The sequence below is a fragment of the Taudactylus pleione genome, unplaced genomic scaffold (assembly GCF_031769625.1).
Source record: "Taudactylus pleione unplaced genomic scaffold, aTauple2 ptg000253l, whole genome shotgun sequence".
Taxonomy (NCBI): Eukaryota; Metazoa; Chordata; class Amphibia; order Anura; family Myobatrachidae; genus Taudactylus; species Taudactylus pleione.
Window position 1 is genome coordinate 11642 of NW_028284655.1, and position 70324 is coordinate 81965.

The 70324-nt window shown below is 45.3% G+C and overlaps 10 protein-coding genes across 10 annotated transcripts; 6 read left to right on the plus strand and 4 right to left on the minus strand.

Moving 5' to 3' along the window:
* Positions 1-3092: 3092 nt before the first annotated feature.
* LOC148515068 (DNA polymerase beta) lies at positions 3093-24287 on the minus strand (the record flags this gene model as incomplete). Its single annotated transcript, XM_088480519.1, has 6 exons — positions 23970-24287; positions 21330-21387; positions 21131-21197; positions 20125-20199; positions 18172-18230; positions 3093-3142 (listed from the first exon to the last, which is right to left on the minus strand). Coding segments are annotated over exons 1-6 (370 nt in total), but the record flags the coding sequence as incomplete, so codon positions are not given.
* Positions 24288-26776: 2489 nt separating this feature from the next.
* LOC148515069 (histone H3) lies at positions 26777-27268 on the plus strand. Its single transcript, XM_088480428.1, has one exon. It carries the CDS (start codon positions 26806-26808, stop codon positions 27214-27216), a length of 411 nt encoding a protein of 136 aa, XP_088336554.1. The 5' UTR covers positions 26777-26805; the 3' UTR covers positions 27217-27268.
* A 757-nt stretch (positions 27269-28025) lies between these two features.
* Positions 28026-28480, minus strand: LOC148515070 (histone H2A type 1-like). Its single transcript, XM_088480429.1, has 2 exons — positions 28211-28480; positions 28026-28179 (listed from the first exon to the last, which is right to left on the minus strand). Exons 1-2 carry the CDS (start codon positions 28437-28439, stop codon positions 28046-28048), a joined length of 363 nt encoding a protein of 120 aa, XP_088336555.1. The 5' UTR covers positions 28440-28480; the 3' UTR covers positions 28026-28045.
* Positions 28481-28758: 278 nt separating this feature from the next.
* On the plus strand, positions 28759-29616 carry LOC148515071 (histone H2B 1.1-like). Its single transcript, XM_088480430.1, has one exon. It carries the CDS (start codon positions 28785-28787, stop codon positions 29163-29165), a length of 381 nt encoding a protein of 126 aa, XP_088336556.1. The 5' UTR covers positions 28759-28784; the 3' UTR covers positions 29166-29616.
* Positions 29617-30300: 684 nt separating this feature from the next.
* Positions 30301-30665, plus strand: LOC148515072 (histone H4). Its single transcript, XM_088480432.1, has one exon. It carries the CDS (start codon positions 30319-30321, stop codon positions 30628-30630), a length of 312 nt encoding a protein of 103 aa, XP_088336558.1. The 5' UTR covers positions 30301-30318; the 3' UTR covers positions 30631-30665.
* Positions 30666-31715: 1050 nt separating this feature from the next.
* Positions 31716-42483, plus strand: LOC148515073 (histone H4). Its single transcript, XM_088480294.1, has 2 exons — positions 31716-31749; positions 42116-42483. Exon 2 carries the CDS (start codon positions 42137-42139, stop codon positions 42446-42448), a length of 312 nt encoding a protein of 103 aa, XP_088336420.1. The 5' UTR covers positions 31716-31749; positions 42116-42136; the 3' UTR covers positions 42449-42483.
* LOC148515074 (histone H1.01-like) lies at positions 31878-32588 on the minus strand. Its single transcript, XM_088480291.1, has one exon. It carries the CDS (start codon positions 32579-32581, stop codon positions 31916-31918), a length of 666 nt encoding a protein of 221 aa, XP_088336417.1. The 5' UTR covers positions 32582-32588; the 3' UTR covers positions 31878-31915.
* LOC148515075 (histone H3) lies at positions 38679-39176 on the plus strand. The gene has a single exon (XM_088480292.1). It carries the CDS (start codon positions 38714-38716, stop codon positions 39122-39124), a length of 411 nt encoding a protein of 136 aa, XP_088336418.1. The 5' UTR covers positions 38679-38713; the 3' UTR covers positions 39125-39176.
* LOC148515076 (histone H2A type 1-like) lies at positions 39811-40298 on the minus strand. The gene has a single exon (XM_088480433.1). It carries the CDS (start codon positions 40255-40257, stop codon positions 39865-39867), a length of 393 nt encoding a protein of 130 aa, XP_088336559.1. The 5' UTR covers positions 40258-40298; the 3' UTR covers positions 39811-39864.
* LOC148515077 (histone H2B 1.1-like) lies at positions 40577-41434 on the plus strand. Its single transcript, XM_088480293.1, has one exon. The coding sequence runs from the start codon at positions 40603-40605 to the stop codon at positions 40981-40983; it is 381 nt and encodes a 126-aa protein (XP_088336419.1). The 5' UTR covers positions 40577-40602; the 3' UTR covers positions 40984-41434.
* Positions 42484-70324: the final 27841 nt, after the last annotated feature.

Below are 70324 nucleotides of genomic sequence, written 5' to 3' on the forward strand. Positions count from 1 at the left end.
GGTTACCACCCACAGCTTTAGCGACCGACCAGGTTGATTGCGATGAGACCCTACGGTTGGGTCTCGGCAACCGCAAGCCCCAGGGAGCTTCCTGCTCTGATAGAGCAGGAAGCTCCCCCTGACATCACTGATGAGGTCAGTGCGGCCGCCCACAAAACGGCAGGCGTCGCTTAAGGAACGCCTCAGTTTGTGAAACCACCCCCTGCCACGCCTACAAAACGGGGCAAGCTGTCGATGAACATCGACAGCCTCCCAGTTTGTAGTGAGATCTGGAGCGAGAGAATTTCTCTCTCGCTCCGGGGCTTGTGCACGCGCAGTGCGGCCGCAGGGCCTAAATATTGACCCGCTTGCGAGCGCTCAGCGCTTGCGAGCGGGTCTGAATGAGGTCCAGTGTACTGAGTGGTTAGCAGGGAATGCAGAAGTATAGATCACCCTTCTTTGTGGTGACCAGCAAGCTGAGTATGCTTCACAATAGACTGGATGATTGCTAGTCCAAACTGGCCCTGCCATCTCCATGGTGTCGCCTCCAGGTGTGTGGTCTATGTCCTCATCCTTACACCCCATAAACAGGCCATCTGGAACAGTAAGCCACTTCGTAATTAATACAAGTAAAATATATAAAATTTTCCTCCACCAGACTTCGCTCAGGAACTGTTCACTTCATCTTACATATACAAAGAAAAAGAAAATAACTCCTATAGTGGGGCACACTCTGATGGGAGATCGGATTAATATTAAAATATACCTTTTATTTGTTAAGGAATTAAAATAATACTGCCAAGTTCAGAGTAACAGACATAAACATCAAACAACAGGTGCTGGACAGACAATTGAGAAATGTAACAATAATATGATAATGATTGTAGTAAATCCTAAAAGCACAACATGTACCCCTCAAAAACGTTAAACATCAAATAATCCACAATTATGGTGTATCTCGTAGTTATAGTATACAGGGGTATCAATATTAAGTTGCACAGATAGGTATGGCAAAATAAGTGAAACATATGTGATATTATAAACAAACAGACAATATATACATTTTAAAAAGCTGATCACCACGTTACTAGTAAATAGTCTACTGCATAATACAGTGGTTCCCAAACTGTGTGCCGTGGCACCCTGGGGTGCCTCGGGACACTTGCAGGCGGCCTCAGTTTGGTGGTCCAGCACCATATTAAATTATGTATGATCAATGTAAGGTAAATATGTGAGCAAACAGAAGCTCAACCTGTCCCCATCACATAACTGAGCCTAAGGATGACATGTCAGCACAGTTTACAACTATACTATATTTTTTTCTGAATTTCTCAATAATAAACTTTTGGCTCAGGGGTGCTGTGAAAACAGTGCTGATACTATAGGGCGCAGTGATTCAGAAAAGTTTGGGAACCATTGGTGTAATGGATAATTAAATGGATGCGTCCCTCCCTTCTACGTGGGAGATTGAAGGTTAATACCAACTGAATAGAGTGTGAACAAAAGAGCTGAGTGCACTTACAATTCAGATTCTGCTGTCCCACATCATACAAGTATCAGATGTGGGATGAGTGTCACGGATATTAGGCACAATAGAAACAGTGCAGATTGCTTCTGCTGTTAGTGTCCACATATTCCGGAGTCTCTGTAGCCAAATGGCAGTGCAGGGAGTCAGGTTTAGGACAACTAATGAGAGAGCAATGAAAAGGTAAAGGTAGAGGTAAATACCTGTCCCTATTACTCCCAGGATAGGATCGTGGTGTGGAGGTCCAAAGTGCGCACTAGGGGCCTGATTCAGACCCACTCGCAAGCGGGTCGATGGTGGCCCAGTGCGCACACGCGGCGTGCACGTGCCCGGAGCGAGTGCAAAAAGCACTCGCTTCGTGGCTCACTACAAAAGGGGAGGCTGTCGATGTTGATCGACAGCTCGCCCCATTTTGTAGGCGTGGCGGGGGGATGGCTTCACAAACGGAGGCGTTCCCATGCGAATGCCTACCGTTTGTAGGCGGCCCCACTGACATCACCAGTGATGTCAGTGGGAGAGCTTCCGGCTCTATTAGATCCAGAAGCTCTCTGGGGCTTGCGGCGACGAGACCCTACCATAAGGGTCTCGTCGCAAGCCCGATGGTCGCGATGGTCTTGACCATCATCCTGGCCGCTCGCAATAGCTGTGGGTGGTCACCCACAGCTATGCGAGCGGCCAGGAGGCCGCTCCAAAAAAAAAAAAAGCCGATTCAGAGCGAGCGCTCCTTCAGGAGCGTCCGTCTCTGAATCAGGCCCTGTCCCCCCCAGCTGCGAGGCAGACGCCACACCACGATCCTATCCTGGGAGTAATAGGGACAGGTATTTACCTCTACCTTTTCGTTGCTCTCTGCTGAAGTGACAGCCCAAGATAAAGTCTACCGAGGAGGAGGTGCTGACAATTGGGGGAAAAGTGCACCCACCATATGGCCCAGTACAAACATGGCAACTGAACCAGTAATATAGCTGCCCTGCCTGGATTTAGCAGTGGCCAGTAGACAGTCCACTGCAGACCTCCAAACAGAGAAAGAAATCATTTCTTTGGCGCTTCGTTCTGGATTGCAGCATGATTTGAAGCTGCTATGCCAGTCGCGGTCAGGTGCTTTCTCAGAGGAGCAGGAAGGCTTTAACAGTGCTGGATTTCACGCAATCCCTACCAATGCTGATCAGGGTTCCCCTTCCTAAGGTGTCCCCCGAAATATGATTGAGCCATTATTCTAAGTCATTAACACAGCAAGAATTTAAAAAAACAAAATAATATTATTGCTAACCGATAAGAAATAGCACTATCCTTAGCAGCCATATGCAGTACTCCTTGGGCTCCAAGTTTACTTAATGCCAGGTGATACACAGGAGGAGGACCCATGGCTGATGGGTCCGCCAACTGGATGGGAGAGAAAAATGGTTGATCGCCACTCATGTGCGGGGCTCGTGATTAACTGAGGATCAGAGGTATGATGAGGTGTAATTTGTCCTGGCAAGTACAGTCCAAAATTGTTCACAGATCTGGTGTTGAGCTGTTGGCTCTTTTGTGGTTCATGAATGACGTTAACAGGGAAAAACCTGGTGATTGAAATGCATGGTAGACTTACCGTCTAAGGTCTTGATTCCTTCTTCCACTAGTTTGCGAGCAGCTGCTGGCCTGTAATACAAGGCACAAAGACAATTCAGAGACTACCTTACACGCTCTGCAGAAACACAGACATTTATGTCCCACCAAATGACAGCCTGGCGCTAATAAACTACAATTAAAGTATAGACCACAGCTGCAAACTCCTATGGGTCTGTGTAAACCCAATAAAAGATCACCTTCTGATGATCCCAAACATAAATATTACAATGGTGGAGTTGCGCTAATTGAACTTGTAATTACAAATAAATACTTAACGTGGCAGAAATTAATTCAAGACACCAAATAAATCTAACATATATTTAATAAACACACAATAAGCATGTCAATAGTGGTATACAAATGACATATAACAATCACCTTAATATTGTAAAAGTCTATACAGACTATCATGCATTACCATGAAACTTCTTAGTTCCTAATAAAAACCTGCATAACTGGCAAAGTTTACTAAAGGAAGCAAAAAACATAAAAAAATATATATAAAAATTTTTTATATTTCATATATAATGTGACCAATCTTGATCTAACAGTTCTCACCCGATCAAAGTCCACATGTGAGAGTCCTAATATCCCCTTTAAATTGGACCTATAAATGTGCTTCCTTCTGCTCCCCTGCATGTCTCCTCGGCTGCTACCCAACTCCTGCATCTCATCGCAACCGGTACCCAATCCCCACATGTATTCTTGGCAAATATTCACTCCCTGCATGTCACAGCATTCTGTGCATGTCTGCACTGAATTATTGGAGCTGACATTTGTGGTGTTTATATCTACTAGCACGTTATCTAGTATCTCAGTACTACATATGCTTATAGTATATGATTGGACGGTAATGAATGAACTCATCTCCAATATCAAAAAACAAGAGATATGGTAAGAACTTACCTTTGTTATCTCTGTTTCTACGAAGTCCATAGGGTCCACAGGGTGACCTTGGGGTATAGCTGGATCCTGGATCCTCGGGCACCACGGAGTTAAAGCTTTCAGCTGCTCCCAGGATGCACTTGGGTCCAACCTCCCCTATACCCCGCCCCCGAGCCACAGGCACCTCAGTTGGTAAGCAGCCCAGGCCGGAGGAGGAGACGAAACAGAGAGAAGGAAGACTGGAACACACAAGAACCATACTCACAGAAATGGGAGACGGAAAACCGGTGACCAGTCACAGAGCCCATATGAAGCCAGGTGCGTCAGGGCGGGCGCCCTGTGGACCCTATGGACTTCGTAGAAACAAAGATAACAAAAGGTAAGTTCTTACCATATCTCTTGTTTTCTACTTCAGGGTCCATAGGGGTCCACAGGGTGACCTTGGGGATGTCCCAAAGCAGTCCAACCAAGGGCGGGGACGCTCCTGTGCTGATAGGAGAACCCGGCGCCCAAAGGATGCATCCTGAGAGGCAAAGGTGTCAAACGCATAGAACCTCAAAAAGGTCTGAATGGAAGACCAGGTGGCCGCCTTACACAGCTGAACAGCAGCCCAAGAAGGGCCCACAGACCGAGTGGAATGAGCCTTAACAGAGGCTGGAACAGGTAAACCCTCCTGCATATAAGCCTCAATAATAACAGAACGAAGCCAACGGGTTAGAGTCTGTTTGTTGGCAGGCCAACCCCTCTTGTGAAAACCAAAGAGGATAAACAAAGAATCCGACTTCCTCACAGAACTAGTCCGGTCCACATAAACCTGGAGTGCACGGACAACGTCTAAGGAAGCCTCCCCAGCCGAAAGATCAGGCGACTGAAAGGCTGGTACAACAATTTCCTGATTAATGTGGAACCTGGAAACCACCTTAGGCAGGAAATCAGGACGAGTGCGAAGCACCGCTCTGTCCTGATGAAAAATCAGAAAATGGGGACGACAAGAAAAGCGCCCCCAAATCTGAAACCCTCCTGGCAGAAGCAATTGTCAAGAGGAAAACCGTCTTAAAAGTTAGCCACTTGAGCTCCACTGACTCCAAGGGCTCAAAAGGCGGACCCTGTAAGGCCCGAAGAACCACCGCCAAATCCCACGGGGCCACAGATTGCACAAAGGGAGGCTGGATTCTCAAAACTCCCTGGAAAAAGGTGTGTACGTCCGGCATAGCAGCGATCCTGCGCTGGAACCACACCGACAGAGCAGACACGTGCACCTTCAGCGAGGAAAGACGTAATCCTAAATCCAAACCCGACTGAAGGAAAGCCAGAATACGCGAAACCCGGAACACCTGGGGATCATAGTTTCTGGCCTCGCACCACTGAAAGAAAGTGTGCCACACTCTGTGATAGATCCTCGCGGAAGCAGGCTTGCGCGCCCTCAGCATGGTGGTAATAACGAAGCCAGAAAAGCCCCGAGACCTCAGGACGGCTGTCTCAAGAGCCACGCCGTCAAAGATAGCCGACCCAGATCCGGGTGAAGACAGGGCCCCTGAGACAACAGGTCCCGCCGTTGAGGTAGGAGGTACAGAGCGTCGATGGACAGGCTCCGCAGATCGGAGTACCACGGCCTTCTGGGCCACCAGGATCAGTGTGCCTCCGTCCTGTTTGAACTTGCGCAGGACCCGAGGCAGCAGAGATATCGGAGGGAACAAGTAAGCCAGTTGAAACAGCCATTTCACCGACAACGCGTCTATCAGACTTGCGCCTGCGTCCCTTGTCCTTGACCCGTACACAGGCAGCTTGTGATTGTGATGGGACGCCATCAGGTCCAGCTCTGGCAGCCCCCACTTGTCCACGAGTAGTTGGAATACCTCTGGATGAAGCGACCATTCCCCGGGATGCACGTCGTAATGGCTGAGGAAGTCTGCCTCCCAATTGAGGACTCCTGGGATGAAAACTGCCAAGAGAGCTGGAAGATAGCGCTCCGCCCAAGCCAGGACGCGGGACACCTCCGACATCGCAGCTCGACTGCGAGTCCCTCCCTGGTGATTGATGTACGCCACCGTGGTGGCGTTGTCTGACTGCACCTGAACGGCCCTTCCGTGAAGAGCGGTGCCGGACGACTGCAGGGCTCTGTATACTGCCCGCAGTTCCAGGATGTTGATGGGAAGAAGCGCTTCCTCCGCCGACCAACGACCCTGAAGTGACAAGGAGCCTGTCACCACCCCCCAACCCCGGAGACTGGCATCTGTCGTGAGCAGAACCAATTCCGGGATCCAAAAGGGGCGCCCCTCGTGGAGATGAGCCGTCTGCAGCCACCAGGCTAGGGACAGGCGCACCTCCGAAGACAACACCAGCATCTGAGAGCGGATCCTGTGTGGCAATCCGTTCCATTCCGAAAGAATCAGCCCCTGCAGGGGCCTGGAATGGGACTGGGCAAACACCGCCATGTCGAATGCCGACACCATGGACCCCAAAACTCTCATCGCTGAGTGCACCGACACTCTGCCACTGCTCAGACAACTGTGAATCCGCAGCTGTAAGGAGGAGACCTTCTCTGGAGTCAGAAAAATCCGTTGCTGACGAGAGTCCAGCAGGGCCCCCAAATGAACCATCCGCTGTGATGGGATGAGGGAGGACTTCTTCCAGTTGATCAACCAGCCTGAGAAGGACTTGTGCAAAAAAAATGGCCAGGCGGCCTGTGCCGAAAAGACAGGGCGTACCCCTGGGAGACCACTTCTCGCACCCAGGCATCCGTGGTGGTATTGTGCCAGCACTGGGCGAATTGAAGAAGTCGGCCTCCCACTCTGGGGTCCCCCAGAGGGAGGCCCGTCCCATCACGCAGAAGGCTTATCTTCTTGCTTGGAAGAAGGGCGCCTAGCACTCCAGGCTTGCTTCCTTGGCTTTGAGGCGGTCTTGGGTGCGGACTGCCTCGGGAAGGACTGACCCTTTGCCTTGCCCTGAACCCGAAAGGAACGAAAGGCCGAGCTCCGGACCTTAGCAGGTGTAGTAGCTGAAGGGAGGAAGGCTGACTTGGATTTTGCCAGGGTATCTACTATTTTGTCCAGGTCCGGACCAAATAGTAATTCTCCATTAAAAGGTAAGGCCTCCAAGCCTTTCTTTGAATCCGCGTCTGCTCTCCAAGACCGCAACCACAAGGATCTACGAGCAGACACTGCTGCCGCCGAAACCCTAGAGGTCAACAGGCTAGCATCCAACGATGCTTCTCCAATGTAGGAGGCGGCATCTCTCATCTGTCCTAACAACGCCCTCTGGACGTCCGGATCTTCATCCGTAAACGTGTCCTCCAAGGCGTTGGCCCACCCCTCAATGGCCTTGGCCACCCAGGAGATGGCCATGGACGGCCGGGCTACAGCCCCTGAGAGAGAATAAATAGACTTTAGACAAGTCTCCGCCTTCCTGTCCGTAGGATCCTTCAGTGAGGATATAGACGGCAATGGCAAAGTAGCACTCCTGATGAGGCGTGTTACATGGGAATCGACTGCAGGCGGAGTTTCCCATTTCTTACAATGCGCTTCCGGGAATGGATAATTGGACGCCAAGCGTTTCTGTGGCAGGAAACGCTTACTGGGTGTCTGCCAGGCCACCGCCATGTGATCAGTCAACTGATCAGACAAGGGGAACGCTGCAGAAGTAACCTTAGCTTTTTTAAAACTAGGATACCTCGACTTGGGAGCGGGTGCCTCATCCTCAATCAGAAGAATGGCCCGCACCGCCTTAACCAGAGCCCGCACATTGATGTAAGACTTAGTGTCTACCTCCTGGACTGAGGCATCTGAGGCTGAGTCATCCTGCACCTCACCATCATCCGAGGACCCCTCAGAATCCGAAAGATGCGCAGCCTGCGCCATGAATGAGCGTTTAGACGCCCTGGAGGGCACGTCACTGCGCAACATCGACTGAAAAGCCGAAGATGCTGCCGCCAAATCTTGGACAGTGTGGGAAAGCGCATCCACCCAGGGTGGAGGAGCTGCCACAGGAGCCTGAAACGGCACCACAGCCTGCTGTGCCACAGGGGTGGACTGAATATACATTGGCAACCCCGCATAGGGACCAACAGGCTGAGACCCCAGGGGAGTCTGCAATAATTGTGGGACACCCGGGGAATGGGGGATGGCAGGCAGGGGCAACGCCCTAGTAGGGGCGGCAGTCGGGACCGACAGACGGTCCGCGATGGACACCAGCACCTGGGAAAACATCGCCCATGGTGGCTCCTGCGACATGGGAGGTTTAGACATACCAGGGAGCGCCTGGCACCGTCCGCACAGGCCGTCCTGTGACAAATCCTCCCTATCCACTCCTGCAGAACAGCGCCTGCAGGAGAACAATACCGGAGCCCCGGAGTGCTCAATCTCCTCCTCAGACATGACTTAGGAAGAAAACGTGCGCACTCACCAGTGTGCTGAACAACAGCCCACAATATGGTACTGTGTAGCACACAACTGTATGTGACGGACCTCACAAATACGTGATTTATATAGGCGAGGTCTGTAGAAACACCCTTCCCCCGCACACCTGTAGGGCTTGTAGGAGAAGGAAAGGGATAGGTATAGGCTGACAGTAAGTAGAAAAAAGACACAGACAGGCAGCACTAGCAAAAGTCACATACCATGCAGGAAGATATACTCACTGCACCTTTCCACTACAATCAACCTCCCAGATTCAGTGTCTGGGAGGGCTATAGTGCTGTGTACACTGTCCTTGTCGGGGGAGAGGTACACAGGGGGACCGGTCCGCGTGCTCCCTGAAGATCTGCGCTGCCACTTGAAGAAAATGGCTGCTGGAGACCTCAGAGGAGGAGTGGCCCGAGTAGCTGCAGCTCAGCGACGCCAGACTACGAGCTGAAAGGCGCGCTGAGCTGAGGGGAGGAGCCGCTAGACAGGGAAGGCTTCCTCCCCTGGCTAGCATATTTAACCCCCGCATAATTTACCGCATAATTTACCCTGGTGGTCTAGTGGTCTGGCGGGGTATTCCTCCGCTGGAGGGGAGGCCCGCCGCCACCGCTAGCGCCCACGGTCTGTCCCCTAGACCGGGGGCATGGGACTGCATTTACAAGGAACCCGCGCACCGCCGCTAATCAGCGGTGCGCGGCTTACCTTAATCTCCCCGTCGTCTTCCGACAGCAGTCCCGGGGGAAGTCAGAGTCCGGCTAGTACAGACTCTGGCTTCCCCCGCCGCGATCCCCAGTTCAGTGCTGGCGTCGCGGCGCCAGCAGGGAGAAGGAGCGGCAGCGTGGGCGTCTGTACAGACAGCCCATTGCTGCCGCTCTGGAGAAAAAAACTATAGTAAAAAAAATTAAACTAAGTTAAAATAAAAAGCTTTAGGGGGCTGCTCCTGCAGACCCCCCCCCGCAGGGTGACCCGACTCCGGCCGGGCACCATCTTAAACTGAGGTGCCTGTGGCTCGGGGGCGGGGTATAGGGGAGGTTGGACCCAAGTGCATCCTGGGAGCAGCTGAAAGCTTTAACTCAGTGGTGCCCGAGGATCCAGGATCCAGCTATACCCCAAGGTCACCCTGTGGACCCCTATGGACCCTGAAGTAGAAAGAAGGAAACTATAGGAGTCATGGCCAGATAGTAGATGAAATAGGATGGTAGTTAATCAGGTATGCTCAGAGAGGAGTTTCTGTAAAGACACTGCTTGCTAAACATCTGACAGGGGAGGTCTCCATGCTTATATTGCCATCTACAAATTAGGGACAACACTAAATACCCAGGTCAGTGTAGGTTAGTTGTGTGGTAAACATCTTCATTATATGGTCATTTAAACAGTGTGTGGGCACGGCTAGTTTCCAATCCTCAGCCATATGTATAAATAGTGCCAAATATCAATGCAGTCCCTTTAGGTTTTCTATAGATGTCTCTTGGATTTGCAAGATACAGATTATTAGTACTATATCCCATGAACCATCTTCCTAATACCACTTTTTGTCTTTCACAGTGATATCCCTCTAACAGTGAGAATAGACTTATCGAACACTGAAATATTTAGTTTTTTTCCCCCTCTTAAACAACTCATACCCCTTTCAGACATCTCGAGATTCCCGGGTATTTTGCCTGCCTCAGCCAAATTCCCGAGTAGCAGCGTCTGTCTGAAAAGGTACCGTAGTCGCCCCTTCAAATCGACCAGGGAAATTGCAGAGTTTCTGTCTGAATGGTGCTACCCGGGAATTTACTACTCCCGGGCAGCACCAAGCAGCTTTTACATGTAGTTGACAGCGCAGAGCGTCGCTGTGTCACCCGCGCTGGAGACTGCTGACTGGTCCCAGCCATAGCGGGCCACCCGCACTCCCGCTGGACCACTAGGGAATTAAAATAAATTGAAAAAAAAAAAATATAATAATAAAAAAAAAAAAATCTGCATTATGATTGGCCGGCTTCCAGCAGCTGAATGATGACATCATCATCAGCCAGAGAGGGGATAGGCTAGCAGACGGCAGAGAAGAGGCAGGTAAGCAGAAAAACCCTGCTCTTGTCTGAAAGGGGTCTACCTGGGAATTTCCCGGGAAGACACTGTAGTGTGAAAGGGTGGTCTCGACCAAATACCCGGGAATTTGCACAGGAGAAATTCCCGGGTCTGAGCAGGAATTTTCTCGGGTTGTATATCTGAAAGGGGTATTAGAAATCACTTACCAATGCAAAAAGGTCAGTAAAATGTGGGGCCACACACACACTATACACACAGCCGACGTTGTGTCCACTAAACACAAAGATGTACACAGAGCGCCACAATATTGGCTTCATCTGTATACTACCTCCCCCAGGCAATATACCTTAAATTAATAGTATGTTTAGGGGCATATGTGTAAAATATCAGGTTTTAAATTTAGTTTTAATTAATATTTGGAGGAATGTATAAAAAAATTAAACAAAACCCATACAGGGACAGGGTTTCTGAAAGGAGCCCTTCCCTGCAATGTGTAAAGGGGCCTATCCAATAGCAGATATAATGAACGATTGAACGATATATCGTTCATTATATCTGCTAATGGATAGGCCCTGAACGATGACAGATGCGCACTCCCGCAGCCGATAAATCGCATCTATCATCTCTCCAACATGTTGGTCAATTATCGCATATAGCTGGACGATATTAGCAATATCGTGCAGTTTATATGCGGTAAACGGCGAAAGATATTAGCAGCAGCTACAGAGCGCTGCAGAGAAAAAATCCACTCCCTGAATGATGTCATGCGATATCGTTCGGCGTTTGCCAAAATCTGTCATGTACATCACAGATATCGTTCAGCACAGCCACCGGAATTTTCAATAGATATCTTTGGTCGCTCAGAAATAAATCTGCTAATGGATAGGCCCCTTTAGAAGTGAAGGCATTAGCAGTCACTTCTATATCAAAGAAACCTAGAATATTGAGTTCTCCACAAAGCACTCGTTGATTACTGCAGCTGCTTATAACACCAGCACAGTTCAACAAGCTATTAAATATCTGAAAAAACCCACAATGTGTTAGTCCAGCAGCGCTGAAATCCAATGTCTAATTTCTTCTAAATAATCTTTCCACTTTTTACCATTATCACCACATGCTAGAACAATACTTCAGTGGAAAAAACAGTAAGATATAAAAATGGATATACTAGTTGACACATTTAAAACAATAGTTTATTTTCAAATCCAAAGGCCAGAATACCACTTCAATGAAAAAACACAAATAGGTGAAAAAATGAATATATCAACTTTAAAAGCAAAAAAAATCCATTGAAGTTCCAAAGTCTCAAACCAATGTTCCAATATATCTGAAGGAATATATATAAAAAAAACAAATAGATAGCAATAATGTAAAAATGAGAGTTATGGTAAGAACTTACCTTTATTAACTCTTTTTCTTCGAAGTCCATAGGGTCCACAGGGGGACCTTGGGGTGTAGGTTGGATCTGGATCCCGGGCACCGCGCAGTTAAAGCTTTGCTCCCAGGATGCACTGGGTCCATCCTCCCCATACCTCAGTTGGTAAATAGCCAAAGGCTGGAGGAGGAAAAAGAGAGAAGGAAGACTGGAACACTCGAGAATCACACTCACAGAAAAGGAGACAGGAAACCGGTGACCAGCAACATAGCCCATATGAAGCCAGGTGCGTGCCCTGTGGACCCTATGGACTTCAAAGAAAGAGTTAACAAAGGTAAGTTCTCACCATAACTCATTTTCTTCTTCAGGGTCCATAGGCTCCACAGGGAGAATTTGGGGATGTCCCAAAGCAGTCCTTTTAAGGGTGGGGACGCTCCTGCACTGAGAGGAGAATCCGACACCCAAAGGAAGACCACATGGCTGCCTTACAAAGCTGAACAGCCGAGACGCCGCGGCGAGCTGCCCACGAGGGGCCTACAGACCGGGTAGAATGAGCAGCAACAGAAGCCGGAACAGGCAAGCCTGCCAGTGTGAAAGCCTCTGAGACAGTCATATGAAGCAATCTGGCCGATGTTTGTTTATTGGCTGGCCATCCCAGCTTGTGAAATCCATAGTGCACAAATAAGGAATCTGATTTCCGAACGGAACCGGTCCACATAAATCCGAAGAGCATGGACCACATCCAATGAGACCTCACCTGCCGAGGGGTCAGGTGACTGAAAGGCCGGTACAATAATTTCCTGATTAATATGGAAATTAGAAACCACTATAGGAAGAAACTCAATCCTGCCACCATCTAGGCAGAGGCAATAGCCAGGAGAAAGAGATTCTTAGCTGTTAACCACTTGAGATCCACCAAATCTAGTGGTTCAAATGGAGAACCCCAGAGGGCCCGAAGAACAACCGCCAAATCCCAAGGAGCCACTGGGGGAACAAAGGGAGGTTGAATCCGGAGAACACCTTGTAAAAAGGTGTGGATATCGGGAGCGGAGCTACCCTTCGTTGGAACCACACTGACAGTGTGGAGACATGTACTTTCAATGAGGCCGGGCAAAGACTGAGGTCCAATCCCACTTGAAGGAATTCCAGAGTCCTAGAAATACGAAACACCTGAGGGTCGTAATCCCAAGAGCAACACCACTGGAAATACGTATGCCACACCCTGTGGTATATCCTGGCCGAAGCAGGTTTACGTGCTCGGAGCATCATGCTGATGACTGAGCTAGAGAATCCCTTGGACCTTAGGATGGATGTCTCAAGAGCCACGCCGTCAAAGACAGACGATCCAGATCGGGGTAAAGGCAAGGAGCCTGAGACAACAGGTCCAGTCGTTGAGCCAATAGGAACGGAGTGTCGATGGAGAGACTCCAAAGATCTGAGTATCAATGACGTCTGGGCCAAGCTGGAGCCACCAGCAGGACTGTGCCTCCGTCTTGCTTGAACTTCCGAAGAACCAGAGGAAGCAGGGATATCGGAGGAAAGAGGTACGCAAACGGGAATGTCCACCTTACTGACAGAGCGTCCACCAAGCTTGCTTCGGCATCCCTTGTTCTGGACCCGTACACCGGTAACTTGTGATTGTATCGGGGGGCCATGGAGGTCCACCTCCGGGAGGCCCCATTTGTCCACTAGGAGCTAAAGCACCTCCTGGTGAAGAGACCATTGCTCTGGGTGCACGTTGTGACGGCTGAGGAACTCCTGGAATGAACACTGCTGAAATAGCCAGGAGGTGGCACTCCGCCCACGACAGAATGCGTGACACTTGTCACAGCTGCCCGACTTAGAGTGCCTCCTTGAGGTTGATATAAGCCACTGTGGTGGCGTTTTCGAACTGAACCCGTACGGGCTTTCAGTGAAGAATGTGACTTGTACACGGCCTGAAGTTCCAATATGTTGATGGACAGGGCTACTTCGACCGCTGTCTAACGGCTCTGAAATGAGTGCGGACCGGTCACTGCGCCCCAGCGACTGGCGTCCGTTGTGAGGAGTACCCAGTCCGGGATCCAAATGGGGCAACCGTTGGTGAGATGAGGTGTCATTAGCCACCGAGACAGAGACAGGCGCACCTCCGGAGAGAGCACCATCGTCTGAGTCTTGATCCGGTGGGCCAAGCTGTTCCATCTGGAGAGGATCAGCCCCTGCAGGGGCCTTGAATGAAATGGAGCATATTCCACCATGTCGAATGTGGACACCATGGACCCTAGAACCTGCATCACAGAGTCTACTGACACCGAATGACTGCGGAGAAATCTGCGCACTCGCAGTTGCAGCGAGGAGATGTTTTCCGGAGTTAGGAAGATTCCCTGCTGGTGACAATCCAGAAAAGCTCCCAAATGAACCATCCTTTGTGAGGGAATTAGGGAGGACTTTTGATTAGCCACCCATGCGCTTGTAGAAAAGCGATTGTCAGGCGTAGGTGGTGTTGAAGCACCTCTGAGAACTCGCCAGCAAGAGGAGGTTGTCCAGGTATGGCAGGAGTTGCATACCCTGACTCCGCAGATGGGCTGCCATGACAGCCATAACTTTTGTAAAGACCCTTGGAGCCGTGGATAGGCCAAAGGGCAGTGCCGGAAACTGGAAGTGTTGGTGCAGAATAGCAAACTGAAAATAACGCTGGTGAGATGTTATGGGGATATGCAGGTAAGCATGATGAATGTCCAGGGATACCATGTAATACCCAAGTTCCATAGCCAGTATGATGGAACGTAAAGTTTCCATCCTGAACTTGGGCACCCTGAGGAACTTGTTCAGAGATTTGAGGTTAGGCTGATGAGACCCATTCGGCTTCTGAACCAGAAACAGTAGAATAATAACCAGTCCCTCTTTGAGATAGTGGAACTGGCACAATTACCCCTGCTTTCAGCAAGGCACTCTATGGCTTATCGAATCTGTAAGGTCTTGTTCTTGTCGGAAGGAGGGCTTGAACAGAAAAACTGGTGGGGAGGTCTTCGTCGGAATGAAAGACCGTACCCCTGAGAGACAACTTCTTTTACCCAAGCATCCTTGGTGGTTTGACACCAGCTCTGGGCGAACGGAAGTAGTCGGCCTCACACTCTGGGATTCCCCAGAGGGAGGCCCGTCCCATCAGGCTGAGGGTTTATCCTCAGACTTGGACGCAGGGCGCCTTGCGCTCCTGGCTTGTTTCTTAGGCTTGGTGGTTGCTTTGGTCGCTGATTGCCTAGGGAAAGACTGTCCTTTGGGCTTTCCTTGAGGACGAAATGACTGAAAGGAATTGGTTCTAGCTTTGGAAGGTGCAGATGCTGATGGCATAAAAGCTGATTTAGATTTTGCCAGTGTGTCAACAATTTTGTCCAGGTCCGGGCCAAACAATATCTCCCCATTGTAGGGCAAGGCCTCCAGGCCCTTTTTAGAGTCAGCATCTGCCCTCCAGGAGCGCAGCCACAAGGAGCGGTGAGCAGACACTGCCGCGGCCGAGACTCTGGAGGTCAGTAGACTGGATTCCAAAGAAGCCTCACCAATATAAGCAGCCACATCTCTAATGTGGCCCACCAAAGACCTCTGAATCTCAGGAGCCTTCTTGGGGAAAGTGTCCTCCAGAAAATTTTCCCAACCTTCTATTGCCTTAGCCACCCATAAGATAGCCATGGACGGGCGGGCAACAGCTCCTGAGAGAGAGAATAAATTGATTTCAGGCACGTCTCCACCTTCCTATCCGTAGAAACCTTCAAGGAAGAAATGGGAGGCATGGGTAGCGTGGCACTTTTTTATTAAGCGAGTAAAATGAGAATCCACCGCAAGAGGTGATTCCCACTTCTTACAGATCCTTTCAGAGAATGGATAACGTGAGGCCAAACGCTTTTGTGGCTGAAACAGTTTACCAGGTGCTTGCCAAGCCTCTGCCATATGGTCTACCAGCTGGTCAGAGAGAGTAAAAACTGCCAAAGTCACCTTTACCTGTTTAAACTGAGGGTATTTGGATTTAGGGGCAGGTTCGTCATCTTCTATATCTAGTATGGATCGGACTGCCCGCACCAAAGCCAGAATATTAATACTTGATGTAGGCTCCACCTCCAGTGCAGGGGAATCAGACGAATCATCCACTTCCCCATCATCCGACGACACCTCTGTGTCTGATAGTTGTGTAGACTGGGATGACATACAGGGCGTTTAGATGCCTTCTTAGTTCTTTCATTACGTAACATGGTCTGAAAGGCTGTAGAGGAAGATGCCAAACTGTGAACTGAACTAGATAAAACATCCACCCAGGGTGGTTGTCATTCCCTTCTAGGGACCTCCACAAGGTGTACAGACTGTTGTGATACCAATGGGGATTGCATATACTGCGGAAATCCCTGGTAGGGAGTGACAGACTGTGGTACAGGAGTAGACTGCAAACAATGCGGGATACCCTGAGATGGAAGGATGGTTTGTTGAGGTAACCCAATATGAGGTAAAACAGCTGGGACTGCCAGGCAACCCGCAATGGAGGCCAGGACCTGAGAAAAAAACGCCTAAGGGGGACCCGTTTAGTCGTTGGGGGGGCTTGAGGGGCCAGGCAACTGATAGCACCTCACACATAACCCATCCCGAGTTAAATCCTCCTTACCCACCCCTGCAGCACATAGCTTGCAGGATAGCAGTGCGAGTGCAGCATTTCGCTCGACCTCATGGTCAGACATGTCTGACGATAGAGAGATAAATATATATCTCCATGATAGTGGCACTCAGGAAAGAAGACAGACTCGCAGGATGAGTAACCAACGTTTCAATGCTGTATTGGGTAGTGCATTTGTGTCATCCAACTAGTTGATTGGTTGGAATGAAAATCTGGTAAGGTATGAAAGCAAATGACAAACAGCAATTTGCTCCCAAATGCCGGAGAATGGACAAAACCTGTTGTTTGAACAAATTGTTAAATGTTTGATCTAAACAAACTTGTCTGCGCTACACTAGTCCTGACTAACGCTAAAAATAGCTGTCAGACCCCACTTACAACGTATGCAACTCACTAGTCCAACAATATGGCACTGTGCAACACACAACCGTATTTGACAGACTTCACAAATACTGCAATCTATATATGCGAGGACAAAGAACCACCTTAACTACACCTCTTAGGGCTGGTAGTAAAGAAGAGGGATAGATATAGACTAACAGATGAGAGAAAAGACACAGACAGTCAGCGCTAGCATCAGTCACATACAATGCAGAATTATATTATATACTGACGACCATTTTCATCTGTTTTCTGGCATTTAGGAGCAAATTGCTGATCATCAGTTTCTCCCATACCTTACCAGATTTTCATTCCAACCAATCAACTAGTTGGATGGTTGGACAGAAAATCTTTAGGTGTGTATGCACTCTAAGACCCAACTGGCCAAGGAAATGGCCGAAACGAAAACCGCCTTCCATCCACTCTAACAGCTCAAACGGGGGATGTTGGAGAGCTTGGAGTACCAAGACCAAATCCCAGGGCTCAATGGGTAGTACAAATGGGGGCTGAAAAAAACCAGGCCCAGGAGCGGAAACCTGGTACTCTCCTTAGGAAGCTTGAAGACTGGCTCTGCAGGCTGCTGAAAATGGCCTCTCAGCATCCAGGTGGAAGAGAGTGGGGATAGAAAACTGAAAGCTTATTAACGTATGAGGGAGCGCGTCAAGGTAGGGATAAATAGGGACAAAGCCCCTCACCTGTGGGCAACCAGCCAGGGACTGTTTCACCGTTAGGCAACAGTGCCCTGTTAACTATTTTCCCTGGTGGCCTAGTGAGTGAGCGTCACACCGGGACTTCACTAGCCCACCCCTTCGCAGAGGTCCCCACAAGGTGGGAGGTAACTGCCAACAATTACCAGGGGAAGCTTCTTACCTGTCCCCGGCTCACCGCCTGCTTGAAGAGTCTGGGCAGGCAGAGCAACGGTATCTGCCGACAAAGTTCTGGCCACCGGAGCTGGGTCAACAAGCGATATATACATACATATACAACTGAAATAAACATGCCCAGCACCTAAGGGCACTAGAAATAAACTGACTGACCTGGGCAGGGGGCGGTGAATAGGGGGGAGAGAGGAGCCTGAGCTGCCTTGAAAGTTAACTCTCTAGTGCCCAGACTCCTCCAGCACCAGCTATACCCCAAGGTTTCCAGTATCCTCCAGGAGCCGAAAGAGAAATAGGCCCCTAAATCTGTATTCTGGATTATACAGAACTACATGTTATGTAGGTAGCCAAAAACAGACATATGGGATATTAAGTATGCAATTATTGAAAGAAAAAAAAAAAATGCAGCAGCCAACCTCATCTCTTGCCGATACCTGCTCTATTTTGACAATGTAGGGCAATATGTAACTCACCCAATTCCACTGACCCGCGTTAAGAAATTGATAGAAGAGCTTGTGTCATCTTGGCGAATCTGGAAACAGGGGAGATGGGAAGATTACATTGTTAAAGTCTAATTGTGTTGATCCAGTGTTATTGTAGCCTTTGCGGTCCTTTATTTATCCCAAAAGGATGACAGTCAGTAATAGTAAAAGTAAAAAGTGGCTACTTAACATCTGAGTTATTATTGGCAATAGTAACATTCACATGTCTACAATTACACTATGTGAGAACGACTAACAATCACATTTTGTCTCCTACATTTCCTTCACGCCATGCAGATAAATTGACTCAATGACACAAAGGTGTGTACCCATATTTTGGTAAGTAGCGATGCCATCACTGACATTTGGTGATTATTAATATCACCCATGTAAAGTATAGCCTTCTATTTGGTAAGCAGTGATTGGTGAGAGGACTCCTGTTGGATGTCACTGTATAGAACCTGAATAGATTTACTTCTCTCATACCAGCATCATGCTTTACTTAAAACTGAACCTGAGTACTAGAAGGAATATTGAATTCCACACTATAAAATATGCATGATATGAGAAGTCACATTGACATTCTATGATACGTATATGCTTTGCCTTTGGTTAGGTATACAGCTCCTGGGCGACTTTGAATATCCTTATATTTTATAATACGTGTTTGTTCCCAATATCCTGCTACTATGAGCACAACTACAGCCATGATTCTTAGTGGAACATTCTCTTCCGACCACTTGTTGGCCTGAGTCCCTGGATCCATACTTCAGTAGACACTTGATAACACATTTTAAAACCAAAATGAGTTAACCACAAACTCAATCTCCAGGCGCTAATAGAGCATTCAAATGTAGATAGTATTAGAATGTTTAGAATAACATAATCTATAGTACGCAGCTCTCCAATAAAGCAGCTCTGTTACTACTTAACGGTTTAGAATTGGAAAATATATATGCAAGAGGAATAGAATAAACTACTCCACTTGAGGGTGAGCGATATCATAGATTAACTGAGACACAGATGTAAAAAATAGTCAGTATTTAATTGATAATATGATATAAAATACCTAGCCTTCAACTAGGCTTATATAAATACATACACCACACAATTCTATCAATAATAGATATACCAATGAATATATTGGTATATCTATGTCCTGAAATAACCCCACTTTGCTGCTACAAGTAGGCACAAAAGATATTATATCTAAAGACCACTGTATCTATCAAGGTGATCGTAATCTTTTCACAATCTCACTCAAGGTAGCAACAGTTCAATACTGCAAGAATTGTTCATATATCCTCTGGAGTATAAGTTGATAGTCTCTTAGTGATTTATTTAGAGGCAATATAAAGAGTCCTTCATCAAGTGAGGAATAATACCTCTTATTGACTTCTCCTTGTAAAATAGTTGTGAGTCTTATAAGAAGCAAGCCTCAATAGGATATAATGAGCAGCTGCTCCGGTGCACTAGAGCTCTCACTGCCTGTGTCCCGTTCTCCAATCCGACATCAGTTGTCACCGCAATCCTAGTTGAAGACTTGATAACGCATGCTATCAGCACACACCCACCACTCCTGGGAGCTAGTCGGGTGTTAGATACAGTGTTAGCAGGGGTGAGGGTCTACTGAATTACAGGAATGTAGTTTAGATACAGACGCACGGAATGCCGGCTGTTGGAATCCAGACCCGGGACAGAACACCGGCACCGGAATCCCGAACCCAGTTGAGATGTCGACGCTGGAATCCCAACAGCCGGCATCCCGAACGCAAGTATAGCGGGGCCGGGTTAGGAGTTAGCCGCGTGGGTGGTGGCAAATTAGAAGAGTATTACAAACAAAGAAGTAATGTACACAGAGAATAGCAGAATAAAAGAGTGTCAGGGATACACATGGTCCGAGCACAATGATATGGTTGGGTGATACGGGGGACAATTTGTTACCTTTTCAAGTTTGCGCAATTTTCCAGTGGCCAAAAACTCATCAATCTTCTCAGCTATTTTGGCTCCCACACCGTCCTGAAGAATGAGGGAGACAAGCTTGTTACAGAATAAAGGACTGCGATGTATCATACTCATCCCACTCAATACATTTCCACTTTCTGACCAATCTACCCAACATCTCCTAGGTCAAAACTATCCCACTACCATGTGGTGTTCTGGAGCTTTCATATTTTAAAATGAAAGGCGATCTTATACACAATGAATCTGTCGCTGTGCAGTGTACATGTGATAGGGTTTTCTTATAATTTGATCTTATTGGAAATCTTATGTAAAAATCGAAATGCAAGATATAGTTCAAAACACCCCATAAAATAAGCTATAAACCTACACTCCTCCTTCCATAGGCACTATATAAAAGTCAGCTGTTTTGGTGGTCAGTATTGCTGGGATACAGAGCTCAGGAAACCCATCAGAGACAATGGTTCCGATTCAGGTATGGATGCAGTTCATAAGCGCCTGCGATTACTCATGGATTCGCAAGTGCAAAAATATGCAAATGCCAGTTGAAGCATTCTGCTTGGGAACTTCTATGCGATGGACTGAGCAAATACTGCACTTTGCATATGGGAGCAAGTGCACTGGTGGATCCGATGCCTCTACCATAGACTCCCCAAGCAGCCCCTGCCTAGTGCCGGGTATCCCTGTAGACTTTCTTAAAATGGCCACTGTGGCTGCGGTGCTGTGAAAAAGAACGAGGAACATGCCCAAACACGCAAATCTCACTCCTATAACATAACATGAATCCTCCTCTTTTTGCAATAACCTCCCAATCTCCACCCTGATATGCCCAGGGATCGCAGATGCTGTCTCAAGTAATACTAATAGCCATGTCGTATGCAACTATTCCAAAATTGAAACTGGGAAACCTGATCATATTGCTCATCTACTTAAAAGAAATAAAAGATGCTTGGGATGCATGTTAAATCTAAGTCACACCAGTGCTCACCAGTTTCTTGGCTTCTGTTCCACTCTTGATTTTTGTGGGGTACTTTGCTATCACAGAGGCTGCTTTCCTGTATCAGGAGAGGATACAATGAAATTAGGCACGGCTCTAATCCAATCATCTGGACATTTTTGCTATTGTATAAAATTAAAGAATTTCTGCATCTCAGTGCTGAGATCTACAATGAGGGACTTGCTCTCACCTGTAGGCATTGTACTTATGGATGGCTCTATTCACGTTCCGCTCATAATTGGCCAGCTCTGAAAATAGAACCACAAACATCCTAACATGAATATCTGATCAATTATCAATACTACACATTATACAGGTGGTATACAAAACTAAGAACTGGTTAAATTATGTTTAAAAGAGCAAAAATCTAATTTTTTTTCTTTTTTATTTGTTCTGTACTAACACCTTAGGGTTCCTACTTTTAACATATCAAGGGTCAGGTTCAGGTTATAAATGCTTATACCTGTAAAAAATGTGGTTCTGAGAGCATCTTTAAATATTATTAATAATATTTTCAAACAAAACTACAATCACTCTTTGGGGTCGATGTATCAAGCCCTGACAAGAGAGAAGTTCCCATAGCAACCAATCAGCCCCTACCTACCATTTCGTAGACCAGAGGTAGGCAATGTGTGGCACTCCAGTTGTTGTGAAAGTACACATAGTGCCACAGTCCAGCTGTTAGGGCATGCTAAAATTGTGGCTTATCATTCTGGGATGTGTAGTTCCACAGCAGCCGAAGTGTGCACGTTGCCTACCCCCATCATAGAATATACTTGACAAATGTCACCTGGATGATAATTGATCGCTATGGGCAACTTATCCACTACTCTTTACACTGCTAGATACATCTAACCCCTTTATTTTGTGTGCAATGAGATCTAAAATATACTTCTCAAAGAACAGTGTAAGGTAATATTACATTACAGCCATACATATGCTTGGGACGGAAGTGGTATGATTTACCGCCGGACACCTGCCCGGCGATTGGAATCCCGACACCAGGAGGCCGGCAGAGGAGGAAATCCCGATCATCGAAGGTAAGTATTGTCTAACCTATTTCTAACCCTCCTTTAGGGTGCCTAACCCTTACCTTTCCCCCCCAGTGCCTAACCCTAATCTCCCCTTCCCCGCCACCCAAACCTAAGTCCTCCCTCCCCCTAGCCTAACCCTAACCTCCCGGGGGGTGCCTAACCCTAAGTCACCCCCCCCGCGGCTATCCGCAGCGGCGCCCGGCATCCCTTCGATCGGGATGCCGGCCGCTGGTCTCCCGGCGTCTGTAAAATGACAGGCGTCTAGATTTAGATGCCTGTCATTTAACCCTCACTGGGATAAAGCAGTCGGGAAGCCGGCTGTCGGGATTAGGTCCGCCGGCTTCCCGACTGCATACCGCTTGGGACACCTCCCTGGCAAAGTGTCCTTGTAAATGCAGGCATTTCTTTTTATTGGAATCGGTATGTAATGCCGGCGGATGTTTAGCTGCCGGATCAAATACCGACAGCGGCAGCCCGATGACAACAGCAGGTAAGACCTCTAACCCTCCCCTCTCCCCCGCTAACCCTCCCTTAGGGGTGCCTAACCTCCCCCCTCCCCTTAAACCTAACCCCCCCCCCCCCCCCTAGTGGTGCCTAACGCTAACCCCCTCCCCCTTTCCCTACCAATGGGGGGGGGGGGGGGGCGCCTGACCCTAAAGGTGCATACACACGTAATGATTTTCTGTCCAACCATCCAACTAGTTGATTGGTTGGAATGAAAGCTGGTATGGTGTGAAAACAAATGACAGTCAGCAGTTTGATCTTAATTTGTTCAAACAACAGTTTTTGCCCATTTTCTGGCATTTGGGAGCAAACATTTAACAAACTTGTCTGACGACCATTTTCATCTGTTTTCTGCCATTTAGGAGCAAATTGCTGACCATCAGTTACTCCCATACCTTACCAGATTTTCATTCCAACCAATCAACTAGTTGGATGGTTGGACAGAAAATCTTTACGTGCGTATGCACCTTTTGTCCCTCCGGGGGTCCCTTAAGCTAACCCTCCCCTACTGTGGCTAAACACTAAGACACCCGGCTTACCTTCGTTCGGGATTTAGTAGTGGGGCTAACGATAGGCGTCGGGATTTCAACGCCTATCTTTAGTTCGTTGTCGGGATGTGGGTGTCTGGATGTCGGCGGGCGGGCTAGTGTCCACCGGTATCCTGACTACATCCCCTTTTTATTGTCTCATAATTCTGTTATACGAGCTTATGAAATACAGGGGTCAATCCCATTAGGTGCGAATTTGCATAATTTTGCTCAGAGCCCTGTGGGGCTACGAGCAATGACTGGCACCGGCGAGATCATCGCGGCTAATAGGATTGACCCCTAAATATTGACATCTTTACGAAGAATACTATGAGGGCAATCCTATTAGCCGTGATGATCTCGCCAGTGCGGGTCGTCGCGGAAATGGCTGAACTTTACGGCAGCTCGGATTCGCTGAATTTTGGTCGCAGCCCCATAGGGCTCCGAGCAAAATTCAGCAAATTCGGACTTGGAGCGGGCTGCGAAAGGTACAAGGTGCCGTTCTGTTGCTGGCGTTTTAACGCCGTTGCAACGGCAACTCGCAACCATATAACATTATTATATCCCTTGGTAATGTTTATGGAGTGTAGCCAGAATGATTTCCAGATATCATATACGTAAAGCTCTATATACATGTGCTGCAGAACCCTCTACATGTAAGTATGTATAGATGAATGTAAAACATGCTGTGAATGGCCATTAGGCTGCCTATGTGGCCGCACAGTGTACAGCACAGTAACAGCACCGGCGTCTTCTCTCTCTCACCTACGAGGAAGTCCGTGATGCCCTCATTCAGGCTCTCCTGCGGCGCTTTCCTCTTGCTCATGTTTAGGTCGGGTTAGGCCGCTCTCGCACCGAAGCTGATCTTGACTCGAGACCGCGGCTCCAAATCCCCGTACAGGCCGCAGTGTGCGGCACAGAGCGGAAATACGCCAGGCTACGGGATGACGTAGATGTAGGCTCTGAGCACTGATTGTCATTTGACACCCACACACACAGGTCCTGACGCCCGTGTATGTATGACAGGCAAACCCCGACTGTATACTCCGGGTGTAATGGGTCACATTCGATCCCTCGCATTAAGCACGGCGCTAGGGGCTGCTGGTTATAGTTTGATCCATACAAGTAGTTTATAGAGGGGAAAATACAGATATCTATATATTTTTAAGTCGGCGCACATGCCCACGCTGGCCACTAGGTGTCAGTGTTGCTTTATAAACTTGCCGTGTACTGTGAGTGTGAGTGCAGATTGAATTGTCCTAGAGGTGCGGCGATGTTAGAGGCTGTAGCGGAGTCTGTATACCATTTGTTTCTAAGATGGCACATGATGTAATAATTATACTGTTTATACAGGAAAAACGACAAAGTGATGCTTTAAGAGTTAACTAGGAAGTCTCTGTTCTCTTTGAAGGCACTGAAAACTCTTTATTTGCCTGGGGAGGGTATCTGCTCAATTTTGTGACAAACAGTGACAAAAATACGAGGCTGAAGTTGGCTTCTTATTCATTTCTTATTCACTTCTTATTCATTTTCCAGCTTCTTATTCAGAAAATGTTATATTAAAACATTTAAATAAAGTTAGATCACTAAACTAACACTATGTAAACAAAGAATTGTGGACCTCATTCAGAGTCGGTTGCGAGCGCCGATGTGCTGGTAACCGACTCGATGGCATGGCCTGCGCACGCGCAGCAGCCGCACTGCGCGTGCACAAGCCCCGGAGCGACAGAGAAACTCTGTCACTCTGGAGCTCGTTAACAAAGGGGTGGCTGTCGATGTTGATCGACAGCTGCCCCGTTTGGTAGGCGGGCCGGGGGGCTGGTTTCCAAAACTGAGCCTACCGTTTTGTGGGCGGCCGCACTGACATCATCAGTGATGTCAGTGGGGAGCTTCCTGCTCCATCAGAGCAGAAAGCTCCCTGGGGCTTACGAGTGCCCAGACCCTACCCTAGGGTCTGGTCGTAAGCCCCGATGGTCGCGATGGTGATCACCATCGCGACCATCAACCTGGTCGGTCGTTAAGCTGTGGGTGGTAACCCACAGCTTAACGATCGACAAGGAGGCGGCCGCCCTGATTCTGTGCGACCGCTTGCATCTAACGATCGCCTCTGAATGAGGTCCTGTGTCCCTTACACAGTTTTCAATTGTTATTTTCCTGGCACAATAAGGATTTTGGCATGAATAGGGCAGTAAAACGGGCACAGGCACCACATTTTGTCATTTTGAATAAGAAGCTGTAGTTGTGCAGGGGTTAACTAGCTTCGGTCATTAAACATTACACTTGAAACCCACAGAGGGTGGTCTGGTACATATGACCCACTTGTCATTTGCCTTGACCAACAAGGATCTGTGCATAAATAGGGCAGTGATGTGGGCATAGGCACCAGATTTCTTCATTTTGAATAAGTACCTGTAGTTTTACAAGGGTTAAGTAGCCTTGGTCAACAAATTTGACAATTGGGGTCTTTCCCTAAATTAGTAAAAGCCCCACAGCATGATCTGGTATTGGAATGCAGTAATTAAAATCGGTGTGGGGTTAAACCAGCACTAGGCTGGTTATAGGGAGGAAGGGGGTAACACTATAGCAGGGAGACACACTTAGCATGGTGTCCTCCTGCCATCACATTAACCAGCCCCAAACTATTCAGCACATTTCTGGAATCTCTCAGAAAGCTGATACACCGGCAGTGGCATAATAAGGGTGTGCGTATGGGGCACCTTGCCCTGGGCACCATCTGACAAGCCTGGCAGAGGGGGGAGCTGATGGCAGGGCGATGTCCTGTGCTCAGTGGCGTAACTAGGGCAGGGCCGCCACAGCCAGCGATGCCCCCCGCACTGCCAGCCACGGTACTAGCCCGTCCTAGTTAGCCAGTGTAGTGCCGACCGCAATGAGTGCGGTCAGCACTACACATTTACTCTGGACCAACGCTAGGCTTCCCTGCACCCAGCACTGTCCTGTGCTACACAGCCGCGCCCCTTCTCTCCCCCTGAGCGCCACCTAATAGCACCAGGCGAAGGGTGTGAGGCTAAATAAACCTAACAACACTACAGCTACTTATTCAAAATGGTATAATTTGGTTCCTGTAAATATAGAACAATAAGTGATTGCTTTATATGCCTGGCCTTTGGTACTGTATCTGTATTTAATTCTCACTGAGTAGATGAAGTGCCACTTTATTGTGAGCTCCCTATATAATCCAGATATAATGTATAGCCTTCTATTTTCTACATGTAGTTCCTCGGAATCATGAAATTTAGGTTGTGGTGTGAGTTGATATTGTTGAACAGATTGTAACCACTAATGTTTCAAAGGATTAGTTACAATGTGTAATACGACCTATTGCTTCCCATTACATCCTATCGTTTCCTGTTTGGTAGCTAATACCGCGCGCGGACCTATTGGATACAACGAACAAAGGAAACAAAAGATCTTGGCGGGCTTTTTGAATGTTTGAACGACTTTTATCTAAGCCAATCATGTTGAAGGGGCGACTTTAACTCATCAAATGGCAGCGCAGCACCGTGCATAAATAGAGTTGTAGCGGGCTGTTCACTATTCATTTCGTCGAGTCTTTCTTGTGTAGAACTATACCGTTAGAAGTATGGCCAGGACCAAGCAGACAGCCCGCAAGTCTACTGGAGGGAAAGCTCCCCGCAAGCAGCTGGCAACCAAGGCTGCCCGGAAGAGCGCCCCAGCTACCGGCGGTGTTAAAAAGCCTCACCGGTACCGTCCTGGCACCGTTGCCCTCCGAGAGATCCGCCGTTACCAAAAATCCACCGAGCTGCTGATCCGCAAGCTGCCCTTCCAGCGTCTGGTGCGGGAGATCGCTCAGGACTTCAAGACCGACCTGCGCTTCCAGAGCTCTGCTGTCATGGCCCTACAAGAAGCCAGCGAGGCTTACCTGGTCGGGCTCTTCGAAGACACTAACCTGTGCGCCATTCATGCCAAGAGGGTGACCATCATGCCCAAAGACATCCAGCTGGCCCGCAGGATCCGAGGGGAGAGGGCATAGATACCACTGGGCACACGTATATACACGCAAAACAAAGGCTCTTTTCAGAGCCACTAAATCTTTCTAAACGAGCTGAAGCATACTGTAAGCTACATATTGGGGTTTCATTAGAAGAATATTGTTAAAGCCTCAGCTCCGTCCACCTCCCTCCCTCCCTCCCTCTAGGTGGAGAGTCTCCTTCATTAATGGCTCACAAATGAAAGCTCTTAATATTGGCACCTTTCTTCCTGCTTGTCATTGCCTTGGATAACGGCAGGACCGTTATCTTTGAGCCGTGCGCTGATTGCAAATTGAGCATTCAGACTATTACTACTCTTCACCAGGAATATGATGGAACGTTTTAATGTTAGAACTCTGTTTATATGGAAGCTAAAGAACTGAACGTTCCTCTTCTGTTACAGTTTACGGAGCCGCATTCCTGTCCTACACACACACACACGATCATTTTTGCCATGCCACAAATACGGTCGACTAGACAGAGGTATGGTAGAACTCTCTCTCTTTCTGTGGCTTATAACATGTAATGTCAGCGCACTATTTATAACCAGATGTCGAACATCTACTTTCCCGCTGTCACTGGCAGCGTAGAAAAAGCGAAAGCTCACAATGGCTCATCCGCCTCTCCCGCTAAATGGGGCTGTTTACTCCTACTTGTAGCCATGAAGCAGCTCTTTAGGGACGGGGTGGGTGGCTCTGAAAAGAGCCTTTTGTGTTGCGAGGAGAAGTATGGAGTAGTAGGATCACTTGCTCTTGGCCGACTTGTGGCTCTCGGTCTTCTTGGGCAGCAGCACGGCCTGGATGTTGCGAGGAGAAGTATGGAGTAGTAGGATCACTTGCTCTTGGCCGACTTGTGGCTCTCGGTCTTCTTGGGCAGCAGCACGGCCTGGATGTTGGGCAGGACTCCTCCCTGGGCGATGGTCACGCCACCCAGCAATTTGTTAAGCTCCTCATCATTGCGCACCGGCGAGCTGGAGGTGGCGGGGAATGATGCGGGTCTTCTTATTGTCACGGGCGGCGTTGCCTGCAAGTTCCAGGATTTCAGCAGTCAGGTACTCGAGCACTGCGGCCAGATATACCGGAGCCCCAGCACCAACACACGCTGCATAGTTTCCCTTCCTCAAGAGACGGTGAACGCGGCCAACTGGGAACTGGAGACCAGCCCGGGACGAACGAGTCTTGGCCTTAGCACGGGTCTTGCCGCCTTGTTTCCCTCTTCCAGACATGACTGCTTTACAAAAAGTACAAGAAAAGTATAATGCCAAACCGTGCTCTAAAGCTAATGATGAAAACGCGCCCGCCTTCCTTGTATTTATACGCAAAAAGAAATCAACCACTTACTCTATGATTGGTCCGCGTACATTGCCACCAATGCAGGGATCAGTTTCATGAATAGACCAATCAGCGAATATAGGGTGGGGTTATGATGCCGCACAATTTGACACGACCCAATAGGGCAGTCAGCAGCAGTAAAGCCTCATTTGCATGGGCTGCCTATAAATAGAGCAGGTACGGGGATGCCTAGAAGAACACATTTTCACTTCAGTCCAGCACAGATAGCGCAAGCGACAATGCCTGATCCAGCCAAATCTGCTCCAGCGCCCAAGAAAGGCTCTAAGAAAGCGGTGACCAAGACCCAGAAGAAAGATGGGAAGAAGCGTAGGAAGACCAGGAAGGAGAGTTACGCCATTTATGTCTACAAGGTGTTGAAGCAGGTGCACCCTGATACCGGCATCTCCTCCAAGGCTATGGGCATCATGAACTCCTTTGTTAATGATATCTTTGAGCGCATTGCAGGGGAAGCTTCCCGCCTGGCTCACTACAACAAGCGCTCTACCATCACCTCCCGGGAGATCCAGACCGCCGTACGCCTGCTGCTGCCGGGTGAGCTGGCCAAGCACGCCGTGTCCGAGGGCACTAAGGCCGTCACCAAGTACACCAGCGCTAAGTAATCAATCCGTCCTTTGTCCTACATTTGACACAAAGGCTCTTTTAAGAGCCACCCACATCTTCCCTAATCGGGCTGTAACTACAATGGTTTGAACTTGGTCCTCACTCAGCTTGGCTGAATCGCCATAGCCACCTAGGCTGAGCTCTTGATTATAGTGATAAATGTTTAACACCGTACACTGACGGCTTTTCGGTGATATCCAGAAAAAAAAAAACTAGTGCCAGAGAGTGAGTGGCATACAAAACACTGTAAAACCTCCGGTTCCATATATGGTAATTGGCTCTGCCGCAAGTAGAAATGTATGCACACAGATTAAGCGGTGCTGAACATCACATAAAGTAACAGTGCTTCCGCTTGTAATCTTACAGCACACTCTTTTAATTTGGATCCCAGCAACATTCGTACTCACAGGACACTGGTGGCATTGTGCCTGTGAGACCATGTAGGAGATCTACACTGCGACACTGTATGACTGTCTGTTGGAAGTAAATAGAATTGAAACCATTAATTATATTGTAAGAGAAGAACTGATTGTTACAATAAACCTAAATTGTGTACATCAAGGTTTTCTTTTTTTTTATGCACATACCCACCAAGTGTGCAGGTGCTGTAAAGATTAATGTAGGTCAGAGCTATCTACTGTATGCGTGAAAAAGAAAATTGCTAGTGCTATTTAATACAGCACAAATATGACCACTACCCTTATTAAATGAAAATCTGGATAAAAGAATAGCAGCACATTATCCACAATTTTTACTGTATCCTAGGAAGAACTATATTGATATAGACTTACAATTTGAATCGGATCTTGAGTCCTGTTTTCACTGGAAACAGTCAGGTAGTGGAATTGTGAGGATCGGTGTAGTCCTGCCGCTGAATTTCAAAGATTGTAAAGTATTTATATGTATCTTAGAAAGAGCTACATATTTCTGAATTTGAAATATTATTCACAGTAAAAAAGAACTTGCAACTATATCCATTAGAGACAGTCTCAGGCAGCTAAATTGAAAGCATATCAAAGTTACCCTGCGGCTGATTTTTCAGAGCCTGCAGTTGAATGGTAAATAGTAGCCTCATGTGGAAAATAATAAAGGGCAGCTGACTGACTTACCGCTTATTCTTTCTCCTTGCAGCGCTTCACGAAACGGTAGGACATGTCTGGCAGAGGCAAAGGCGGTAAGGGGCTCGGAAAAGGAGGTGCTAAGCGGCACAGGAAGGTGCTGCGGGATAACATCCAGGGTATCACCAAGCCCGCCATCCGTCGCCTGGCCCGGAGAGGGGGCGTGAAGCGTATCTCCGGCCTCATCTATGAGGAGACCCGTGGGGTGTTGAAAGTTTTCCTGGAGAATGTTATCCGAGACGCCGTCACCTACACCGAGCACGCCAAGAGGAAAACCGTCACCGCTATGGATGTGGTCTATGCTCTGAAACGCCAGGGACGCACACTGTATGGCTTCGGGGGCTGAATACTCATACCCATCTAATCCCATCTCCCACACAAAGGTCCTTTTAAGGGCCACCCATCTCTTCTATGACAGGGCTATAATAATAACGCACTGCTATCACTACAAAGCTTGGCGTGAAAGCCTCACTCTCCCTACTCTACACACCAAATCAGTGCACATGCAGGTGCAAGTGTTGCTCTCTGAGAAGATTACATTGCCCCTACAGGTGCCTTTATGTTTGATGCTGTCTGTAACATTTGTTTCTAAAATGACACGCAACAGTGTTGGTGATGAACTAGTTCTAAACTGACGGATAATGTCATTCTACTGATTACAGGGGAAAAACGGCAAAACATTTACTATAGGAATCCCCTTTTTCTCTGTAAAGGCACTGAAACCCTTTCTCAGATTTGGCTCAAAATATTTCTCACACTGCAGAGAGCATTACACTGGGTCAAAACAACAGACGTTTGTCTTCTATGGCTGCAGAATTAGATCATGTAGATGGAAAAGGCATGTTTGCAGGCTGCAACTGAATGAACAGGAGATTCTTTGTGGTTTAGGATCAGGTAACACTGCACTGAGAGTTTGTTACATTTTTTACACTTTTTTTTATCAATGATAAGTCTTTAAAAAGCTGGTTAAACTGCCATAATACTGGCTGAGTTTAAGGTCGGTGTTTCCACTTTTGGGATGTGTGTTCCTACCCTGAAAATTAATTTTTAAGTTTAGATTTTTTCTTTTCTCTATTTAGATTTTTGGCTCTTCTGTTATATTCTTTCCACAGTATTTTAAGAATAAGATTTGTCAAGGAAATTGGTCGGGGGGAGGGAATACAAAAAAACCCGTAGAGAGCAAGAAATGTGACCGTTTGAAAGAAGAAACCCTGTTTAGGATACAGCTACAAAGGCTTCATTTTCGGAACTCTATTAGGGAACCTTCTGCTCAACTGTAACCTAAAGAGTATGTGGTTACTGTGGGGCTTATTTATTATGCCCCTTTACCTAACAATTAGGTGCAAATATCACTTCCCACCTTATTTAAGTTGTAGGGATGTTTCTAAAAAAAAAACTAATGCAGGTCTAAGAGAAAACGTCCACAAACCCTAAGGCACTGACTGACTGCTGACGTGTAAGCCCCGTAAGTTTTCATATTTCACTGTATCTAATGACTCAATAACCTTCCACAGGGGGCCCCTTACAGGCCACGTCGTGTGCCTACAGCTCTGCCGAGACAGTGTGGGTGGCTCTGAAAAGAGCCTTTGGGATGATAACAAGGAAGCGAGGCTGCTGCGGCGCCTCTTCCATTACTTCTTTGTCGCAGCTTTCTTGGACTTAGCTGCCTTCTTGGCCGGGCTTTTTGCGGCCTTGGGCTTCGCTGCTTTCTTGGCCGGACTTTTTGTAGCTTTGGGCTTCGCTGCCTTCTTAGCTGGACTCTTCGCCGCCTTTTTAGGCTTCACGGCTTTAGGCTTCTTTGGGCTTTTAGCAGCAGGAGCCGCTTTTGTTGGTTTCTTGACCTTCTTGGGGCTTTTAGCTGCACTCGGAGCTTTCTTGGGCTTCTTCGGGGATTTGGCCACTTTCTTTGCAGCAGGTTTCTTGGGCTTCAGAGACTTCTGGGCGGGCTTCTTGCTGTCTACCAGTTTCTTATTGAGCTTGAAGGAGCCGGAAGCGCCGGTGCCTTTCACCTGGGTGAGGGTTCCTTTGGTGACCAGACCTTTCACAGCCAGTTTGATGCGGCCGTTATTCTTGTCGACATCGTAGCCTCCGGCAGCCAGAGCCTTCTTCAGGGCGGCAAGAGAAACCCCACTGCGCTCTTGGGAGGCGGCCACGGCTTTTACGATCAGCTCCGAGACGCTGGGACCTGAAGATTTGAGGCTTTTCTTGGCTCCTCCTGCAGCTTTCTTTGGCTGCTTTTTCTTCTTGGCTGCGCCCTCTGCTGGAGGGACGGTGGCGGCTGGTGCAGTTTCTGCCATGTTAACGTAACACTACAGACAATAGCTATATAGTATACAGGGGCTATCGAAGTCTCTTATATACATTGCCGCCTGTGCTGCGATTGGCTGCTGAGCGTGGCGCATCCTGAGCTCCCATTGGCGGAATAAGCAGTCGTATAAACCCTTCACTGTCTGAGTATTAGGGACAATCTGCTCTCTCCGTGTGTTTCCCTAGCGCAGAAAAAGCGTCTTTTAGAGGATATGAGAAGACCAGCTACCTGGTTCTCTGCCCCACACCTGTACTCCAAGGTCTCTCCTTACCATTGATGGCCAGTGCTGGCCTTGGCGCTGCGAAAGAGGCCAGGCATAGGCACTGGCAGCTCACCCACACCAGGCTGCATCTACCCGGCATGTAACTTACCTCTCCTTTTCTGTGAGGCTTCAATGTCCCATCGGGGCTCTTTTCTCTCCTCCTGGCACTGGGGATAATGAAGGTGATGTGCGGCACAATCTGTGCAGAGCAGGGTGCATATTGAAAAACATAAAGATGATGTGTGGGCTCTTTTACACCCGAGTGGGTAACACAGGCAGTTTGCCTCACAAGGCATTTGAAAGGATATCTACCACAGTTAGCTACAGGTTAATCCTGTCTGGATTTCTCCTGGTTGTGAAGAATGCTTATTACAGTATTTTCCCCAAATGTTGTTATAGTGATCCATATGGCACTGTATAAGGGGCACTACATAGGGGGACCACTATTGGGGCACTGTATAGGGGGGCCCAAAGCATATTCTTGCACCTGGGCCCACCACTTTCTAGTTCCGCCACTGGCAGATGAATATCATCTACCCCAAGAGCTGCAAGAGTCGCCAGTACCCTGTCTGCTCGCATCAAGTATATTTCCAAAGTAAGGATTTCAGAGCCTTAACCAAAAACGATCTAAGAGCCACAACCAAGGCTGCTGAAGCTTTAACAACTAGGAGCCCAGCATCTATTGCAGCTTCTCCCAAATAGTGGCTGATCCCCGTATGCGGGAGATATGTCAGCTGTTCTCTGGTAGCATTTGGTAGCGTATCTTCCAATGCCATCGCCTTCAACAGCCTTGGATACCCAAGCCCGAGCCATAGCTGGTCGAGTAACAGCTCTAGATGATGAAAATACTGCTTTAGAAGAACATGTTTTCAATTTATCTATGTGTAGGTTCTTTAAGAGAAAATGCTGATAGAATAAGCTACGTGTCACCAGAGAATCCACAGTAGGAGGGACTTTTCACTTAATACATTCAACAACAGGAAAAAGATAAAAAAAGAAACTAATCTTTCCATTTATCCGATCTGTTCACAACAGCCAACTGAGCCATACTCTGATTTGAGTGGGTATAAACTTCCATCCAGTAAGGATGTATAGGGGGGGACAAACAAAGCAAGCTATGAGTATCCCATTAAAGGAGGCAGTGTGAGAGTAGTCAAATAATCCACTAGCTGCGTCATCACCTGAGACAAGAAATCACCCAAGATGGCTCTTTTACAGGGGCAGGTAGACTGGACTGGTGATATGGTTCTTTATAACAGACAGCACATCAAGCATCCTGTATACAGTCTTGAGGGGACAAACCCACCAACTTTATATGTAACCAGCACATGGACTCAACCTCCTGTTTCCCTTTACTTTGTGACATATTCAAAAACAAAGGTAACAATGCAATGCAATGTGACAGCCTTCACAAATACTAGGATATGTGAAGTACCCAGAAAACCCCCCATCCACCTGAACCAGAGGGATGAGGAGAAACACAGTAATAGTTATAACGGCCAGTCAGAATAATAGGCAGTATAAATACAGCAGCTAGCAAACAGTGACACACCATGCATATGTAAATGAAATGCATTAAGCTCTGAATCAACTACTCAAACTCAAGGCTTGGTACGATACCAAGGTAGGCACCATATACGTAACCCAGGGGAAAAGGTATACAGGGAGACTGACCCAAACCCTCTTGAGACCAAATCGCTTCAGTGCACCGATATTGGACTTTGAGCATCTCATATATACAAGGAGGGTAGTAGGAGTAACCTTTGAAGGGATTGGGGGAGGATCTGCTGGGGGAGCGCCTACCTCCTCTAAGCTGCATCAAAGAGTCGGGTACACTGGCCTCATGGCAGCAGAAGTGTCTGCTGCCGATCCCCATCTTCATTCAGATGCTCAGTACTGCCAAACCAAAAGCATAGAAAGTAAAATAAAACAAAAAAATAAAAGCTAATGACTGCTTGAGCAGTCCCCTGTTACAAAGGTGCGTCTGAAACCTGCTGCACCAAAATAAACCACTGAATGCCTGTGGCTAGGGGCGGGGTATATATGGAGGAGGCCCCGAGGCATCCTAGGAGCGGAAAGCTTTAACTGTTTGGTGCCTGGTTCTCTCCAACCACATTATCCTCCCCATGGTATCCCTGTGGACCCTGAAGTAGAAATATAATTGTGAGTTAAAGGGCTTTAATGACCTGACCCATTACTTTGACACTGTTACCAAGCAAACCTCCAGCTATACTGTATATATATATATGTATATATATATATATATATATATATATATTAAAAATACAATTTTAAATCAATAGGGATCCTGGCCCTACTAACCAATGTGGATGGAATTTTCGGTGACATCAGGTCATTTAGATCTTGTTGGATCCAGTCCCTGCCCACCACAGCAGCCGAGTTCATCAGCGGCCATGGAGGTAGCTGTAGATTCAGCTGAAGACTATGGGACTGGTAAATCCATTGTTATCCTATCGAGACCACCAGGGTTCGGGCATTATGCACACGGGCATGTTCAGGCATTGGGCCTAATGTCAGCAATGAGCAAAGGTACATTGTTTAGGCAGCATTAGGTTGACCCACAAGGGGCACTAGGCCCTGTATCATCATATTGTGGATAGTTCGTTTCAATAGGCCAATCCTCAAGGGGCACTGGGCCCTATAGAATTGAATGGATATTGATTAGGTGGCACTAACCCGTGGCACAGAGAAATCCCCTATGGGGATTTCTCTGGCACCACGTTAAGTGGCACTAGGCAGAGGTTCAAAAGGCATGATACTGATTAAGTATTGTTGTATTGGCCCTATTAAGTGGGCAATGGGCCTGAGGGGCAGTGGGCATTAGGCATTAATTAGTATTATCAAATGCCCAATCGCTAGACAGGCACCAGGACTGTGCACTATGGCCAGCAGGCCCAGTAGCAACTGTTGTTGGCCCCTAGTTAGATGAGCATTAGGTCATATGGTATTTGTGTAGGCTCCCATTAATAGGTAATCTTGTCATTTGCACACTAAACCTCCTGCATTCGGTCCGGACCGAATTAAAGTTAGGGTTTTGGTAAGTCCATTTAATCACCCTCATTTAGGCTCTTTTTAAAGGTAGGTTGTAGTAAATCACTGAATGTCCCACAGTCAGGCCCCAGTTAAATGTAGACTGTTGGTAAGGATATCTGCTTGTGTTATTATCTTGTCATTCTTGCACTGTTCTGTTACTATTATGGCATTGGTTATGTAACTGCATTGTGGGGAATTAGTAAAAGTGTGTGTTAGAGAGGGCACTTACACCCAGCCTCTATTGACATTTTCCATCAGACCAGTCAGAGTAAGGGCCGGATGTGTATAGCCAAGTTGTTGTGAGTTGTACACATTAGGGATTATGGGGCAATTTAGTACAGCTGTGTGGGTGGGCTGTTTTTTTGTATTTAGTTGTAGAAGAAAATATCAGGACGATTCAACCATCAGGTGGACTAGAATCGGTGAGTATAATCTGTTTTGCATTTGTTATCCCCACCCTCCATCCCTTTAGGCATTTTCATTCTGGTTGCAACCCAGTGCTTGGCACTAAGGTGTAACCAGTCTGAGGCCAAATACAGGTCAGATACAGTGTGGTATACAGTGCAGGTTGGATACAGTGCAGGTTGGATAAAGTGCGAGTTGGATGCAGGTCGGATACAGTGCAGGTTGGGTACAGTGTGGATTGGATGCAGGTCGGATGCAGTGAAGGTCGGGTACAGTGCGGGTTGGATACAGTGCAGGTTGGGTACAGTGTGGATTGGATACAGTGCAGGTTGGATGCAGGTCGGATGCAGTGAAGGTTGGGTACAGAGTGGATTGGATACAGTGCAGGTTGGATGCAGTGAAGGTCGGGTACAGTGTGGGTTGGATGCAGTGCGTGTTGGATGCAGGTCGGATACAGTGCAGGTTGGGTACAGTGTGGATTGGATACAGTGCGGGTTGCATGCAGGTCGGTTAACGTGCAGGTCGGGTACAGTGTGGGTTGGATAAACAAATAGTGCACTTACTGTGACAGCGGTGTTGGCAGTGTGGGGATGCTGGCGGTGTCCTCAGTGTGAGAATGCCAGTGACGTCCTCAGTGCGAGGATGCAGGTGGTGTCGGTAGTGTGGGGGTGTCGGTGGTGTCCTCAGTGTGGGAGTGCCAGCAGTGCAGGGGTTGGGGGCTGACAAAGTTCTCACTATGGGGGCGGGAGTGCTGGCAGTGTCCTCAGTGTAGGATGCCGGCAGTGTCAGCAGAACGAGGGTGCCAGCGTTGTCCTTAGTGCGGGTGGTGTCGGCAGCAGGGGTGCCAGCGGTGTCCTCAGTGCAGGGAGCAAGCGGTGTCGGCAGAGCGGGCACTGCATAAGGGGCACTACTAATGGGGTTACTATTCACTAACATGAATAAAGGACACTACTATGCAGTGTAATGTAAATCGGGGGCACTGTGTGATGTAATGTGAATAATATTCTGCTATTGTGTGGCGTAATTTGAATTGGGGATACTTTTGTGTGACCACACCCCTTTATTTTGAGACCACGCCCAATTTTGCTGCGTACACTGACTCTTTATTGTAATAAGGGAGGGCACAAATTTATATATCTGTAGTCTGCAGGGTGGTGCCAAGGACGGGAGTGGGGGGGGGGGGGTGGGGGTAGTTCCACCTCGCCTCTATGACCACTTTAAGCACTTCTTGTTTCCACTTTGCCAGTCTCTTTCATTCCCATAACCTTGTTGGGCCAGGCAAGATACAAATGGTCCATATGAAAGTGACCCCCCTCTTTTTTTGGCTTCAAGTGTCAAATTTGTGGCCGAAGGCTATTTACTCCTTGAAACACTACAACTACTGTAAAAGCAAAGCAAAGTACAAGTGGATCATATGTAAGTGACCCCCCTCTTTTGGTTGGAAGTGTCACTTTTGTGGCCCAAGGCTATTTAACCCTTGCAGAACTACAGCTACTTATTCAAAATGGAACCACTTTAAGCACTTCTTGTGCCTACTTTGCCAGTCTATTTCATTCCAAAAATCTTGTTGGGCCAGGCAAGATACAAATGGTTCATATGAAAGTGACCCCCCTCTTTTGCTTTCAATTGTCAAATTTATGGCCCAAGGCTGTTTGACCTTTGCAAAACTACAGCTACTTATTCAATTCAATCCAATCTGTACATGTGCCCACTTTGCCAGCCCATTTCATGCCCAAAACCTTGGTTGGCCAGGAAAAATACAAGTGGGTAATGAGTAAGTGACCTCCCGCTGTTGTTTGGAAGTGTCCAATTTGTGGCCCAAGGCTAAATAAACCTAACAACACTACAGCTACATCTTCAAATTGGTATAATTTGGTTCCTGTAAATATAGAACAATAAGTGATTGCTTTATATGCCTGGCCTTTGGTACTGTATCTGTATTTAATTCTCACGGAGTAGATGAAGTGCCACTTTATTGTGAGCTCCCTATATAATCCAGATATAATGTATAGCCTTCTATTTTCTACATGTAGTTCCTCGGAATCATGAGATTTAGGTTGTGGTGTGAGTTGATATTGTTGAACAGATTGTAACTAATCCTTTGAAACATTAGTGGTTACAATGTGTAATACGATCTATTGCTTCCCATTACATCCTATCGTTTCCTGTTTGGTAGCTAATACCGCGCGCGGACCTATGGGATACAACGAACAAAGGAAACAAAAGATCTTGGCGGGCTTTTTGAACGTTTGAACGACTTTTATCTAAACCAATCATGATGAAGGGGCGACTTTAACTCATCAAATGGCAGCGCAGCACCGTGCATAAATAGAGTTGTAGCGGGCTGTTCACTCTTCATTTCGTCGAGTCTTTCTTGTGTAGAACTATACCGTTAGAAGTATGGCCAGGACCAAGCAGACAGCCCGCAAGTCTACTGGAGGGAAAGCTCCCCGCAAGCAGCTGGCAACCAAGGCTGCCCGGAAGAGCGCCCCAGCTACCGGCGGTGTTAAAAAGCCTCACCGGTACCGTCCTGGCACCGTTGCCCTCCGAGAGATCCGCCGTTACCAAAAATCCACCGAGCTGCTGATCCGCAAGCTGCCCTTCCAGCGTCTGGTGCGGGAGATCGCTCAGGACTTCAAGACCGACCTGCGCTTCCAGAGCTCTGCTGTCATGGCCCTACAAGAAGCCAGCGAGGCTTACCTGGTCGGGCTCTTCGAAGACACTAATCTGTGCGCCATTCATGCCAAGAGGGTGACCATCATGCCCAAAGACATCCAGCTGGCCCGCAGGATCCGAGGGGAGAGGGCATAGATACCACTGGGCACACGTATATACACGCAAAACAAAGGCTCTTTTCAGAGCCACTAAATCTTTCTAAACGAGCTGAAGCATACTGTAAGCTACATATTGGGGTTTCATTAGAAGAATATTGTTAAAGCCTCAGCTCCGTCCACCTCCCTCCCTCCCTCTAGGTGGAGAGTCTCCTTCATTAATGGCTCACAAATGAAAGCTCTTAATATTGGCACCTTTCTTCCTGCTTGTCATTGCCTTGGATAACGGCAGGACCGTTATCTTTGAGCCGTGCGCTGATGGCAAATTGAGCATTCAGACTATTACTACTCTTCACCAGGAATATGATGGAACGTTTTAATGTTAGAACTCTGTTTATATGGAAGCTAAAGAACTGAACGTTCCTCTTCTGTTACAGTTTACGGAGCCGCATTCCTGTCCTACACACACACACACACACGATCATTTTTGCCATGCCACATATACGGTCGACTAGACAGAGGTATGATAGAACTCTCTCTCTTTCTGTGGCTTATAACATGTAATGTCAGCGCACTATTTATAACCAGATGTCGAACATCTACTTTCCCGCTGTCACTGGCAGCGTAGAAAAAGCGAAAGCTCACAATGGCTCATCCGCCTCTCCCGCTAAATGGGGCTGTTTACTCCTACTTGTAGCCATGAAGCAGCTCTTTAGGGACGGGGTGGGTGGCTCTGAAAAGAGCCTTTTGTGTTGCGAGGAGAAGTATGGAGTAGTAGGATCACTTGCTCTTGGCCGACTTGTGGCTCTCGGTCTTCTTGGGCAGCAGCACGGCCTGGATGTTGGGCAGGACTCCTCCCTGGGCGATGGTCACGCCACCCAGCAATTTGTTAAGCTCCTCATCATTGCGCACGGCGAGCTGGAGGTGGCGGGGAATGATGCGGGTCTTCTTATTGTCACGGGCGGCGTTGCCTGCAAGTTCCAGGATTTCAGCAGTCAGGTACTCGAGCACTGCGGCCAGATATACCGGAGCCCCAGCACCAACACGCGCTGCATAGTTTCCCTTCCTCAAGAGACGGTGAACGCGGCCAACTGGGAACTGGAGACCAGCCCGGGACGAACGAGTCTTGGCCTTAGCACGGGTCTTGCCGCCTTGTTTCCCTCTTCCAGACATGACTGCTTTACAAAAAGTACAAGAAAAGTATAATGCCAAACCGTGCTCTAAAGCTAATGATGAAAACGCGCCCGCCTTCCTTGTATTTATACGCAAAAAGAAATCAACCACTTACTCTATGATTGGTCCGCGTACATTGCCACCAATGCAGGGATCAGTTTCATGAATAGACCAATCAGCGAATATAGGGTGGGGTTATGATGCCGCACAATTTGACACGACCCAATAGGGCAGTCAGCAGCAGTAAAGCCTCATTTGCATGGGCTGCCTATAAATAGAGCAGGTACGGGGATGCCTAGAAGAACACATTTTCACTTCAGTCCAGCACAGATAGCGCAAGCGACAATGCCTGATCCAGCCAAATCTGCTCCAGCGCCCAAGAAAGGCTCTAAGAAAGCGGTGACCAAGACCCAGAAGAAAGATGGGAAGAAGCGTAGGAAGACCAGGAAGGAGAGTTACGCCATTTATGTCTACAAGGTGTTGAAGCAGGTGCACCCTGATACCGGCATCTCCTCCAAGGCTATGGGCATCATGAACTCCTTTGTTAATGATATCTTTGAGCGCATTGCAGGGGAAGCTTCCCGCCTGGCTCACTACAACAAGCGCTCTACCATCACCTCCCGGGAGATCCAGACCGCCGTACGCCTGCTGCTGCCGGGTGAGCTGGCCAAGCACGCCGTGTCCGAGGGCACTAAGGCCGTCACCAAGTACACCAGCGCTAAGTAATCAATCCGTCCTTTGTCCTACATTTGACACAAAGGCTCTTTTAAGAGCCACCCACATCTTCCCTAATCGGGCTGTAACTACAATGGTTTGAACTTGGTCCTCACTCAGCTTGGCTGAATCGCCATAGCCACCTAGGCTGAGCTCTTGATTATAGTGATAAATGTTTAACACCGTACACTGACGGCTTTTCGGTGATATCCAGAAAAAAAAAAACTAGTGCCAGAGAGTGAGTGGCATACAAAACACTGTAAAACCTCCGGTTCCATATATGGTAATTGGCTCTGCCGCAAGTAGAAATGTATGCACACAGATTAAGCGGTGCTGAACATCACATAAAGTAACAGTGCTTCCGCTTGTAATCTTACAGCACACTCTTTTAATTTGGATCCCAGCAACATTCGTACTCACAGGACACTGGTGGCATTGTGCCTGTGAGACCATGTAGGAGATCTACACTGCGACACTGTATGACTGTCTGTTGGAAGTAAATAGAATTGAAACCATTAATTATATTGTAAGAGAAGAACTGATTGTTACAATAAACCTAAATTGTGTACATCAAGGTTTTCTTTTTTTTTATGCACATACCCACCAAGTGTGCAGGTGCTGTAAAGATTAATGTAGGTCAGAGCTATCTACTGTATGCGTGAAAAAGAAAATTGCTAGTGCTATTTAATACAGCACAAATATGACCACTACCCTTATTAAATGAAAATCTGGATAAAAGAATAGCAGCACATTATCCACAATTTTTACTGTATCCTAGGAAGAACTATATTGATATAGACTTACAATTTGAATCGGATCTTGAGTCCTGTTTTCACTGGAAACAGTCAGGTAGTGGAATTGTGAGGATCGGTGTAGTCCTGCCGCTGAATTTCAAAGATTGTAAAGTATTTATATGTATCTTAGAAAGAGCTACATATTTCTGAATTTGAAATATTATTCACAGTAAAAAAGAACTTGCAACTATATCCATTAGAGACAGTCTCAGGCAGCTAAATTGAAAGCATATCAAAGTTACCCTGCGGCTGATTTTTCAGAGCCTGCAGTTGAATGGTAAATAGTAGCCTCATGTGGAAAATAATAAAGGGCAGCTGACTGACTTACCGCTTATTCTTTCTCCTTGCAGCGCTTCACGAAACGGTAGGACATGTCTGGCAGAGGCAAAGGCGGTAAGGGGCTCGGAAAAGGAGGTGCTAAGCGGCACAGGAAGGTGCTGCGGGATAACATCCAGGGTATCACCAAGCCCGCCATCCGTCGCCTGGCCCGGAGAGGGGGCGTGAAGCGTATCTCCGGCCTCATCTATGAGGAGACCCGTGGGGTGTTGAAAGTTTTCCTGGAGAATGTTATCCGAGACGCCGTCACCTACACCGAGCACGCCAAGAGGAAAACCGTCACCGCTATGGATGTGGTCTATGCTCTGAAACGCCAGGGACGCACACTGTATGGCTTCGGGGGCTGAATACTCATACCCATCTAATCCCATCTCCCACACAAAGGTCCTTTTAAGGGCCACCCATCTCTTCTATGACAGGGCTATAATAATAACGCACTGCTATCACTACAAAGCTTGGCGTGAAAGCCTCACTCTCCCTACTCTACACACCAAATCAGTGCACATGCAGGTGCAAGTGTTGCTCTCTGAGAAGATTACATTGCCCCTACAGGTGCCTTTATGTTTGATGCTGTCTGTAACATTTGTTTCTAAAATGACACGCAACAGTGTTGGTGATGAACTAGTTCTAAACTGACGGATAATGTCATTCTACTGATTACAGGGGAAAAACGGCAAAACATTTACTATAGGAATCCCCTTTTTCTCTGTAAAGGCACTGAAACCGTTTCTCAGATTTGGCTCAAAATATTTCTCACACTGCAGAGAGCATTACACTGGGTCAAAACAACAGACGTTTGTCTTCTATGGCTGCAGAATTAGATCATGTAGATGGAAAAGGCATGTTTGCAGGCTGCAACTGAATGAACAGGAGATTCTTTGTGGTTTAGGATCAGGTAACACTGCACTGAGAGTTTGTTACATTTTTTACACTTTTTTTTATCAATGATAAGTCTTTAAAAAGCTGGTTAAACTGCCATAATACTGGCTGAGTTTAAGGTCGGTGTTTCCACTTTTGGGATGTGTGTTCCTACCCTGAAAATTAATTTTTAAGTTTAGATTTTTTCTTTTCTCTATTTAGATTTTTGGCTCTTCTGTTATATTCTTTCCACAGTATTTTAAGAATAAGATTTGTCAAGGAAATTGGTCGGGGGGAGGGAATACAAAAAACCTGTAGAGAGCAAGAAATGTGACCGTTTGAAAGAAGAAACCCTGTTTAGGATACAGCTACAAAGGCTTCATTTTCGGAACTCTGTTAGGGATCCTTCTGCTCAACTGTAACCTAAAGAGTATGTGGTTACTGTGGGGCAGGGCCGGTTTTAGACATTGCGGAGCTCAGGGCGAAAGTTCCCAGTGGCGCCCCCCCAAATAAAACATTTTAGATGGCGTTCCCCTGTGCACGCGCTTCCGGAAAGGGGGTGTGTCCTTGTGGAACACCCCCACTTCATCACACTGTGGGGCGTGCCCAGCACTTACGAAGGTGCTGGGCTTCCCCCAAGCTCTCCCCTCGTGGCGAATAATTGGCATGTGCAGTAATGCTCCTTACACAGTAATGCCCTTTATAACACATGCAGTAATGCCCTTTATAACACATTATGCCACATGCAGTAACGCCCTGTATAATACATTATGCCACACACAGTAATGCCCTGTATAATACATTATCCTCAATTCAAGTTATGCCACACAGTAGTCCCTTATTCATGTTATGACACACAGTGGTGCCCCTTTTACACAATGCCCAAATTAGTGCCCCTTATACACAAGGCCCACAGTAGTAGTGCCCCTAATACAATGCCCACGGTAGTAGTGCCCCTTATACAATGCCCACAGCAGTGGTGCCCCTTATACAATGGCCCAACAAGTGGTGCCCCCCATACAGTGCCCTCATTAGTAGTGCCCGCAGTGGTAATGCCCCCATTGGTAATGCCCACAGTGTTAAGGCCCCCATTGGTAATGACCCCAATAGTACTGCCCACAGTAGTAATGCCCACATTAGTAGTGCCCCCAGTAGTAATGCCCCTTATAGTAGTGCCCACAGTAGTAATGCCTCTATAAAAGTGCCCACAGTTGTAATGCCCACATTAGTAGTTCCCCCAGTAATGCCCCCTATAGTAGTGCCCACAGTAGTAATGACCACAGTTGTAATGCCCCCATTAGTAGTGTCCACTGTAGTAATGACCCCTATAGTAGTGCCTCCTATATTAATGCCCCCATTAGTAGTGTCCACTGTAGTAATGCCCCTTATATTAATGCCCCCATTAGTAGTGTCCACTGTAGTAATGCCCCCTATAGTAGTGTCCACTGTAGTAATGACCACTATTGTAGTGCCTCCAGTAGTAATGCCCCCTATATCAATGCCCCCATTAGTAGTGTCCACTGTAGTAATGCCCCCTATTGTAGTACCTCCAGTTGTAATGCTCCCATTTGTACTGGCCACTGTTGTAATGCCCCCATTAGTAAAGCCCCCCTATAGTCGTGCCCCTAGTAGAAATGCTCCCCTATAGCCATGCCCCCAGTGCTGGTACTTCTGAATTTTTTTTTTTTTTAAAAACAAACACAATACTTACCTTAAGCCCCGCTCCTCCATCCGCTGCCGTCCAGTCTGACCGCGGCTCCACCATGGATCTATTGGAGGGACGTCATGACGTCACGACATCCCTCCCATAGTGCTCTCTGCCGGAAGCCGGAGCTCAGGAGTGAGCTCCGTCATTTGGCTGCCGGGGGGGGGGGGGGACCGGCTCTTTTTTATTTTTTCTGTTTTTTTTTTCTCTTCCTCCAGGGGACTCAGTGGCGCCCTCTATGGGTCGGCGCTCCGGGCGACGGCCCTGTTAGCCCGCCCCTAGAACCGACACTGCTGTGGGGCTTATTTGTTATGCCCCCTGTACCTAAAAATTAGGTGCAAATATCACTTCCCACCTTATTTAAGTTGTAGGGATGTTTATTACAAAAAAAAAAACAAAAAAAAAAAAACGAATGCAGGTCAAATAGAAAACGTCCACAAACCCCAACCCTAAGGCACTGACTGACTGCTGACGAGTAAGCCCCGTAAGTTTTCATATTTCACTGTATCTAATGACTCAATAACCTTCCACAGGGGGCCCCTTACAGGCCACGTCGTGTGCCTACAGCTCTGCCGAGACAGGGTGGGTGGCTCTGAAAAGAGCCTTTGGGGTGATAACAAGGAAGCGAGGCTGCTGCGGCGCCTCTTCCATTACTTCTTTGTCGCAGCTTTCTTGGGCTTAGCTGCCTTCTTGGCCGGGCTTTTTGCGGCCTTGGGCTTCGCTGCTTTCTTGGCCAGACTTTTTGTAGCTTTGGGCTTCGCTGCCTTCTTAGCTGGACTCTTCGCCGCCTTTTTAGGCTTCACGGCTTTAGGCTTCTTTGGGCTTTTAGCAGCAGGAGCCGCTTTTGTTGGTTTCTTGACCTTCTTGGGGCTTTTAGCTGCACTCGGAGCTTTCTTGGGGGGTGTGGGTAAAAGCCGGAAACATAATAACTGCATTGAAAAAGCCGGAAACAATGTAAAGTGTATTGAAAAAGCCGGAAATCATAGTAAGTGTATTGAAAAAGCCGGAAATCCATAGTAAATGTATTAGAAAAGCCGGAAATCCATAGTAAATGTATTCGAAGAGCCGGAAATCATAGTAAATTTGTTGCCGAAGGCTCTTTAACCCTTTCACAACTACTTATTCAAATGTATTGATTGGTGCCTTTGCCCAATGTAATGCCCTATTTCATGCCCAAAACCTTGTTGGGAAAGGCCAATTGCAAGTGGGTCATATGTAAGTGACACCCCTATGTGGATTCCAAGTGTCAAATTGGTTGCCCAAGGCTAGTTAACCCTTGCACAACTACACATTCAAATGTATTAATTGGTGCCTGTGCCCAATTTAATGCCCTATTTCATGCCCAAAATCTTGTTGGGCAAGGCCAATTGCAAGTGGCTCATATGTAAGTGACACCCCTCTGTGGATTCCAAGTGTCAAATTTGTTGCCCAAGGCTAGTTATCCCTTGCACAACTGCAGCTATTTATTCAAATATAGAAAATCTGGTCCCTATGCCCAATTTACCACCCAATTTCATGCCAAAAAGCTTGTTGGGCAAGGCCAATTGCAAGAGGGTCATATGTAAGTGACACCCCTCTGTGGATTACAAGTGTCAAATTTGTTTCCCAAGGCTAGTTAACCCTTGCACAACTACAGCTATTTATTCAAATATAGAAAATCTGATCCTTATGCCGAATTTACCACCCAATTTCATACCAAATAGCTTGTTGGGCAAGGCCAATTGCAAGTGGCTCATATGTAAGTGACACCCCTCTGTGGATTCCAAGTGACAAATTTGTAGCCCAAGGCTCTTTAACCCATGCACAACTACTTATTCAAATGTACTAATTGGTGCCTGTGCCCACTTGAATTCCCTATTTCATGCCCAAAACCTTGTTGGGCAAGGCCAATTGCAAGTGGGTTATATGAAAGTGACCGCCCTCTGTGGATTCCAAGTGTCAAATTTGTTTCCCAATGCTTTTTAGCCTTTGCACAACTACAGCTACTTATTCAAATGTATTAATTGGTCCCTAAGCCCACTTTACCACCCAATTTCTTGCCCAAAACCTTGTTGAGAAAGGCCAATTGCAAATGGGTCATATGGAGGTGACCCCTTTCCGTGGATTCCGAGTGTCAAATTTGTTGTTTATGGCTAGTTAACCCTTGCACAAGTACAGCTACTTATTCAAATATTGAAAATCTGGTTCCTGTGGCCACTTTACTACCCAATTTCATGCCCAACAAGGCCTATTACAATACAAGTGGGTCATATCTAAGTGACCCACTCTGTGGATTCCAAGTGTGAAATTTGTTGCCAAAGGCTCTTTAACCCTTTCACAACTACAGCTACTTATTCAAATATATAAATTGGTGATTGTGCCCACTTTACCACCCTTTTTCATGGCCAAAACCTTTATTTTGCAAGGCCGTTTTTTAAGTACTTCATATGGAAGTGAACCCTGTCTGTGGATTCCAAGTGTCAAATTTGTTACCCAAGGCTAGTTAAGCAAAAAATATAGTAGTTGCTCAATCAGCTTAATGACATATACTGCAGGTGCTTGTAAAGAGCGGGGTTTACACTGAGCTACAGAAAAAAGGAGTTGCCCTCCAGCACACTGCAGATAAATCAAAAATACTTGAATCCTACATAATAATAGAAATTCAGTGGTATTGGTTACATACATTTGCAAATATATGAATAAGCGCTGGGCCAACGTCAAGGCTCCTCTATACCAGTGTCCCTAACATTAAGGGGTTCACGTCTGAGAAGCAAGGCACCCCAAAAAATTCCAGCCAAGGAACATCCCCAGGGCATCACCCCTTTCTGTGGATTCCATGTGTCAAATTTGTTGCCCAAGGATAGTTAAACCTTGCACAACTACAGCTACTTATTCAAATATAGAAAATTAGGTCCCTATGCCCACTTTACCACAAATTGTCATGCCCAAAACCTTGTTGTGAAAGGCCAATTGCAAGTGGATCATATGGAAGTGACCCCTTTCTGTGGATTCCAAGTGTCAAATTTGTTGCCCAAGGCTTTTTAGCCTTTGCACAACTACAGCGACTTATTCAAATATATAAATTGGTGATTGTGCCCACTTTACCACCCTTTTTCATGGCCAAAACCTTGTTTTGCAAGGCCAATTTCAAGTGGTTCATATGTAAGTGACCCCCCCTTTGTGGATTGCAAGTGTCAAATTTGTTGTCCAAGTCTCTTTAACCCTTGCACAACTACAGCTATTTATTCAACTGTATTAATTGGTGCCTGTGCCCAATTTAATGCCCTATTTCATGCCCAAAACCTTGTTGGGCAAGGCCAATTGCAAGTGGGCTACATGGAAGTGACACCTTTCTGTGGATTCTAAGTGTCAAATTTGTTGCTTATGGCTAGTTAACCCTTGCACAAGTACAGCAACTTATTCAAATATTGAAAATCTGGTTCCACCCAATTTCATGCCCAAAAGCTTGTCGGGCAAGGCAAATTACAGTACAAGTGTGTCATATCTAAGTGACCCGCACTGTGGATTCCAAGTGTCAAATTTGTTGGCCAAGGCTCTTTAACCCTTTCACAACTACTTAATCAAATGTATGGATTGGTCCCTGTGCCCACTTTAATGCCCCATTTCATGCCAGAAAACTTGTTGGTGAAGGCCAATTGCAAGGGGGTCATATGTAATTGACACCCGTCTGTGGATTCCAAGTGTCAAAGTTTTGGACAAAGAATCTTTAACCCTTTCACAACTACTTATTCAAATGTTTTAATTGGTCCCTGTGCCCAATTTCATGTCCTATTTCATGAACTAAACCTTGTTGGGCAACGCCAATTGCAAATGGCTCATATGTAAGTGACACTTTTCTGTGGATTCCAAGTGTCAAATTTGTTGCCAAATGCTAGTTAACCCTTGCACAAGTACAGCGGCTTATACAAATATAGAATATCTGGTCCATGTGCCCAATTTACGACCCAATTTCATGCCCAAAAGCTTGTTAAGCAAGGCCAATTGCAAGTGGGTGATATGTACCTGACCCACCTCTGTGGATTCCAAGTATCATTTTTTTTTGCCGAATGCTCTTTAACCCTTGCACAACTACAGCTACTTATTCAAATATATATAAATTGGTGATTGTGCCCAATTTACCACCCTTTTTCATGGCCAAAACCTTGTTGGGCAAGGCTAATTGCAAGTGGGTCATTTGTATGTTACCCCCCTCTGTGGATTCCAAGTTTCAAATTTGTTTCCCAAATGATGTGTTAACCCTTGCACATCTACAGCTACATATTCAAATATAGAATATCTGGTCCCTGTGCCCAATTTACCACCCAATTTCATGCCCAAAAGCCTGTTGGGCTAGTCCAATTGCAAGTGGGTCATATAAAAGTGACACTTCTTTGTGGATTCAAAATGTCAAATTTGTTGCCCAAGGCTATTTAACCCTTGCACAACTACAGCTACTTATTCAAATATTGAAAATCTTGTCCCTATGCCAACTTTACCACCTGTTTCATGCCCGAAACATTGTTGGGCAAGGCCAATTGCAAGAGAGTCATATGTAAGTGACCCCGCTCTGTGGATTCCAAGTGTCAAATTTGTTGTCCAAGGCTTTTTAACCCTTGCACAATTACAGCTACTTATTCAAATGTATTAATGGGTGCCTGTGCCCAATTTAATGCCCTATTTCATGCCCTAAACCTTGTTGGGTAAGGTCAATTGCAAGTGAGCCATATGTAAGTGAAACCCCTATGTGGATTCCAAGTGTCAAATTTGTTGCCCAATGCTTTTTAGCCTTTGCACAACTACATCTACTAATTCAAATGTCCAAAGCTAGTTAACCCTTGCACAAGTACAGCTGCTTCTTCAAATATAGAAAATCTGGTCCCTGTGCCCACTTTACCACCTGTTTCATGCCCGAAACATTGTTGGGCAAGTCCAATTTCAAGTGGGTCATATGTAAGTGAACCCTCTCTGTGGATTGCAAGTGTCAAATTTGTTGCCCAAGGCTAGTTAAACATTGCACAACTACAGCTACTTATTCAAATATAGAAAATCTGGTACCTGTGCCCAATTTACCACCCTTTTTCATGCACAAAGGCTTGTTGGGCAAGGCCAATTAAAAGTGGGTCATATGTAAGTGAACCCTCTCTGTGGATTGCAAGTGTCAAATTTGTTGCCCAAGGCTAGATAAACATTGCACAACTACAGCTACTTATTCAAATATAGAAAATCTGGTACCTGTGCCCAATTTACCACCCTTTTTCATGCACAAAGGCTTGTTGGGCAAGGCCAATTAAAAGTGGGTCATATGAAAGTGACACTTCTTTGTGGATTCAAATTGTCAAATCTGTTGCCCAAGGCTCTTTAGCGTGTGCACAACTACAGCTACTTATTCAAATATTGAAAATCTTGTCCATATTTCATGCCCGAAACATTGTTGGGCAAGGCCAATTTCAAGTGGGTCATATGTATGTGACCCACCCTCTGTGGATTTCATGGGTCAAATTTGTTGTACAAGGCTAGTTAACCCTTGCATAACTACAGCTACTTATTGAAATTTATTTATTGGTGCATCTGCCCAATTTAATGCCCAAAACCTTGTTGGGAAAAACCATTTTCAAGTGGGTGATATGGAAGTGACCCCTTTCTGTGGATTCCAAATGTGAAATTTGTTGCCCAACGCTAGTTAACCCTTGCACAAGTACAGCTCCTTATTCAAATATTGAAAATCTAGTCCCTATGACCAATTTACCACCAAATTTCATGCCCAAAAGCTTGTTGAGCAAGGCCAATTGCAAGTGAGTCATATGTAACTGACACACCTCTTGATTCCAAGAGTCAAAATTTTTTGCCGAAGGCTAGTTAACCCTCGCACAACTACAGCTACTTATTCAAATATATAAATTGGTGATTGTGCCCACTTTACCACCCTTTTTCATGGCCAAAACCTTTATTTTGCAAGGCCGTTTTTTAAGTACTTCATATGGAAGTGAACCCTGTCTGTGGATTCCAAGTGTCAAATTTGTTACCCAAGGCTAGTTAAGCAAAAAATATAGTAGTTGCTCAATCAGCTTAATGACATATACTGCAGGTGCTTGTAAAGAGCGGGGTTTACACTGAGCTACAGAAAAAAGGAGTTGCCCTCCAGCACACTGCAGATAAATCAAAAATACTTGAATCCTACATAATAATAGAAATTCAGTGGTATTGGTTACATACATTTGCAAATATATGAATAAGCGCTGGGCCAACGTCAAGGCTCCTCTATACCAGTGTCCCTAACATTAAGGGGTTCACGTCTGAGAAGCAAGGCACCCCAAAAAATTCCAGCCAAGGAACATCCCCAGGGCATCACCCCTTTCTGTGGATTCCATGTGTCAAATTTGTTGCCCAAGGCTAGTTAACTTGCACAAGTACAGCTACTTATTCAAATATAGAAAATCTGGTCCCTGTGCCCACTTTACCACCCAATTTCATGCCCAAAAGCTTGTCGGGTAAGGCCAATTACAGTACAAGTATGTCATATTTAAGTGACCTGCTCTGTGGATTCCAAGTGTCAAATTTGTTGCCCAAGGCTCTTTGACCCTTTCACAACTACTTATTTAAATGTATTGATTAGTGCCTGTGCCCACTTTAATGCCCTTTTTCATGCCCAAAACATTGTTGGGCAAGGCCAATTGCAAGTGCCTCACGGGTAAGTGACACCCCTATATGGATTCCAAGTGTCAAATTGGTTGCCCAAGGCTAGTTAACCCTTGCAGAAGTACAGCTTATTCAAATGTATTAATTGGTGAGTGTACCCACTTTAATGCCCTATGTCATGCCCAAAACCTTGTTGGGCAAGGCCAATTCCAAAGTGGTTCATATGTATGTCCCCCCTCTGTGGATTCCATGTGTCAAATTTGTTGCCCAAGGATAGTTAAACCTTGCACAACTACAGCTACTTATTCAAATATAGAAAATTAGGTCCCTATGCCCACTTTACCACAAATTGTCATGCCCAAAACCTTGTTGTGAAAGGCCAATTGCAAGTGGATCATATGGAAGTGACCCCTTTCTGTGGATTCCAAGTGTCAAATTTGTTGCCCAAGGCTTTTTAGCCTTTGCACAACTACAGCGACTTATTCAAATATATAAATTGGTGATTGTGCCCACTTTACCACCCTTTTTCATGGCCAAAACCTTGTTTTGCAAGGCCAATTTCAAGTGGTTCATATGTAAGTGACCCCCCCTTTGTGGATTGCAAGTGTCAAATTTGTTGTCCAAGTCTCTTTAACCCTTGCACAACTACAGCTATTTATTCAACTGTATTAATTGGTGCCTGTGCCCAATTTAATGCCCTATTTCATGCCCAAAACCTTGTTGGGCAAGGCCAATTGCAAGTGGGCTACATGGAAGTGACACCTTTCTGTGGATTCTAAGTGTCAAATTTGTTGCTTATGGCTAGTTAACCCTTGCACAAGTACAGCAACTTATTCAAATATTGAAAATCTGGTTCCACCCAATTTCATGCCCAAAAGCTTGTCGGGCAAGGCAAATTACAGTACAAGTGTGTCATATCTAAGTGACCCGCACTGTGGATTCCAAGTGTCAAATTTGTTGGCCAAGGCTCTTTAACCCTTTCACAACTACTTAATCAAATGTATGGATTGGTCCCTGTGCCCACTTTAATGCCCCATTTCATGCCAGAAAACTTGTTGGTGAAGGCCAATTGCAAGGGGGTCATATGTAATTGACACCCGTCTGTGGATTCCAAGTGTCAAAGTTTTGGACAAAGAATCTTTAACCCTTTCACAACTACTTATTCAAATGTTTTAATTGGTCCCTGTGCCCAATTTCATGTCCTATTTCATGAACTAAACCTTGTTGGGCAACGCCAATTGCAAATGGCTCATATGTAAGTGACACTTTTCTGTGGATTCCAAGTGTCAAATTTGTTGCCAAATGCTAGTTAACCCTTGCACAAGTACAGCGGCTTATACAAATATAGAATATCTGGTCCATGTGCCCAATTTACGACCCAATTTCATGCCCAAAAGCTTGTTAAGCAAGGCCAATTGCAAGTGGGTGATATGTACCTGACCCACCTCTGTGGATTCCAAGTATCATTTTTTTTTGCCGAATGCTCTTTAACCCTTGCACAACTACAGCTACTTATTCAAATATATATAAATTGGTGATTGTGCCCAATTTACCACCCTTTTTCATGGCCAAAACCTTGTTGGGCAAGGCTAATTGCAAGTGGGTCATTTGTATATTACCCCCCTCTGTGGATTCCAAGTTTCAAATTTGTTTCCCAAATGATGTGTTAACCCTTGCACATCTACAGCTACATATTCAAATATAGAATATCTGGTCCCTGTGCCCAATTTACCACCCAATTTCATGCCCAAAAGCCTGTTGGGCTAGTCCAATTGCAAGTGGGTCATATAAAAGTGACACTTCTTTGTGGATTCAAAATGTCAAATTTGTTGCCCAAGGCTATTTAACCCTTGCACAAGTACAGCTGCTTCTTCAAATATAGAAAATCTGGTCCCTGTGCCCACTTTACCACCTGTTTCATGCCCGAAACATTGTTGGGCAAGTCCAATTTCAAGTGGGTCATATGTAAGTGAACCCTCTCTGTGGATTGCAAGTGTCAAATTTGTTGCCCAAGGCTAGTTAAACATTGCACAACTACAGCTACTTATTCAAATATAGAAAATCTGGTACCTGTGCCCAATTTACCACCCTTTTTCATGCACAAAGGCTTGTTGGGCAAGGCCAATTAAAAGTGGGTCATATGTAAGTGAACCCTCTCTGTGGATTGCAAGTGTCAAATTTGTTGCCCAAGGCTAGATAAACATTGCACAACTACAGCTACTTATTCAAATATAGAAAATCTGGTACCTGTGCCCAATTTACCACCCTTTTTCATGCACAAAGGCTTGTTGGGCAAGGCCAATTAAAAGTGGGTCATATGAAAGTGACACTTCTTTGTGGATTCAAATTGTCAAATCTGTTGCCCAAGGCTCTTTAGCGTGTGCACAACTACAGCTACTTATTCAAATATTGAAAATCTTGTCCATATTTCATGCCCGAAACATTGTTGGGCAAGGCCAATTTCAAGTGGGTCATATGTATGTGACCCACCCTCTGTGGATTTCATGGGTCAAATTTGTTGTACAAGGCTAGTTAACCCTTGCATAACTACAGCTACTTATTGAAATTTATTTATTGGTGCATCTGCCCAATTTAATGCCCAAAACCTTGTTGGGAAAAACCATTTTCAAGTGGGTGATATGGAAGTGACCCCTTTCTGTGGATTCCAAATGTGAAATTTGTTGCCCAATGCTAGTTAACCCTTGCACAAGTACAGCTCCTTATTCAAATATTGAAAATCTAGTCCCTATGACCAATTTACCACCAAATTTCATGCCCAAAAGCTTGTTGAGCAAGGCCAATTGCAAGTGAGTCATATGTAACTGACACACCTCTTGATTCCAAGAGTCAAAATTTTTTGCCGAAGGCTAGTTAACCCTCGCACAACTACAGCTACTTATTCAAATATATAAATTGGTGATTGTGCCCACTTTACCACCCTTTTTCATGGCCAAAACCTTTATTTTGCAAGGCCGTTTTTTAAGTACTTCATATGGAAGTGAACCCTGTCTGTGGATTCCAAGTGTCAAATTTGTTACCCAAGGCTAGTTAAGCAAAAAATATAGTAGTTGCTCAATCAGCTTAATGACATATACTGCAGGTGCTTGTAAAGAGCGGGGTTTACACTGAGCTACAGAAAAAAGGAGTTGCCCTCCAGCACACTGCAGATAAATCAAAAATACTTGAATCCTACATAATAATAGAAATTCAGTGGTATTGGTTACATACATTTGCAAATATATGAATAAGCGCTGGGCCAACGTCAAGGCTCCTCTATACCAGTGTCCCTAACATTAAGGGGTTCACGTCTGAGAAGCAAGGCACCCCAAAAAATTCCAGCCAAGGAACATCCCCAGGGCATCACCCCTTTCTGTGGATTCCATGTGTCAAATTTGTTGCCCAAGGCTAGTTAACCCTTGCACAAGTACAGCTACTTATTCAAATATAGAAAATCTGGTCCCTGTGCCCACTTTACCACCCAATTTCATGCCCAAAAGCTTGTCGGGTAAGGCCAATTACAGTACAAGTATGTCATATTTAAGTGACCTGCTCTGTGGATTCCAAGTGTCAAATTTGTTGCCCAAGGCTCTTTGACCCTTTCACAACTACTTATTTAAATGTATTGATTAGTGCCTGTGCCCACTTTAATGCCCTTTTTCATGCCCAAAACATTGTTGGGCAAGGCCAATTGCAAGTGCCTCACGGGTAAGTGACACCCCTATATGGATTCCAAGTGTCAAATTGGTTGCCCAAGGCTAGTTAACCCTTGCAGAAGTACAGCTTATTCAAATGTATTAATTGGTGAGTGTACCCACTTTAATGCCCTATGTCATGCCCAAAACCTTGTTGGGCAAGGCCAATTCCAAAGTGGTTCATATGTATGTCCCCCCTCTGTGGATTCCATGTGTCAAATTTGTTTCCCAAGGCTAGTTAACCCTTGCACAACTACAGCTATTTATTCAAATATAGAAAATCTGATCCTTATGCCGAATTTACCACCCAATTTCATACCAAATAGCTTGTTGGGCAAGGCCAATTGCAAGTGGCTCATATGTAAGTGACACCCCTCTGTGGATTCCAAGTGACAAATTTGTAGCCCAAGGCTCTTTAACCCATGCACAACTACTTATTCAAATGTACTAATTGGTGCCTGTGCCCACTTGAATTCCCTATTTCATGCCCAAAACCTTGTTGGGCAAGGCCAATTGCAAGTGGGTTATATGAAAGTGACCGCCCTCTGTGGATTCCAAGTGTCAAATTTGTTTCCCAATGCTTTTTAGCCTTTGCACAACTACAGCTACTTATTCAAATGTATTAATTGGTCCCTAAGCCCACTTTACCACCCAATTTCTTGCCCAAAACCTTGTTGAGAAAGGCCAATTGCAAATGGGTCATATGGAGGTGACCCCTTTCCGTGGATTCCGAGTGTCAAATTTGTTGTTTATGGCTAGTTAACCCTTGCACAAGTACAGCTACTTATTCAAATATTGAAAATCTGGTTCCTGTGGCCACTTTACTACCCAATTTCATGCCCAACAAGGCCTATTACAATACAAGTGGGTCATATCTAAGTGACCCACTCTGTGGATTCCAAGTGTGAAATTTGTTGCCAAAGGCTCTTTAACCCTTTCACAACTACAGCTACTTATTCAAATATATAAATTGGTGATTGTGCCCACTTTACCACCCTTTTTCATGGCCAAAACCTTTATTTTGCAAGGCCGTTTTTTAAGTACTTCATATGGAAGTGAACCCTGTCTGTGGATTCCAAGTGTCAAATTTGTTACCCAAGGCTAGTTAAGCAAAAAATATAGTAGTTGCTCAATCAGCTTAATGACATATACTGCAGGTGCTTGTAAAGAGCGGGGTTTACACTGAGCTACAGAAAAAAGGAGTTGCCCTCCAGCACACTGCAGATAAATCAAAAATACTTGAATCCTACATAATAATAGAAATTCAGTGGTATTGGTTACATACATTTGCAAATATATGAATAAGCGCTGGGCCAACGTCAAGGCTCCTCTATACCAGTGTCCCTAACATTAAGGGGTTCACGTCTGAGAAGCAAGGCACCCCAAAAAATTCCAGCCAAGGAACATCCCCAGGGCATCACCCCTTTCTGTGGATTCCATGTGTCAAATTTGTTGCCCAAGGATAGTTAAACCTTGCACAACTACAGCTACTTATTCAAATATAGAAAATTAGGTCCCTATGCCCACTTTACCACAAATTGTCATGCCCAAAACCTTGTTGTGAAAGGCCAATTGCAAGTGGATCATATGGAAGTGACCCCTTTCTGTGGATTCCAAGTGTCAAATTTGTTGCCCAAGGCTTTTTAGCCTTTGCACAACTACAGCGACTTATTCAAATATATAAATTGGTGATTGTGCCCACTTTACCACCCTTTTTCATGGCCAAAACCTTGTTTTGCAAGGCCAATTTCAAGTGGTTCATATGTAAGTGACCCCCCCTTTGTGGATTGCAAGTGTCAAATTTGTTGTCCAAGTCTCTTTAACCCTTGCACAACTACAGCTATTTATTCAACTGTATTAATTGGTGCCTGTGCCCAATTTAATGCCCTATTTCATGCCCAAAACCTTGTTGGGCAAGGCCAATTGCAAGTGGGCTACATGGAAGTGACACCTTTCTGTGGATTCTAAGTGTCAAATTTGTTGCTTATGGCTAGTTAACCCTTGCACAAGTACAGCAACTTATTCAAATATTGAAAATCTGGTTCCACCCAATTTCATGCCCAAAAGCTTGTCGGGCAAGGCAAATTACAGTACAAGTGTGTCATATCTAAGTGACCCGCACTGTGGATTCCAAGTGTCAAATTTGTTGGCCAAGGCTCTTTAACCCTTTCACAACTACTTAATCAAATGTATGGATTGGTCCCTGTGCCCACTTTAATGCCCCATTTCATGCCAGAAAACTTGTTGGTGAAGGCCAATTGCAAGGGGGTCATATGTAATTGACACCCGTCTGTGGATTCCAAGTGTCAAAGTTTTGGACAAAGAATCTTTAACCCTTTCACAACTACTTATTCAAATGTTTTAATTGGTCCCTGTGCCCAATTTCATGTCCTATTTCATGAACTAAACCTTGTTGGGCAACGCCAATTGCAAATGGCTCATATGTAAGTGACACTTTTCTGTGGATTCCAAGTGTCAAATTTGTTGCCAAATGCTAGTTAACCCTTGCACAAGTACAGCGGCTTATACAAATATAGAATATCTGGTCCATGTGCCCAATTTACGACCCAATTTCATGCCCAAAAGCTTGTTAAGCAAGGCCAATTGCAAGTGGGTGATATGTACCTGACCCACCTCTGTGGATTCCAAGTATCATTTTTTTTTGCCGAATGCTCTTTAACCCTTGCACAACTACAGCTACTTATTCAAATATATATAAATTGGTGATTGTGCCCAATTTACCACCCTTTTTCATGGCCAAAACCTTGTTGGGCAAGGCTAATTGCAAGTGGGTCATTTGTATGTTACCCCCCTCTGTGGATTCCAAGTTTCAAATTTGTTTCCCAAATGATGTGTTAACCCTTGCACATCTACAGCTACATATTCAAATATAGAATATCTGGTCCCTGTGCCCAATTTACCACCCAATTTCATGCCCAAAAGCCTGTTGGGCTAGTCCAATTGCAAGTGGGTCATATAAAAGTGACACTTCTTTGTGGATTCAAAATGTCAAATTTGTTGCCCAAGGCTATTTAACCCTTGCACAACTACAGCTACTTATTCAAATATTGAAAATCTTGTCCCTATGCCAACTTTACCACCTGTTTCATGCCCGAAACATTGTTGGGCAAGGCCAATTGCAAGAGAGTCATATGTAAGTGACCCCGCTCTGTGGATTCCAAGTGTCAAATTTGTTGTCCAAGGCTTTTTAACCCTTGCACAATTACAGCTACTTATTCAAATGTATTAATGGGTGCCTGTGCCCAATTTAATGCCCTATTTCATGCCCTAAACCTTGTTGGGTAAGGTCAATTGCAAGTGAGCCATATGTAAGTGAAACCCCTATGTGGATTCCAAGTGTCAAATTTGTTGCCCAATGCTTTTTAGCCTTTGCACAACTACATCTACTAATTCAAATGTCCAAAGCTAGTTAACCCTTGCACAAGTACAGCTGCTTCTTCAAATATAGAAAATCTGGTCCCTGTGCCCACTTTACCACCTGTTTCATGCCCGAAACATTGTTGGGCAAGTCCAATTTCAAGTGGGTCATATGTAAGTGAACCCTCTCTGTGGATTGCAAGTGTCAAATTTGTTGCCCAAGGCTAGTTAAACATTGCACAACTACAGCTACTTATTCAAATATAGAAAATCTGGTACCTGTGCCCAATTTACCACCCTTTTTCATGCACAAAGGCTTGTTGGGCAAGGCCAATTAAAAGTGGGTCATATGTAAGTGAACCCTCTCTGTGGATTGCAAGTGTCAAATTTGTTGCCCAAGGCTAGATAAACATTGCACAACTACAGCTACTTATTCAAATATAGAAAATCTGGTACCTGTGCCCAATTTACCACCCTTTTTCATGCACAAAGGCTTGTTGGGCAAGGCCAATTAAAAGTGGGTCATATGAAAGTGACACTTCTTTGTGGATTCAAATTGTCAAATCTGTTGCCCAAGGCTCTTTAGCGTGTGCACAACTACAGCTACTTATTCAAATATTGAAAATCTTGTCCATATTTCATGCCCGAAACATTGTTGGGCAAGGCCAATTTCAAGTGGGTCATATGTATGTGACCCACCCTCTGTGGATTTCATGGGTCAAATTTGTTGTACAAGGCTAGTTAACCCTTGCATAACTACAGCTACTTATTGAAATTTATTTATTGGTGCATCTGCCCAATTTAATGCCCAAAACCTTGTTGGGAAAAACCATTTTCAAGTGGGTGATATGGAAGTGACCCCTTTCTGTGGATTCCAAATGTGAAATTTGTTGCCCAACGCTAGTTAACCCTTGCACAAGTACAGCTCCTTATTCAAATATTGAAAATCTAGTCCCTATGACCAATTTACCACCAAATTTCATGCCCAAAAGCTTGTTGAGCAAGGCCAATTGCAAGTGAGTCATATGTAACTGACACACCTCTTGATTCCAAGAGTCAAAATTTTTTGCCGAAGGCTAGTTAACCCTCGCACAACTACAGCTACTTATTCAAATATATAAATTGGTGATTGTGCCCACTTTACCACCCTTTTTCATGGCCAAAACCTTTATTTTGCAAGGCCGTTTTTTAAGTACTTCATATGGAAGTGAACCCTGTCTGTGGATTCCAAGTGTCAAATTTGTTACCCAAGGCTAGTTAAGCAAAAAATATAGTAGTTGCTCAATCAGCTTAATGACATATACTGCAGGTGCTTGTAAAGAGCGGGGTTTACACTGAGCTACAGAAAAAAGGAGTTGCCCTCCAGCACACTGCAGATAAATCAAAAATACTTGAATCCTACATAATAATAGAAATTCAGTGGTATTGGTTACATACATTTGCAAATATATGAATAAGCGCTGGGCCAACGTCAAGGCTCCTCTATACCAGTGTCCCTAACATTAAGGGGTTCACGTCTGAGAAGCAAGGCACCCCAAAAAATTCCAGCCAAGGAACATCCCCAGGGCATCACCCCTTTCTGTGGATTCCATGTGTCAAATTTGTTGCCCAAGGCTAGTTAACCCTTGCACAAGTACAGCTACTTATTCAAATATAGAAAATCTGGTCCCTGTGCCCACTTTACCACCCAATTTCATGCCCAAAAGCTTGTCGGGTAAGGCCAATTACAGTACAAGTATGTCATATTTAAGTGACCTGCTCTGTGGATTCCAAGTGTCAAATTTGTTGCCCAAGGCTCTTTGACCCTTTCACAACTACTTATTTAAATGTATTGATTAGTGCCTGTGCCCACTTTAATGCCCTTTTTCATGCCCAAAACATTGTTGGGCAAGGCCAATTGCAAGTGCCTCACGGGTAAGTGACACCCCTATATGGATTCCAAGTGTCAAATTGGTTGCCCAAGGCTAGTTAACCCTTGCAGAAGTACAGCTTATTCAAATGTATTAATTGGTGAGTGTACCCACTTTAATGCCCTATGTCATGCCCAAAACCTTGTTGGGCAAGGCCAATTCCAAAGTGGTTCATATGTATGTCCCCCCTCTGTGGATTCCATGTGTCAAATTTGTTGCCCAAGGATAGTTAAACCTTGCACAACTACAGCTACTTATTCAAATATAGAAAATTAGGTCCCTATGCCCACTTTACCACAAATTGTCATGCCCAAAACCTTGTTGTGAAAGGCCAATTGCAAGTGGATCATATGGAAGTGACCCCTTTCTGTGGATTCCAAGTGTCAAATTTGTTGCCCAAGGCTTTTTAGCCTTTGCACAACTACAGCGACTTATTCAAATATATAAATTGGTGATTGTGCCCACTTTACCACCCTTTTTCATGGCCAAAACCTTGTTTTGCAAGGCCAATTTCAAGTGGTTCATATGTAAGTGACCCCCCCTTTGTGGATTGCAAGTGTCAAATTTGTTGTCCAAGTCTCTTTAACCCTTGCACAACTACAGCTATTTATTCAACTGTATTAATTGGTGCCTGTGCCCAATTTAATGCCCTATTTCATGCCCAAAACCTTGTTGGGCAAGGCCAATTGCAAGTGGGCTACATGGAAGTGACACCTTTCTGTGGATTCTAAGTGTCAAATTTGTTGCTTATGGCTAGTTAACCCTTGCACAAGTACAGCAACTTATTCAAATATTGAAAATCTGGTTCCACCCAATTTCATGCCCAAAAGCTTGTCGGGCAAGGCAAATTACAGTACAAGTGTGTCATATCTAAGTGACCCGCACTGTGGATTCCAAGTGTCAAATTTGTTGGCCAAGGCTCTTTAACCCTTTCACAACTACTTAATCAAATGTATGGATTGGTCCCTGTGCCCACTTTAATGCCCCATTTCATGCCAGAAAACTTGTTGGTGAAGGCCAATTGCAAGGGGGTCATATGTAATTGACACCCGTCTGTGGATTCCAAGTGTCAAAGTTTTGGACAAAGAATCTTTAACCCTTTCACAACTACTTATTCAAATGTTTTAATTGGTCCCTGTGCCCAATTTCATGTCCTATTTCATGAACTAAACCTTGTTGGGCAACGCCAATTGCAAATGGCTCATATGTAAGTGACACTTTTCTGTGGATTCCAAGTGTCAAATTTGTTGCCAAATGCTAGTTAACCCTTGCACAAGTACAGCGGCTTATACAAATATAGAATATCTGGTCCATGTGCCCAATTTACGACCCAATTTCATGCCCAAAAGCTTGTTAAGCAAGGCCAATTGCAAGTGGGTGATATGTACCTGACCCACCTCTGTGGATTCCAAGTATCATTTTTTTTTGCCGAATGCTCTTTAACCCTTGCACAACTACAGCTACTTATTCAAATATATATAAATTGGTGATTGTGCCCAATTTACCACCCTTTTTCATGGCCAAAACCTTGTTGGGCAAGGCTAATTGCAAGTGGGTCATTTGTATATTACCCCCCTCTGTGGATTCCAAGTTTCAAATTTGTTTCCCAAATGATGTGTTAACCCTTGCACATCTACAGCTACATATTCAAATATAGAATATCTGGTCCCTGTGCCCAATTTACCACCCAATTTCATGCCCAAAAGCCTGTTGGGCTAGTCCAATTGCAAGTGGGTCATATAAAAGTGACACTTCTTTGTGGATTCAAAATGTCAAATTTGTTGCCCAAGGCTATTTAACCCTTGCACAACTACAGCTACTTATTCAAATATTGAAAATCTTGTCCCTATGCCAACTTTACCACCTGTTTCATGCCCGAAACATTGTTGGGCAAGGCCAATTTCAAGAGAGTCATATGTAAGTGACCCCGCTCTGTGGATTCCAAGTGTCAAATTTGTTGTCCAAGGCTTTTTAACCCTTGCACAATTACAGCTACTTATTCAAATGTATTAATGGGTGCCTGTGCCCAATTTAATGCCCTATTTCATGCCCTAAACCTTGTTGGGTAAGGTCAATTGCAAGTGAGCCATATGTAAGTGAAACCCCTATGTGGATTGCAAGTGTCAAATTTGTTGCCCAAGGCTAGTTAAACATTGCACAACTACAGCTACTTATTCAAATATAGAAAATCTGGTACCTGTGCCCAATTTACCACCCTTTTTCATGCACAAAGGCTTGTTGGGCAAGGCCAATTAAAAGTGGGTCATATGAAAGTGACACTTCTTTGTGGATTCAAATTGTCAAATTTGTTGCCCAAGGCTCTTTAACCCTTGCACAACTACTTATTCAAATGTATTAATTGGTGCCTGTGCCCAATTTAATGCCATATTTCATGCCCAAAACCTTGTTGGGCAAGGCCAATTGCAAGTGGCTCATATGTATTTGAAACCCCTATGTGGATTCCAAGTGTCAAATTTGTTGCCCAAGGCTCTTTAACCCTTGCACAACTACTTATTCAAATGTATTAATTGGTGCCTGTGCCCAATTTAATGCCATATTTCATGCCCAAAACCTTGTTGGGCAAGGCCAATTGCAAGTGGCTCATATGTATTTGAAACCCCTATGTGGATTCCAAGTGTCAAATTTGTTGCCCAAGGCTCTTTAACCCCTGCACAACTACTTTTTCAAATGTTTTAATTGGTGCCTGTGCCCAATTTAATGCCATATTTCATGCGCAAAACCTTGTTGGGCAAGGCCAATTGGAAGTGGGTCATATGTGAGCGACCCCTTTCTGTGGATTCGAAGTGTCAAATTTGTAGCCCAAGGCTATTTAGCCTTCGCACAACTAGAGCTACTTACTCAAATATTGAAAATCCCGTCCCTATGCCCACTTTACCACAAAATGTCGTGCCCAAAACCTTGTTGGGAAAGGCCAATTGCAAGTGGGTCATATGGAAGTAACCCCTTTCTGTGGATTCCAAGTGTCAAATTTGTTGCCCAAGGCTTTTTAGCCTTCGCACAAGTACAGCTACTTATTCAAATATATAAATTGGTGATTGTGCCCACTTTACCACCCTTTTTCATGGCCAAAACCTTGTTTTACAAAGCCAATCGCAAGTGGTTCATATGTAAGTGACCGGTCTGTGGATTGCAAGTGTCAAATTTGTTGCCCAAGGCTATTTAACCCTTGCACAACTACAGCTACTTATTCAAATATATAAATTGGTGATTGTGCCCACTTTACCACCCTTTTTCATGACCAAAACCTTGTTGGGCAAGGCCAATTGCAAGTGGCTCATATGTATTTGACACACCGTTATGTGGATTCCAAGTGTCAAATTTTTTGCCCAAGGCTCTTTAACCCTTGCACAACTACTTATTCAACTGTATTAATTGGTGCCTGTGCCCAATTTAATGCCCTATTTCATGCCCAAAACCTTGTTGGGCAAGGCCAATTGCAAGTGGGCTACATGGAAGTGACACCTTTCTGTGGATTCTAAGTGTCAAATTTGTTGCTTATGGCTAGTTAACCCTTGCACAAGTACAGCAACTTATTCAAATATTGAAAATCTGGTTCCACCCAATTTCATGCCCAAAAGCTTGTCGGGCAAGGCAAATTACAGTACAAGTGTGTCATATCTAAGTGACCCGCACTGTGGATTCCAAGTGTCAAATTTGTTGGCCAAGGCTCTTTAACCCTTTCACAACTACTTAATCAAATGTATGGATTGGTCCCTGTGCCCACTTTAATGCCCCATTTCATGCCAGAAAACTTGTTGGTGAAGGCCAATTGCAAGGGGGTCATATGTAATTGACACCCGTCTGTGGATTCCAAGTGTCAAAGTTTTGGACAAAGAATCTTTAACCCTTTCACAACTACTTATTCAAATGTTTTAATTGGTCCCTGTGCCCAATTTCATGTCCTATTTCATGAACTAAACCTTGTTGGGCAACGCCAATTGCAAATGGCTCATATGTAAGTGACACTTTTCTGTGGATTCCAAGTGTCAAATTTGTTGCCAAATGCTAGTTAACCCTTGCACAAGTACAGCGGCTTATACAAATATAGAATATCTGGTCCATGTGCCCAATTTACGACCCAATTTCATGCCCAAAAGCTTGTTAAGCAAGGCCAATTGCAAGTGGGTGATATGTACCTGACCCACCTCTGTGGATTCCAAGTATCATTTTTTTTTGCCGAATGCTCTTTAACCCTTGCACAACTACAGCTACTTATTCAAATATATATAAATTGGTGATTGTGCCCAATTTACCACCCTTTTTCATGGCCAAAACCTTGTTGGGCAAGGCTAATTGCAAGTGGGTCATTTGTATGTTACCCCCCTCTGTGGATTCCAAGTTTCAAATTTGTTTCCCAAATGATGTGTTAACCCTTGCACATCTACAGCTACATATTCAAATATAGAATATCTGGTCCCTGTGCCCAATTTACCACCCAATTTCATGCCCAAAAGCCTGTTGGGCTAGTCCAATTGCAAGTGGGTCATATAAAAGTGACACTTCTTTGTGGATTCAAAATGTCAAATTTGTTGCCCAAGGCTATTTAACCCTTGCACAACTACAGCTACTTATTCAAATATTGAAAATCTTGTCCCTATGCCAACTTTACCACCTGTTTCATGCCCGAAACATTGTTGGGCAAGGCCAATTGCAAGAGAGTCATATGTAAGTGACCCCGCTCTGTGGATTCCAAGTGTCAAATTTGTTGTCCAAGGCTTTTTAACCCTTGCACAATTACAGCTACTTATTCAAATGTATTAATGGGTGCCTGTGCCCAATTTAATGCCCTATTTCATGCCCTAAACCTTGTTGGGTAAGGTCAATTGCAAGTGAGCCATATGTAAGTGAAACCCCTATGTGGATTCCAAGTGTCAAATTTGTTGCCCAATGCTTTTTAGCCTTTGCACAACTACATCTACTAATTCAAATGTCCAAAGCTAGTTAACCCTTGCACAAGTACAGCTGCTTCTTCAAATATAGAAAATCTGGTCCCTGTGCCCACTTTACCACCTGTTTCATGCCCAAAACATTGTTGGGCAAGTCCAATTTCAAGTGGGTCATATGTAAGTGAACCCTCTCTGTGGATTGCAAGTGTCAAATTTGTTGCCCAAGGCTAGATAAACATTGCACAACTACAGCTACTTATTCAAATATAGAAAATCTGGTACCTGTGCCCAATTTACCACCCTTTTTCATGCACAAAGGCTTGTTGGGCAAGGCCAATTAAAAGTGGGTCATATGAAAGTGACACTTCTTTGTGGATTCAAATTGTCAAATTTGTTGCCCAAGGCTCTTTAACCCTTGCACAACTACTTATTCAAATGTATTAATTGGTGCCTGTGCCCAATTTAATGCCATATTTCATGCCCAAAACCTTGTTGGGCAAGGCCAATTGCAAGTGGCTCATATGTATTTGAAACCCCTATGTGGATTCCAAGTGTCAAATTTGTTGCCCAAGGCTCTTTAACCCTTGCACAACTACTTATTCAAATGTATTAATTGGTGCCTGTGCCCAATTTAATGCCATATTTCATGCCCAAAACCTTGTTGGGCAAGGCCAATTGCAAGTGGCTCATATGTATTTGAAACCCCTATGTGGATTCCAAGTGTCAAATTTGTTGCCCAAGGCTCTTTAACCCCTGCACAACTACTTTTTCAAATGTTTTAATTGGTGCCTGTGCCCAATTTAATGCCATATTTCATGCGCAAAACCTTGTTGGGCAAGGCCAATTGGAAGTGGGTCATATGTGAGCGACCCCTTTCTGTGGATTCGAAGTGTCAAATTTGTAGCCCAAGGCTATTTAGCCTTTGCACAACTAGAGCTACTTACTCAAACATTGAAAATCCCGTCCCTATGCCCACTTTACCACAAAATGTCGTGCCCAAAACCTTGTTGGGAAAGGCCAATTGCAAGTGGGTCATATGGAAGTAACCCCTTTCTGTGGATTCCAAGTGTCAAATTTGTTGCCCAAGGCTTTTTAGCCTTTGCACAAGTACAGCTACTTATTCAAATATATAAATTGGTGATTGTGCCCACTTTACCACCCTTTTTCATGGCCAAAACCTTGTTTTACAAAGCCAATCGCAAGTGGTTCATATGTAAGTGACCGGTCTGTGGATTGCAAGTGTCAAATTTGTTGCCCAAGGCTAGTTAAACATTGCACAACTACAGCTACTTATTCAAATATAGAAAATCTGGTACCTGTGCCCAATTTACCACCCTTTTTCATGCACAAAGGCTTGTTGGGCAAGGCCAATTAAAAGTGGGTCATATGAAAGTGACACTTCTTTGTGGATTCAAATTGTCAAATCTGTTGCCCAAGGCTCTTTAGCGTGTGCACAACTACAGCTACTTATTCAAATATTGAAAATCTTGTCCATATTTCATGCCCGAAACATTGTTGGGCAAGGCCAATTTCAAGTGGGTCATATGTATGTGACCCACCCTCTGTGGATTTCATGGGTCAAATTTGTTGTACAAGGCTAGTTAACCCTTGCATAACTACAGCTACTTATTGAAATTTATTTATTGGTGCATCTGCCCAATTTAATGCCCAAAACCTTGTTGGGAAAAACCATTTTCAAGTGGGTGATATGGAAGTGACCCCTTTCTGTGGATTCCAAATGTGAAATTTGTTGCCCAACGCTAGTTAACCCTTGCACAAGTACAGCTCCTTATTCAAATATTGAAAATCTAGTCCCTATGACCAATTTACCACCAAATTTCATGCCCAAAAGCTTGTTGAGCAAGGCCAATTGCAAGTGAGTCATATGTAACTGACACACCTCTTGATTCCAAGAGTCAAAATTTTTTGCCGAAGGCTAGTTAACCCTCGCACAACTACAGCTACTTATTCAAATATATAAATTGGTGATTGTGCCCACTTTACCACCCTTTTTCATGGCCAAAACCTTGTTGGGCAAGGCCAATTGCAAGTGGCTCATATGTATTTGACACCCCTATGTGGATTCCAAGTGTCAAATTTGTTGCCCAAGGCTCTTTAACCCTTGCACAACTACTTATTCAAATGTATTAATTGGTGCCTGTGCCCAATTTAATGCCATATTTCATGCCCAAAACCTTGTTGGGCAAGGCCAATTGCAAGTGGCTCATATGTATTTGAAACCCCTATGTGGATTCCAAGTGTCAAATTTGTTGCCCAAGGCTCTTTAACCCCTGCACAACTACTTTTTCAAATGTTTTAATTGGTGCCTGTGCCCAATTTAATGCCATATTTCATGCGCAAAACCTTGTTGGGCAAGGCCAATTGGAAGTGGGTCATATGTGAACGACCCCTTTCTGTGGATTCGAAGTGTCAAATTTGTAGCCCAAGGCTATTTAGCCTTTGCACAACTAGAGCTACTTACTCAAATATTGAAAATCCCGTCCCTATGCCCACTTTACCACAAAATGTCGTGCCCAAAACCTTGTTGGGAAAGGCCAATTGCAAGTGGGTCATATGGAAGTAACCCCTTTCTGTGGATTCCAAGTGTCAAATTTGTTGCCCAAGGCTTTTTAGCCTTTGCACAAGTACAGCTACTTATTCAAATATATAAATTGGTGATTGTGCCCACTTTACCACCCTTTTTCATGGCCAAAACCTTGTTTTACAAAGCCAATCGCAAGTGGTTCATATGTAAGTGACCGGTCTGTGGATTGCAAGTGTCAAATTTGTTGCCCAAGGCTATTTAACCCTTGCACAACTACAGCTACTTATTCAAATATATAAATTGGTGATTGTGCCCACTTTACCACCCTTTTTCATGGCCAAAACCTTGTTGGGCAAGGCCAATTGCAAGTGGCTCATATGTATTTGACACACCCTTATGTGGATTCCAAGTGTCAAATTTTTTGCCCAAGGCTCTTTAACCCTTGCACAACTACTTATTCAACTGTATTAATTGGTGCCTGTGCCCAATTTAATGCCCTATTTCATGCCCAAAACCTTGTTGGGCAAGGCCAATTGCAAGTGGGCTACATGGAAGTGACACCTTTCTGTGGATTCTAAGTGTCAAATTTGTTGCTTATGGCTAGTTAACCCTTGCACAAGTACAGCAACTTATTCAAATATTGAAAATCTGGTTCCACCCAATTTCATGCCCAAAAGCTTGTCGGGCAAGGCAAATTACAGTACAAGTGTGTCATATCTAAGTGACCCGCACTGTGGATTCCAAGTGTCAAATTTGTTGGCCAAGGCTCTTTAACCCTTTCACAACTACTTAATCAAATGTATGGATTGGTCCATGTGCCCACTTTAATGCCCCATTTCATGCCAGAAAACTTGTTGGTGAAGGCCAATTGCAAGGGGGTCATATGTAATTGACACCCGTCTGTGGATTCCAAGTGTCAAAGTTTTGGACAAAGAATCTTTAACCCTTTCACAACTACTTATTCAAATGTTTTAATTGGTCCCTGTGCCCAATTTCATGTCCTATTTCATGAACTAAACCTTGTTGGGCAACACCAATTGCAAATGGCTCATATGTAAGTGACACTTTTCTGTGGATTCCAAGTGTCAAATTTGTTGCCAAATGCTAGTTAACCCTTGCACAAGTACAGCGGCTTATACAAATATAGAATATCTGGTCCATGTGCCCAATTTACGACCCAATTTCATGCCCAAAAGCTTGTTAAGCAAAGCCAATTGCAAGTGGGTGATATGTACCTGACCCACCTCTGTGGATTCCAAGTATCATTTTTTTTTGCCGAATGCTCTTTAACCCTTGCACAACTACAGCTACTTATTCAAATATATATAAATTGGTGATTGTGCCCAATTTACCACCCTTTTTCATGGCCAAAACCTTGTTGGGCAAGGCTAATTGCAAGTGGGTCATTTGTATGTTACCCCCCTCTGTGGATTCCAAGTTTCAAATTTGTTTCCCAAATGATGTGTTAACCCTTGCACATCTACAGCTACATATTCAAATATAGAATATCTGGTCCCTGTGCCCAATTTACCACCCAATTTCATGCCCAAAAGCCTGTTGGGCTAGTCCAATTGCAAGTGGGTCATATAAAAGTGACACTTCTTTGTGGATTCAAAATGTCAAATTTGTTGCCCAAGGCTATTTAACCCTTGCACAACTACAGCTACTTATTCAAATATTGAAAATCTTGTCCCTATGCCAACTTTACCACCTGTTTCATGCCCGAAACATTGTTGGGCAAGGCCAATTGCAAGAGAGTCATATGTAAGTGACCCCGCTCTGTGGATTCCAAGTGTCAAATTTGTTGTCCAAGGCTTTTTAACCCTTGCACAATTACAGCTACTTATTCAAATGTATTAATGGGTGCCTGTGCCCAATTTAATGCCCTATTTCATGCCCTAAACCTTGTTGGGTAAGGTCAATTGCAAGTGAGCCATATGTAAGTGAAACCCCTATGTGGATTCCAAGTGTCAAATTTGTTGCCCAATGCTTTTTAGCCTTTGCACAACTACATCTACTAATTCAAATGTCCAAAGCTAGTTAACCCTTGCACAAGTACAGCTGCTTCTTCAAATATAGAAAATCTGGTCCCTGTGCCCACTTTACCACCTGTTTCATGCCCAAAACATTGTTGGGCAAGTCCAATTTCAAGTGGGTCATATGTAAGTGAACCCTCTCTGTGGATTGCAAGTGTCAAATTTGTTGCCCAAGGCTAGTTAAACATTGCACAACTACAGCTACTTATTCAAATATAGAAAATCTGGTACCTGTGCCCAATTTACCACCCTTTTTCATGCACAAAGGCTTGTTGGGCAAGGCCAATTAAAAGTGGGTCATATGAAAGTGACACTTCTTTGTGGATTCAAATTGTCAAATTTGTTGCCCAAGGCTCTTTAACCCTTGCACAACTACTTATTCAAATGTATTAATTGGTGCCTGTGCCCAATTTAATGCCATATTTCATGCCCAAAACCTTGTTGGGCAAGGCCAATTGCAAGTGGCTCATATGTATTTGAAACCCCTATGTGGATTCCAAGTGTCAAATTTGTTGCCCAAGGCTCTTTAACCCCTGCACAACTACTTATTCAAATGTATTAATTGGTGCCTGTGCCC

Coding starts and splice junctions, on each gene's coding strand:
- LOC148515074 (XM_088480291.1), bottom strand. CDS start 32,581: ATGGCAGAAACTGCACCAGCCGCCACCGTCCCTCCAGCAGAGGGCGCA.
- LOC148515072 (XM_088480432.1), top strand. CDS start 30,319: ATGTCTGGCAGAGGCAAAGGCGGTAAGGGGCTCGGAAAAGGAGGTGCT.
- LOC148515073 (XM_088480294.1), top strand. CDS start 42,137: ATGTCTGGCAGAGGCAAAGGCGGTAAGGGGCTCGGAAAAGGAGGTGCT.
- LOC148515069 (XM_088480428.1), top strand. CDS start 26,806: ATGGCCAGGACCAAGCAGACAGCCCGCAAGTCTACTGGAGGGAAAGCT.
- LOC148515071 (XM_088480430.1), top strand. CDS start 28,785: ATGCCTGATCCAGCCAAATCTGCTCCAGCGCCCAAGAAAGGCTCTAAG.
- LOC148515077 (XM_088480293.1), top strand. CDS start 40,603: ATGCCTGATCCAGCCAAATCTGCTCCAGCGCCCAAGAAAGGCTCTAAG.
- LOC148515075 (XM_088480292.1), top strand. CDS start 38,714: ATGGCCAGGACCAAGCAGACAGCCCGCAAGTCTACTGGAGGGAAAGCT.
- LOC148515076 (XM_088480433.1), bottom strand. CDS start 40,257: ATGTCTGGAAGAGGGAAACAAGGCGGCAAGACCCGTGCTAAGGCCAAG.
- LOC148515070 (XM_088480429.1), bottom strand. CDS start 28,439: ATGTCTGGAAGAGGGAAACAAGGCGGCAAGACCCGTGCTAAGGCCAAG. Junction 28,180..28,210: donor CGCCCGTGACAATAAGAAGA/CCCGCATCATTC, acceptor CCTCCAGCTCGC/CGGTGCGCAATGATGAGGAG.